This window comes from Heloderma suspectum, chromosome 2 (genome assembly GCF_057233095.1).
Source record: "Heloderma suspectum isolate Gila_16-S chromosome 2, 16-S_ref, whole genome shotgun sequence".
NCBI lineage: Eukaryota > Metazoa > Chordata > Lepidosauria > Squamata > Helodermatidae > Heloderma > Heloderma suspectum.
In genome coordinates, this window is record NC_139459.1 from 324480322 (window position 1) to 324552410 (window position 72089).

At 45.4% G+C, this 72089-nt stretch overlaps 1 protein-coding gene across 1 annotated transcript; it reads left to right on the forward strand.

Annotated features, from left to right (window-relative positions):
• Positions 1 to 6340: 6340 nt before the first annotated feature.
• On the forward strand, positions 6341 to 49265 carry MDFIC2 (MyoD family inhibitor domain containing 2). The gene is made up of 5 exons (XM_084829835.1): positions 6341 to 6346; positions 7420 to 7555; positions 12061 to 12129; positions 21447 to 21662; positions 49006 to 49265. The coding sequence occupies exons 1-5, from the start codon at positions 6341 to 6343 to the stop codon at positions 49263 to 49265; spliced, it is 687 nt and encodes a 228-aa protein (XP_084685961.1).
• Positions 49266 to 72089: the final 22824 nt, after the last annotated feature.

Genomic DNA, 72089 nt, shown 5'->3' on the forward strand with positions numbered 1-72089 from the left:
ATTTAAATTGTAGGGGGGAAATTATTGAAAAACGTATCAAGATATCAATATTACATAAATTCCTTTAATTTTATTAAACTGGATGTGGGAGAGAGAATCTTTTCTTAACTTCCCTTTCCTGCCATCCTTCTCCCCCCCCCCCCGCTTTTTCTTATTTTGTATGATGTCTGGCTACAAAATGTCTTCCAAGGAAGACAGTTCTTTATTAAAAAGTGTAGAGGATGGGGAGGAGATGCGATGAAACAACTCCAAATGTCACCCCTATCGTATCTTTACTCTAATGCTTCCAGTAGCTGAGACCTATTAAAAAAGATTCATATTTTCAAAATAGTTTTTAACCTCCTGTATCTTGAGTGTCTACCTTTAATACTTTTTCATGTCACAATTTAATAAATGCAAAATTAACATACTTTCTGTTGATTAAATACACACACAAATAAAGATTCCTCCAAAAAGTCAAAGTGTGGTATCTGATAAGCATGCTCGGTGGTTTCGTTAATTCATGGGACAACAACTAACGTTTATAACCACTGAGTTTCAAAAAGATCAGTTCCATGCATATTAAGACAGCTGTACAGATTAACATTCAAAACCCAAAGTAAAGTAAGGCCCAAACCCCCAGTTATTCCTATTTGCATGGCGGCCATTGCATGTTACGGGCACATTATATTGCTTCAGTGGATGCATACAAATGGAACATAGTGCCAACGGCAATGGGGTCTCCTGTGGCTCAGGAGTGGTGATCCAGGGCCTGGCAAGCTTCCGGGCTGGCCGTGAGGAGCACTGAGCCAGGCAGCTGCTGCCAGTGGTGGGAACTGAAGTGACATGGCAGGAGAGGTGGCTCATTCATTCTTGTGGCTCAGGCAGCACTGCGTTGGAGGCCCATGAGGAAGCAGTGGGAGGAAAGGGTAGGGAAATACGGACTGCGTAAAATACGCTCCGTCTGTGTTTCATGGATTGCCAGGTGCCTTTTGTTCCATCATCCGCCCACAGATGGATGCAAATGATTTCTTTTTCGTCATGCAGAAAAATCTGCAAATAATTACGTAAGCATTTACGTAAATATTTACATAATTTACCTCAGTATGTAACATGAAGCGTACTGTCCCCCATTCCATTCAATGTTTCCTCAGCAGAAACTTACATATTTTCCTACAGATATATATGCGTAAATTTTGGGGAAGTAAAAAAAAGTCATCCAAAAGTTCACAGACTCCACGCAGCCTGAGGGGGTCGCTCCGCAGCAGATTCCATGGTTTGGATTCTTAGAAATCCGAGCTCATTTTAGCCCGTCTTGAATTTGTCCAGCATCCCTAGGAGAGGGTGCCAGCTCTCCCAACCCACCACCTGAGGACTAAACTAAACTTGACTCAGATTCCTGCACTGACCAGGGGGTTGGACTCGATAGTCTTATAGGCCCCTTCCAACCCTAACGTTCTATGATTCTAAACATTTGGATAATCAGACATAGCGAAGCTATGCATGATAGTTTTCTTTACCTTTGGGTAAGGATGTGTCTCCTTCATGGATCACTGCCTTGTTGTGGTGAAAGGACTCAGTGAAGCCATAAGCTATGCCGTGCAGGGCCATGCAAGACAGACAGGTCATGGTGGAGAGTTCTGACAAAATGTGGTCCACTGGAGAAGGAAATGGCAACCCACGCCAGTATTCTTGCAAAGAAAACCCCATGGAACGTATCACAACGCTAAAAGATATGACGCCAGAAGATGAGACCCTCAGGTCGGAAGGTGTCCAATATACTACTGGGGAAGAGCAGAGGGAATTTCCAAGTAGCGCCAGAAAGAGTGAAGCGGCTGGGCCAAAGCTGAAAGGACACTCAGCTGTGGATGTGTCTGGTGGTGAAAAGAAAATCTGATGCTGTAAAGAACAATATTGTTTAGGAACCTGGAATGTCAGATCAATGAATCAAGGTAAGCTGGAGGTGGTCAAACACGAGATGGCAAGATTGAACATCGACATCTTGGGAATCAGCAAACTAAAATGGACAAGCATGGGCAAATTTAATTCAGGTGACCATCATATCTACTACTGTGGGGCAAGAATCCCGTAGAAGAAATGGAGTAGCACTCATAGTCAACAAAAGGGTAGGAAAAGCAGTACTGGGGTACAATCTCAAAAACGATAGAATGATCTCAGTACAAATCCAAGGCAAACCATTCAACATCACAGTAATTCAAGTCTATGCCCCAGCCACTGAGGCCGAAGAAGCTGAGGTTGATCAGTTCTATGAAGACCTATAACACCTTCTAGAACTAACACCAAAAAAAGATGTCCTCTTCATCATAGGGGATTGGAATGCTAAAGCAGGAAGTCAAGAAATAACCAGGATAACAGGCAAGCATGGCCTTGGTGTACAAAATGAAGCAGAACAAAGGCTAATAGAGTTTTGCCAAGAAAACATGCTGATCATAGCAAACGCTCTTTTCCAACAGCACAAGAGGCGACTCTACACATGGACATCACCAGATGGTCAATATCGAAATCAGATTGATTATGTCCTTTGCAGCCAAAGATGGAGAAGCTCTATACAGTCAGTCAAAACAAGACCTGGAGCTGACTGTGGCTCAGATCATGAGCTTCTTATTGCAAAATTTCGGCTGAAATTGATGAACATAGGGAAAACCACTATACCATTCAGGTATGACCTCAATCATATCCCTTATGAATATACAGTGGAGGTGATGAATAGATTTTAGGGATGTACAAAAGTCACTTACCAGGTCCCGCAGCTTGCTTCACAGTGGGGGGGAGGTGCTTCGGTTCTCCCCCCGAAGTTCAGGCCGGGGAGAAGCGCCCCGTCTCCCCAGCTGCGAAATAAAAAAGTGAATGTTAAAACACACACACAAACACACACACGTGATAGGCTACGTAACGATTTACGTAGTTTTATGACTTTGGAAATCTAGCCATGATAGGCTACGTAAATCGTTACGTAGCCTATCAAGTGTGTGTGTGTGGTTTTTTTTAACATTCACTTTGTAATGGCGGCGGCAGCAGCTGGTCGGAAGACTGGCCGCCGCCCCCGCCCCTGCCGAACCACCGCCGGGACCCGCTGCTGAGAGGGACATTCGAGGTCCCATCCCGGGGGGGCGGAGAATTTCACCACCAATTTCGGGGGGCCGAATGCATTGGCATTCGGCCTCCCCGAGATTTGTGGAGAAATTCTCCGCCATCCCTAAATTAGATTTAAGGGATTAGACCTGATAGAGTGCCTGAGGAACTATGGACGGAGGCCCGTAACATTGTTCAGGAGGCAGCAACTAAATCCATCCCAAAGAAAAAGAAATGCAAGAAAGTAGGGGTGCACGAAAGTCACTTACCTGGCTTCGCGGTGGGGGGGAGGCGCTTCGCTGCTCCCCCCGAAGTTCAGGCCGGGGGGGGAGGCTTCCCTCATCGCCCGGCCGAAATTCAGGCCGGGGGGGAGGCATCCCGCCTCGCCTGGCCGAAATTCAGGCTGGGGAGGAGGCACCTCACCTCGCCCGGCCGCGAAATAAAAAGTTAAAAAAAAAACACCCTGTGATAGGCAACGTGACGATTAACGTAGCCTATCACGGCTAGATTTGCAAAGTCAGCCATGATAGGCTACGTTAATCGTCACATAGCCTATCACGGGTGACTTTAAAAAAAAAAGCGCATATGCAAATGGCGGCCCCCATAGGGAGCCGCCATTCGCGTTCCTTATTTGGTCGCTGTAGTCTACGTAAATCTTTACGTAGACTACGGCGAAAATAAATAATAAATGATTATTTTCGCCGTAGTCTACGTAAAGATTTACGTAGACTACAGCGACCAAATAAGGAACGCGAATGGCGGCTCCGTATGGGGGCCGCCATTAGCGTACGCACTTTTTTTCCCCCCAGAGTCACCCGTGATAGGCTACGTGACGATTTACGTAGCCTATCATGGCTGACTTTGCAAATCTAGCCGTGATAGGCTACGTTAATCGTCACGTAGCCTATCATGGGGGCGTTTGGTTTTTTTTACTTTTCTTGGAATGGCGGCGGCGGCAGCCGGTCGAAAGACCGGCTGCGTCCCCTGCCTCTGTCGAAGCCCTGCCGAACCGCCACTGCGACCCGCCACCGGGAGCGACATTCGGGAAAGGTAAGCCCCATCCCGGGGGGGGCAGGGGGGGCGGAGAATTTCTCCCCGAAACTACTTCGGGGGACCGAATATGTTGGCACTCGGCCCCCCGAAGTTTCGGGGAGAAATTCTTAGGGGTAGACGAAAGGCACTTACCTTTCGTCGAAGCTTTTTCGGGGTGGGGGGAGGCGCTTCGCGGCTCCCCCCACGAAGTTCAGGTCAGGGGGTAGGCGCCCTGCTCCGCCCGGCCGAAATTCAGGCCGGGGGGGAGCCGCCCCATCCCTCGCTGCCAAAATTCAGGCCGGGGAGGAGCGCCCCATCTCCCTGGCCGCGAAATAAAAAAGTAAATGTAAAAAAAACACAACACACACACGTGATAGGCTACGTAAGGATTTACGTGGCCTATCACCGCTAGATTTCCAAAGTCAGCCATGATAGGCTACATAAATCGTTACGTAGCCTATCACAGGTAGGGGTGGACGAAAGGAACTTACCTTTCGTTGAAGCTTGTTCGCGGTGGGGGGGAGGCACTTCGCGGTTCCCCCCACGAAGTTCAGGCCGGGGGGGGAGGCTTCCCGCCTCGTCCCGGCCGAAATTCAGGCCGGGGAGGAGGCTTCCCGCCTCGCCCGGCCGCGAACTCCATTGTTTTTTTTTAAAAAAAAACGCCCCCGTGATAGGCTACGTGACGATTAACGTAGCCTATCACGGCTAGATCTGCAAAGTCAGCTGTGATAGGCTATGTTAATCGTCACGTAGCCTATCAAGGGTGACTTTAAAAAAAAAAAGCGCGTACGCTAGTGGCGGCCCCCATAGGGAGCCGCCATTCGCGTTCCTTATTTGGTCGCTGTAGTCGACGTAAATGTTTACATAGACTATGGCGAAAATAAGGGCAATGCAAATAGGCAATCTTTACGTAGACTACAGAGACCAAATAAGGAACGGGAATGGCGGCTCCCTATGGGGGCCGCCATTATCCGTACGTGCTTTTTTTTTTTTTTAAAGTCACCCGTGATAGGCTATGTGATGATTAACGTAGCCTATCACGGCTGACTTTGCAAATCTAGCCGTGATAGGCTATGTAAATCGTCACGTAGCCTATCACGGGGGCGTTTTTTTTTTCTTTTATTGGAATGGCGGCGGCGGCAGCCGGTCGAAAGACCAGCTGCCGCTCCCGCCCCGCTCGAACACCCGCCGAACCGCCGGGCGGACCCGCTGCCGGGAGGGACATTCGGCGAAGGTAAGTCCCGTCCCGGGGGGGGTGCGGGGGGCGGGGGGGGCGGAGTATTTCTCCCTGAAACTTGTTTGGGGGGCTGAACATGTTGGCGCTCGGCCCCCCGACGTTTCGGGTAGAAATTCTCCGCCATCCCTAATCACCAGTGACTTTGGGAAAAAAAAAACGCAAATAGTGTTGCCCTTACTTTCACCGTAGTCTACGTAAATCTTTACATAGACTAACTGGGCCCAAATAAGGAACGCAAATGGCGGCGCCCATGGGCACCGCCATTTGCGTACGTGTTTTTTTTTTTCAAAGTCACCCGTGATAGGCTGTGTAACGATTTACGTAGCCTATCACGGCTGACTTTGGAAATCTAGCCGTGATAGGCTACGTAAATCGTTACATGGCCTATCACGTGTGTGTGTTGTTGTTTTTTTACATTTATTTTTAATGGCGGTGGTGGCAGTTGGTCGGAAGACCGGCCGCCGCCCCCGCCCCTGCCGAAACGCCGCCGAAACGTGACCCGCCGCCGAGAGGGACATTTGCATGAGGTAAGTCCCATCCCGGGGGGAGGCGGGGGGGTGGAGAATTTCACTGCCAATTTCGGGGGGCCGAATGCGTTGGCATTCGGCCTCCCTGAGATTCGTGGAGAAATTCTCCGCCATCCCTAACTTGAGCACACTCCGGGAGAGAGCGGAGGACAGGAAGGCCTGACATGCTATGGTCCATGGGGTCACGAAGAGTCGGACACAACTGAACAACTGAACAACAACAACAAGGATGTGTAGCCCCAATTTGGACTGGAACCATGGTGCTCTGGGAGGGGAGGGGTTAAACCTTCCCCCACCTATTTCTCCCCTCCCCGAAATCCCGCCCCCTTGTGGGGGGGATTAAAAGAAGGGGAAAAGCCTCCATTGACTTCAGTTTCATGGGAGAAAAGGGAAAAGCAGGTGGGGAAAAAGCTTAACTTCCCTGTCTTGGATTATCATGGTCCTGATTCGAATTAAGGCTGCATGCGCTTACATGAAGGTAAAGAAAACAATCACACACAGCTCCACTCTGCATGATTACTAGGGATGTGTGAATCAGCAAAGCGCAAGCCTGCTGAAGTTCTCGAAATTCCATCTTGAAGTTTGTTCTGACTCAAGTCCATATCAAATCGTGAGATTTTTTCTGTTTGCATGAAAATCCTTGCATATTCTTGTGTTCATTTTTCCAAATGTATGCGTCAGTTGTGTGCATCTTTGAAATGTATGCATTCTTCTCCCATTGATTAAAGCATATTTGTGGACATTTTTCAAAAGTCCATATTTTTCATGAATATTTCTCAAAAGTACACATGCTGTCAAATGCATTTTGGGGAGGTCCGTGAATCACACTGCAATGTATGGACTTTGACCGCAGATTGTGTCCAAGTCCGTCTTTGGTGCAGAAGGTGGGTAAATCCAGATAAAACTGGGTAAAATCCAGATAAGAAAAACAACTGAAATGAATTTCTCATACATCCCTAGTGATTACCCAGGCATTTAGTTTGGCTTGAGAAAAGTATCATGGTAGCTTGATGGATTTTAGGCATTGTCTTATTGGCTTTCAGCAGATAAGGTGATATATAAATGTCAGCAATAAATAATTAAAAAAATAACCACCTTGTCTTTTTGTCAGTATTCACTATAATGCTCTTATCAACTCCAAAAGTTGGGACATTGACTCTTTTGAAAGTAAATGTATTTGGGTCATTTTGACATTATTAATGCCGTTCTTGCCAATTAAAAGTTTAATGCAGAGCCATTTCAGCCTCTGTCAGCCATGACAAAAAGTCAGCCCACGTCGATTCCTTGCCACATCAGCCTGTGGTGAATTGACTGTGTACATGGTTATGTATCACATACAGGTTTCAGGTCATTCAGTCCAGATGAGTTTTTCACAAGCTACCACAAATCACCCAAGATGTAGGTTTGTGGTGCATTCAAAAGGCTGATTATAACTGAACACTACATATGTTGACTGGTTGTTCACAATTTCTTTTTATTTTGTTTTATATATGTATATATCTCCCATGGCAGTGTAGAAAATAGAGAGACCTATCTCTTGTTCACCACTAGGAATGTGTGAACCTACCCCCATCCGGGATCAGCGGGCACCTGTTGAAGCACCACCCTCACTTGACCCCCCCGCCCAGACCCGTGCTCAAGCCCCATGACCTCGGCGAGCCACCCACACTCACCCTGGGTCCTGTCTGTGAGCGTCTGCCATTTTGCCAAGGTTTGGGAGGGGGTTTTTTTTATGAAAAAGGAGCTAACTGAAAATGTGCATATTTAAATATGCGCACATTCGGGCTAGGGAAGCTTGATCTGCAAAGTATTAGAGTCATAATGCCTGTAGATCAGGCTTTCCCAGCCTGAATGTGCACGTATTTAAATATGTATGTTTTTAATTAGCTCCTTTTTTGTAAAAGAACAACAACACACTAAACTTGGCAAAATGGCAGGCACTCACGAATGGGTCTGGGTGAGTGTGGGGAGCATCCGGGAGGGCACAAGGGAGGACAAATGAGGCCAGGGGCTTGGCAGGTGTGGTCCAGGAGTGAAAATGGAGGGGAGCCTGACCCAGGACTCCTGGACCCAGTCAGGCATCTGCACCATCCCTGTTTACCACCACCTGATCTCACATATGAACAGAACTGGGAGCAGGACCTTTAAGGCTGATCTCAAAGGCAAGGTAGGTCCATATAGAAGCAGTTGGTTTCCAGTGGTTCATTCATGTTTATAATATATAGCATAATGACTTTAAAATGTTCGTGGAAACGGATGAGGATATGGTCCATCTTATCAGATATTAGGATATGGGCAAAATGCTTAGGCATCAAATTATAATGAGTCCACAGAAAACATCCATATCTACCCAGTGACTCCTATATGATCTTAAAATTCATTAGATGGGATCAAGAATTGATTAAATATTCCTTTCAAAGAACACACGATCTGCGTTTCCCTGCTATGCGGTAGCAAATCTAGTAAATCCAAACCACTGTGAGTGAGTTACTCATGCATCATCATAAATGAAAAGTGAAGAGGTTTGCATAGTCTAATGATGTCATAAGCGATCAATTGTGTATTTATAGCTTCATAAACAGTTTCCTGTTTCTATCTATGCAACTTAAATAAACTCTTTCCAAACCTCCTAACATGCCTCAGTCTAGGAAAGAGAAAGGCTCGGGGGGGGGGGGTATGAAACCAAATCACAATTTGTTTTGAACTTGACTGCACAACCACAGGATCTTTATTTCAGTCCTCTTATTTCTTTGGGGGTTTGTTGTTCTCACATCTCTCTAGCATGCTTAATATGTGTAGCACAGATTCTCACCACTACTCAGCCTGGAGATGAGAGACTGCCTGTGCAGAGGCATACATGTACGCACATGCATATGTGAACTCACATTTGAATTGTCCTTTATACCCAAGAAACTGTAGCCTTAATATTAAGTGACTTAATAGTTTCCTGTGGACACATGTCGCAATCGGACAAAGTATATCTGCACCTGGAAGCAGGGTCCTGGACATGCAAGTGATGTAAACAGGGGGGCATGTGAATAAAAAGATTGGGTCAAGGAAAAAAACAGGAATTCTTGCCACTGAGTGACAATGTATTAAATCAAGGGTGGCCAACATATTGAGCCTGGAGAGCTGAACTGTTGGAGGCTAAAATGGCTGACATCATAACCATTGCTTTGCTGAGGAGAGTGCAGATTCCCAAGCTCAGAAATTCCCAGGAGCTCAGGAAACTGATGCTGGAAAATAGTAGGGATGTCAGAGAATTCCGCGATGGATCTCGGTGAGGCCGAATGCCAGTGCATTCGGCCCCCCAAAATCCATCGTGGAATGGCCTGCCACCCCCCCCCCGCGGATCCCCCCTGGGATAAGACTTACCTGGGGCAGATGTTTCAGACAGTAGTGGCTCCAGCGGCAGCTTCGGCGGCAGCTGATCTTCAATACGGCTGCCGCCGCCGCCATTTGCAGTCTGTGTTTGTTTGTTTCCCCCACCCCATAGACATGATAGGCTATGTAAAGACTTACGTAGCCTATCACGTCTGGGTAAAAAACCAACAACAACAACAAAAACTCGTATGGTGGCGGCTACGGCCGCCGCCATTTGCGTTCCTTATTTTTCACCGTCTTAGTCTACGTAAATATTTATGTAGACGAAGACAAAGACAAGAAAGGGGAACGCAAATAGCGCTCAGGCACTCTTTTCTTCATCTTAAATATTTACGTAGACTAAGATGGTGAAAAATAAGGAACGCAAATGGCGGCGGCCGTAGCCGCCGCCATTTGCGTATGTATTGTTGTTGTTGTTTTTTACCCAGACCCCTCTGCGGCCGAAAATCCGGCTGCGGATGGTCCTGGCCTGGACCTGGCCGGCTGCTCCGCGGAGCCGCCGCAGAGCACAGCCAGCCGTCGAGGATTCCGGGGGGGGGGACAGAATGCCTCCCCCCCACCATGAACAGAATCCGCGAAAAGGTAAGTGACTTTCGTACATTCCTAGAAAATAAGATGTCATGCCAGAGACCTTGGTGATATTGAACCCTCACCCTAAAGGACCCTGCATCTGCCAGGCTAAAAATAGTATCTGAGTCTCTCACTGTCGCGTTTCCCTTGGGCCCCTCTTTCCTTATGCACTCACACACACAAATAGAGAGGCTTCAGTCTCAGGCCTTTAATTCATTATCAACAGGTTCATTACAGATGCAAATCCTCAAAGACTCTCAGGCTACAAAGGAATGCCTCCAGGGGATTCAAATGGGAACACTGACATTGCCAACAGTTTGAAGTGAGACTTGCTGGCTAGACTAACTTAGGGAGGGATGTCCCGCCCTTCCAGTGATGCTTTCGTACGTCGCCTGTCATGCATCGCTAACTGGGTCGACCATCTGAGCTCCGCCTCTGACGTTTCCCTCTTAGCTTTGCACCATAGTCTAGCATCTCCTAGGTCACAGCCCCCACTCTCCCCCTCCTCCTCCTCCTCCCGGCTTCTCACAGAAGGGGGCAAGGGGGGGGCTTCAGGCCCAGTCATCTGGTAGTTAGCAACCTGAGAAGCACGCCTACCCATATCTGAACTGGCTTGGGAAAATGCATTCCCCAGTTCTGGCTGTTCGTCTTCTGAATCTGAGCTTCTAACTATCTCCCTGCACTCAGAATCAGTCCTGACACTCACTTGCTGCAGTGGGTTCAGATGGGCCCAGATGCTTGAGCAAAGTTACTCAGGGAGTGCCTTGGCCAAAAGTACTTTTCCTCTGGGAAATAAGAGTCACCCCAGGTCCTTTAAATGATTGGGTTGAAGAAACAAACACACATAAGAACATAAGAAGAGCCATGCTGGATCAGACCAAAGATCCATCTAGTCAAGCATTCTGTTCACACGGTGGCCAACCAGCTGCCCATGGGTAAGGTTGTCAGTTGTGGGGGAATACGGCCCTATGGGGGCCTGATGTATCCCATGATGCCCCTGACTCAGCTTGCCTTAGACCATTGAGGCCCACAATTTTGTGCAAATTGCACTATTTACAGCTGCAATTTTACGCAAGTCATGATTTTCTCAAATAACACACACACCCCCAAATCCATGACTTATCACGTGCCAAGCGGGTAAGTGAGCTAGACTCGGGGGGGGCAAGCCAGTGAAAACCGGCCAAGTTCCACCTCCCAAATGGATTCCACTGGCATCCCTACCCATGGGAAACCTAGAAACAGGACCTGCGTGCAACAGCACCCTCCTGCGCATCTTCTTCCCCAGGAACTGGTGTACATAGGCATACTGCCTCTGATACTAGAGGTAGTATATAGTCATCAGGACTCATAGCCATTGACAGCCTTCTCCTCCAAGAATTTGTCTAACCCCTTTTTAAAGCCATCCAAGTTGTCTTGAGGCAGCAAATTCCACAGTTTAACTATGCACTATGTGAAGTACTTCCCTTCATCTGCCCTGAAACTGCCACCAATCAGCTTCATGGGATGACCCGGTTCTTGTATTATGGGAGAGGGAGAAAAATGTCTCCCTATCCACTTTCTCCATATGGGCACAAAAGGCATATTCCATTTCAGAGAGCTATCTCCCTTATTACAGATTGTCACTACTTTGTTACCCCTCCCTCCTCTTCAATGTATTATTTAGTGAACAGACCTGGCTTTGCATGGGATGGAATAGCCCTTAATTTGATACAGAGAAGCCTTCAAGCAGAGTTATGCAGGTGTCAGAGTTGGACATTGTGCCTGGCCTGTATTGGAGAAGCTACATCCTGTGGCACCCCTAGGAATGGCCCTTGCCATGGTGCATCCTTGTAGACCCCTAAGGGGGGGGTGTCTGCCCACTCTATTCCCCAGATGGGGAGCTGCCCAAAGCAGTAGGAAGGGGTCAACCTTATAACTCTCTCCTTTGGACTACTCCCTCATGGGTTCAACTATATCGCCTACAAAGCTATGCATTGGTTAGGAAGTCCTCAAACACATGGATACACTTAATTAATTATAACATTAATTAAGTAATTAATTAATTAAGAACTGAACACTGCTGAGGTGAATGCCCCTAGGATCTCCTTAGTATGCATGCCAAGTTTCAGGTGTCTTGGTTTCATGGTCTTGGTGCTATGGTGCTGACAGACAGACACAAGTCCTCTTTTTTTGTTATAGATGAATGACTGCTGCTGAATAGCATTTGTTGATGGTATCTTTGTTTGATTTTCCACCAAGACAGTTGCACCAGTTCCCTTCCTCTGCAAGTTCTCCCTATCGTAATTCTGAATCAAGCAGATCATCCAGGTAAGGCTCAGTTTGTGGAAATGTATTTAAAATGGTGTAGTTTAATTTCATCTGCCCCACATTAAGCACTGATCCACAAATGATGAGTGTATTTATGTATGTATTTCATACATGTGATGTTATGCCTACATCTTGCTTTAGTCTTAAGGATAGCATTGAAACAGTTCATGTCAGTTGACTGTTTTCATACCTCCTTTTTTTAGCAACAAATTGCAAGAATAGGAGCTCTTCTGTATCTGGATAAACATCTGGTACAATGGAGTCATGATCTCAGTAAAGATTTCTAGATGACATCACTACCAAAGAGTAACAAGAGCCGTAAGGTGTGAAATCTTTTCAAGTCCTCTTGCAAACTCATTTGGCTCCCATGGGATCACTGGAGATCTCCAAGTCAAACCTGAGATCGTGAAACTTCAACCGGTTCAAAATGTGGGCGCAACAATGTTAGTGGGTGCCTTCCCATGTGATTACATAACACCCATCCTGCAAAAACTGTGCGGGTTGCCAGTTTGTTTCTGAGCACAATGGAGAGCTGTGAGCAGTTGCATCTTGTGCAAATGGACCTTTTTTTCTGGATCAGGAACCATACACGTAGGTGCACATCAGGATGGAAGACATCTGATGCCGTCCCTAGAACTGTTCAGATATTAATTGCATGAAGGGGGAGCACACATTGAAAGGAGGAACATAGATAGGTGCCTGATACTGGATCAGACCATTGGACCATGTAGCCCAGTAGTGTTGACACTTGACTGGCAGTGTCTCTCCAGGGTTTTCAGCAAGGATTCTTTACCAGCCCTGCCTGGAGATGCTGGGGATTGAACCCAGGACCTTGTGCATGCAACACAGGTGCTCTCCCACTGAGCTATGGCCCAAGCCACAAGAGCAGTTAGGCTGCACTGATAGCCTCCCTTCTAAGGTCATGTGGCTCCCCAGCCCCTTGACATCAACCCTTAGAGTGTGGACATCTGAGCTCAGCATCGTGGCTACTGTGGGAGTCTGCATGTGTGGGCTGTGTGGTTTCCCAGGCCCAGGCATCCACGCTTAACAGGTGGACAGCAGGGGGCAGGGATGAGAGCCATGTGCCCTCTGAGGTAGGGCCAGTAGTGTGGCTCTGCGGCCCTTTTCCATGTGTGGACTCCGTTCACGGGATTATTGCCTGAAAGGGGAACTGTCACATTGCATATGGTATAGACAGAATTGGGCATTCCACCCACATCACGATATAGATTAGGGATATTGGAGATATCCATAACAGAACCAAATGAGTTTGGATTTTTGTAAATCCATCCCATGAATTCTGCAGTGTACTGGCTTTTCCCCAGTCTGGTGGATTCCGTGGACTGGTGGACCATTTTCCTAGCTTTCTGGAATTTCGGTTTTGGAAAGTTCATTATTACCTAACTTTCTGGTAATAGAAAAATATGCAACAACAACAACTGAAAATGTGAATTTCCTCCATAGGCTGAAATGTGAAAATGTGCAGTTTGGGGGATTTGTGCATTTTCACAAGTGCGAATTTTCACAAATTCAGAAATTTTAATGCCTCCGATTCTGTGGTAGGGATGGGCGGATTCCCTACCTGCTTCTCTGCTGGGGAATCGACCCTTGGGGGGAGGCGATCCGTCCCTCCCCCTGGAATCCTTGCCAGCCAGCTCCGCTCCACAGTGATTCCACGGAGCCGCTGGCCAGCTCCGGAGCACCAGCAATACGGCCGCCATTGCCGTGCCGTATCAGTGGCTGAGGCTGACTCTGGACGCAAATGGCATCCACTGCGCCATTTGCAGCCATAAAGCTCTTAGATTAAGTTAAATGGCTGCATTTAGCTTTAACTAAGGGCTTTACAGCCACAAATGGTGTCTGCAGTTTTTCATGTGATAGGCTAGCCTATCGCATGAAAAACTACAGATGCAAATGGCGTAGCAGATGCCATTTGAGGCCGTAAAGCCCTTAGTTTAAGCTAAATGCAGCCATTTACGGCTGCATTTACCTTAATCTAAGAGCTTTACAGCCGCAAATGGCACGGTGGACAACATTTGCATCTGGAGTCAGCCTCAGCCAGCAATACGGTACTCCAATGGCAGCCGTATCGCTGGTGCTCCGGAGACGCCAGCGGGGAGAATCCAGCTGGGGAGGATTCCACAGGGAGGTGGAGGTAAGGGATCCTTTCTGCCACGGATGCCGGAGGTCGGATTCAATTGAATCTGGCCTCATTGGGGTCCATGGTGGATTTCTCTGACATCCCTATTCTGTTGGTGAGTGGATGGTGGAATGAAAGGTGCCTGACAATCAACAGAATGCAGATGGAATGGATTTTACACAATCCATACATCCATTCTGTTGATGAGAATGCACATCCCGAACTATTCTTGTATGTGGCTATCTTGACTGAAGCCTGTTTCTAGAGAGAGATGCATTTCTGATGCATAATCATATGTGGTCTGAAACATGGGCAGAATTGTCTCCCTGCACTACCTCAGTAGACTCCCCGGACATACGCTATATGCATATTACTGCAAAACTACTTGATAGTTTCTTTTAGTGATTTTCACACCTTACTGTGAAATACGCTGAAAAGTCAGATACCTGAATCTGAAGAGGTCTCACTTTAATAAAGAACACTGTACTGTCTTATGGCAATAGTAGTTGAATGGAAATAGGACTGATGGCTCAGCTCACAGACTGTTATGGTTCTATATTAGTTACAAGCTGTGAGCTGTGTGCTCTAATATTTAGAAACTAGAATTTGGAGTTTGATATCCTGGCTACATTTAATTGTAATTTGATGTTTGTTGCACTCACATTTAAACTTACCATAAATAATACCAATGGGGTATTATATATTTTAAATGTCCATTTGTCCTCAATTATTTCTCCAACCCACCCCCCACCTCTGCCCCTATTATTATAACCACAGAATGCCAGACTCTAAAGGAAAGAGCTAACCATGTGATTTCATGCTGGCCTGCGTAAACCTGATTTCTGCAGACACTTTCTGCAAGCATTACATTGATAAAAGAGATAATGTAGATGGGCCCATGGCTGAACTGAGGGTAATTGCATAAAAATGAAATGGAGACCTATAATTGTGCATCACTTTCTCTCGACTACAATGTTTTCTGGAAGACAGGATCCTGCTTGTCATAGCAAGTTGCTTGTTATGGTGATTGTACTAGGACTTGATCTTTCTGTAACAAGACAAGTATAACATTACTTAGTGGAAGCTTTTCAGAATAAGAGCCTGACAGTAAAATGCACTCTATTTTCATTCTTGAACAAACAAAGAAGTCCTTGAATGACAGCTTTTTTTACCCTTTTCTTTGAGGGGGTTGTAATGGGGAATTCAGGTTAAATCTCTGCCTTTTATTCTTCTAGTCTTGATTTCCTCTCCAACAGCACTTGAAGAATAAAGCTCATCCTGATGCACAGAGCAGCCTATGAATTTAGCAAAATGCTAATCTAGTATTTACTGATTATTTCTTTCCAATTTTTCCCCATCTAGTACAGTTGAATGCTTATGTACATTTTGAGGACAATAACGGGGATGTTGGAAGTTGATCAGAATTTGAGGGGATTTTTAAAATGATTACACTGTAAAAAATGTTCAGCTACATTTTCCAAGGGCCAAATTGTTCACTGGTCTGATATTGTCCAACTATGACTGGAATAATAGTGGATGAATCTCTAACAAGAATGACAAAAAAGTCACTGGAACATGCCCTCAAAACAACAGTACTGATATGTTCACATCACCTAGTCCCAGTCAACAACCTGGTTGCCAGATTCTGCACTAGCTGCAGTTTCCGTACCGTCTTCAAAGGCAGCCCAATGTACAATGCATTGCAGTAATCTAACCTGGTGGTTACCAGAGCATAGACTGCTGATGCTAGGCTATTCCCATCCACATAGGGTCACAATTGGGCTAGCAACTGAAGCTGGTAGAAGGCATGCCACACTGTAGAGGCCACCTGAGCCTCCAATGGCAATGATGAATCCAGGAGTACCCCCAAACTGTGCACCTGCTCTTTCAGAGGGAGTATGATCCCATCCAGAGCCAATTGTACTTCACCCATCCAGACAGAGGAACCACCCACCAGCAGAGTCTCAGTCTTGTCTGGATTAACCCTCAGTTTATTAGTTCTCATCCAGTTAGGGATGTACGAATCCCTTACCTGGTTCCGGTCCTGGGCTTCAGCAGTGGGAGGGAAGCAATCCATCCCTGCCCCTGGAATCCTCCCCAGCCTGCTCCGCTCCGTGGCAAGGCTGCGGAGCCACCGGCCGGGGTTGGCCTCAGCCAGACTTCCAGCTGCTGCCGGGCTCCTGCAGCTGCAAATGGCGGCCGTAGTAGCGGCTGCCATTTGCGTCCTTGCATTAAGCCGTGATAGGCTACGTAAGTATTTACGTAGCCTATTACAGCAAAAGGCTGGGATGCAAATGGCGGCTGCTATGCCATTTGCATCCCTGCCTTTTGCCGTGATAGGCTACGTAAATACTTATGTAGCCTATTACGGCAAAGAGCGGGGGTGCAAAAGGCGTAGCAGCTGCCATTTGCGACCCTGCTCTTTGCCGTAAGTGATAGGCTACGTAAGTATTTATGTAGCCTATCACGGCCTAATGCAGGCATGCAAATGGCGGCCGCTATGACAGATCCGTCACCAGGTAGGTCTGTTCCGAGGGGGGGATTGTGGGGTGTGGCGGGGGGGAGGCCGTTCCTCCACGGATTCCGGGCGGGGGCGGATTCTAAAGAATCCGGCCTCACTGGAGTCCGTGGCAGAATTCTCCAACATCCCTAGTCATCATACAGGACAACTAAGACAGTCTCAGTACCAAAACTGGGCCTGAATCCTGAGTGAAATGGATCAAGAAAATCAGTCTCATCCAAGAGTGCTTGGATCTGGTCAGCAACCACCCACTCAAGGTTTCCTTTAGGGATGGCAGAGAATTCCGCCACAGACTCCGGGGGGCTGGATTCTTAGAATCCGCCCCCCCCCCCCCAGAGTCTGCGGCGGAACGGACCACCCCACCATCCCGCAAAGTCCGACCCGGTCCGACCCGGCTGGATCTTACCTGGGACCGCCTAGTGGACGCCATTTGTGTCCCTTCCCATTCCCGTGATAGGCTATGTAAATCTTTACGTAGCCTATCACAGTAAAGACCAGGGACGCAAATGGCGTGTGCTACACCATTTGCGTCCATTCCCCTTCCCGTCGTAGGCTACATAATGATTTACGTAGCCTATCACGGGAAGAGGAAGGGACGCAAATGGAGTCCGCTAGGCTGGACGCCATTTGCGTCCGAAGACCGGCCATGGCCAGAAGTCCGGCTGCGGCCAGCCCCAGCCAGCGGCTCCGCAGACTTGCAGCGGAGTTGAGCCGGCCGGGGAGGATTCCGGGGGGAGGACCAGATTGCCTCCCCCCACAGACCCCCCAGCAGACTACAGGTAAGGGGGTTTCGTACACCCCTAGATTCCTTGCTAGGGATGTCAGAGAAATCCGCTGTGGATTCAAATGAGTATAAGTCTATGGGCACATGAGATCAGCAGAATGTGCCCATAGACTTATACGCAAAATAGAGCCGTGAACCTTGCGTATAAGCCTATGGACACATAGACTTATACACAAGATTCACAACTCTATTTGCGTATAAGTCTATGGGCACATCCTCCCGATCGCCTTTTTTTTTTTTTTAAGACACAGCAATCAGCAGGGACAGGGAGGAGGCGAACGGCTCTGGCTGGCAGGAGGGAAGGTAAGCAACCCCCAAGCCGGTTCCCTCCCCCGGAATCCGAGCGGAGCCGCTCTGGAGGATTCCGGGGGGGAGGAACGGATCGCCTCCCCCCCCATGGATTCCCCACCGGAACAGATGGTGGGGAATCCGTACACCCCTATTCCTTGCCCAGGAAAGGAATCTGTACAACCTGCCTATCATTGTTTAGATCTCCCAGATCCAGGGTGGACTTCTTAAGAAGTGGTCCTACCACTGCATCTTTCAGGCTACCCAGTGCAAAAACAGTGGAGTCAAGGTCCCGATGGATGCAAGCAAGTCATGATAGCTATATATTACCTCCCGTATCAGAGGCAGTATGTATGCCTCTGAATACCATTTGCTGGGGAAGGGGAACACAAGGAAGGTGCTCATGTCCTGTTTCCCAAAGGCATACGGTGGAAACAGAATGCTAGAGTAGGTAGGCCTTTGGTATGGTTCTTCTTATGTGCTTGTGTTCTAACCTGTGTGTTTTATTGTTTTTGAGTAATTCATCTCTTCATTGTGGTCCTGCTGTGTTTTGTGATGTCATAAAAAGACTTGGGATATTTTCTGTTTAATGGGAAGGCAGTGGGTAAGGGTAGTGGTGAATACCTTTTTATGACAATTAAGTATGAGTCTCCCTGAACCCCAGCATACTGGATCATTTTCAGCCAGTCTCCTATATTCCATTCTCTGGCCAAGGTGTTGGAGCATGTGGTGGCATCTCAGCTCCAGGGGTTTCTGGATGAGGCAGATTATCTAGATCCATTTTGATCCGGTTTCCATACCTGATTATGGGGCCATACCTGATTATGGGACAAAGAATGCTTTGGTCACCTTGGAGGATGACCTACACCATGAACTAAAAAGGGAGGATATGTCTCTGTTGCTTCTGTTGGACCTCTCAGGCTTTCAGGGTCATCAAGCATGGTATCCCTCTGGGGCATCTCTCTGGGATGGAATGGAGGCACTCTTTTATGGTGGCTCCATTCCTTCTTAGAGGGGTGATCTCAGAAGGTGGTCCTGGGGGATACTTGTTTGACACTCTGGCCATTGGCCTATGGTGTTCCTCAGGGCCCCATCTTGTCCCCCATGCTATTATATACATGAAACTGCTGGGAAAGGTTTTCCAGAATTTGGGGGCTCAATGCCACCAGTACACTAATGATACCCAACCCTACACCTTCTTTCTATCAAGATCCAAGGAAGCTGCTCTAGTTCCAAATTATTTCCAAATTATCTAGTCTATTCTAGTTCCAAATTATCTAGTCCATATATTGATAATGGACTAGATAGGACTGAACAAACTGAGCCTTAATCCAGACAAGACAGAAGTGCTCCTGTTTAGTTGAAGGCAGTACAGGAAAAAGGGATTCAGCCTGTGCTGGACGAGGTTACACTGCCCTTGAAGACTCAGGTTTGCAGTTTGGGTGTACACCTGGATTCAGCCCTGAACCTGAATGCCCAGGTTTTGGTGATGGCCAGGAGTGTATTTGCTTAGCCGAGGCTAGTGCATTCCTGGAGATGCCTGATCTGGCTACGGTGACATATGCTTTAGCTAGAATCATAGAATGGTAGGGTTGGAAGGGGCCTACAAAACCATTCAGTCCAACCCCCTGCGCAGTGCAGGAATCCAAGTCAGAGCATCCCCGACAGATGGCTGTCCAGCCTCGTCTTGAATGCCTCCAGTGTGGGAGAGCCCACCACCTCCCTAGGTAATTGGTTCCATTCTCGTATTGCTCTAACAGTCAGGAAGTTTTTCCTGATGTTCAGCCGGAAACTGGCTTCCTCTAACTTGAGCCCATTATTCCATGTCCTGCACTCCAGGATGATCGAGAAGAGATCCTGGCCTTCCTGTCTGTGACAACCTTTCAAGTACTTGAAGAGCGCTATCGTATCTCCCCTCAGTCTTCTCTTCTCAAGGCTAAACATGCCCAGTTCTTTCAGTCTCTCTTCATAGGGCTTTGTTTGCAGTCCCCTGATCATCTTTGGTGCCCTCCTCTGAACCCTCTCCAGTTTGTCTGCATCCTTCTTAAAGTATGGTGCCCAGAACTGGACACAGTATTCGAGATGAGGTCTAACCAGTGCTGAGTAGAGGGGAACTAGTACTTCCCGGGATTTGGAAGCTAAAAAAGGTAAAGGTGTCCCCAACCAGTCGTGTCCGACTCTAGGGTGTGGTGCTCATCCCCGTTTCTAAGCCGAAGAGCCAGCGCTGTCCAAAGACGCTTCTGTGGTCATGTAGCCGGCATGACTGAACACCGAGGTGCACGGAACGCTGTTACCTTTCCCGCCGAAGCAGTTCCTATTTATCTACTTGCAATTTCTTGCTTTCGAACTGCTAGGTTGGCAGAAGCTGGGACTGAAGACGGGAGCTCATTCCGTCACGCAGCACTCGGGTCTCGAACTGCTGACCTGCCGACCTTCCAGTCTGCAGTTCAGCGTCTTAACCACTAAGCCACCGTGGCCCCATTAATGCAGCCCCAAATAGCATTTGCCTTTTTTGCAGCCACATCACATTGTTGGCTCATATATTCAGCTTGTGATTGACAACAATTCCAAGATCCTTCTCGCTTGTAGTGCTGTTGAGCCACATATCCCCCATCTTGTAACTGTGCATTTGGTTTCTTTCTCCTAGGTTTCTGTCTTCCAAGGTATTAGCTATCCCGCCCAATTTTGTGTCATCTGCAAATTTGATCAGCATTCCCTGCACCTCTGCCTCCAAGTCATTCATAAAAATGTTGAAGAGCACTGGGCCCAGGACTGAGCCCTGCGGTACCCCGGTTGTTACCTCTCCCCAGTTGGAGAAGATCCCATTGATAAGCATTCTTTGAGTCCAATTCTGTAGCCAACTGTGGATCCACCAGATTGTTGCTACATCCTTTTTATTCTACTGTAATGGGCTCTATGTGGGGTTGCCTTTGAAAACTGCTCAGAAACTTCAGCTGGTCCAGAATGCTGCGGCCAGACTGTTGACAAGGGCCTGGTTACAGGGAGCATGCGACTCCCTTGTTAAAACAGCTTCACTAGCTACCAGGTTGTTTCTAGGCACAATTCAAAGTGCTTGTTATGACCTACAAAAGCCCTATATGAACTGGAACCAGATTATTTGAAAGACTGAATTTTCCCATACAAGCTTGTCTGGGTTATAAGATCCTAGGGGAAGGTTCTCGGTCCCACTGCTATTGGAGGCATGTTTGATGGGACCCAAGAGAGGGCCTTCTCAGTGGCTGCTTCCAGGCTCTGGAACTCCCTGCCAAGGGACATTAGGTTGGGTCTCTCTCTGCTGTCATTCTGCTGTCAGGAAAATACATTTTTATTCAAGCAGGCCTTTGGCACATAAACTGGGCTGTTGCTGAAGTGGGTTCTATTTGGTCGGGTGCTGCTTTTTATTGTTATTTTTTAATTGTGAAGTAAATACGAATTAGTAACTGAATTTCAGTCATGTCATTTTTCTGATTGCATTGGGAGTATGTGAGATACTCATGTATGGTGAGTATGTGAGATACATGGGAGTGAGCTCGAAACATCTAATTTTCTTGATAAATTAATTTTGACTATCTTCCCCACTCTAGAAAATCATCTAGCAATTAAGGATGAGAAACCTATGAAAGGTATTGTTCTCAGCTCAGTATCAGAATTCAGCATCACAGATGTACCAGCAAAGGACACCAAAAATGAGAGAAAACTGTCGGAATCTAGTACATCTACATTATCATCTCTTAAGAAATGCAGAGCACAATTCAGCTACCTTGAAGATGATGCATCAGTCCATGAAAGAGACAGTAGTGGTACGTTTTACAAGAAACTAAGCGGATTCCTAGAAATTATCTATATAAATGTCCTGTGCATATATTCAGCTATATGCATGGAGAGAAAATGGAACTGGGATGGGGGTTTACACTGCCTTTTGTGGAGTGTATAGATTGTGTGGATTGGGCCTACATGAATTTGGTTCTACGCACACAAGCTCCATGTACAAATGTGATGCCCAAAGTGGGGACATCAGTTTGGGGGAGACCACACACATGAGGGTTGGGCGGGAGCTGGTGAGACCTTGACACCTTCTTCATGCCTTTATCTGAACATATGCATATGACAAAAGACCCTCAAAGCAATTGGGAGGGGGGAATTCAAAGACTGGGGATGGTTGCAGTTCTGCCCATTTTCATATTAGTTTTTCATGGTAAAAAAAAAAGGGGGGGAGAGAAACCTCTGTTTTGTGGACTGCAGAGTGAAGACCAGTATTTCTAGGGGCGGAAGGCAGCGGGAACCACATTGAATTGCAAATTTGTTGCCTTCCATTTTATATGTCTGGGGCTCTATTTTCACCATAGGGATTAAAGGAGTAGAGTCATGCACAGGATAAACTCACAGCGTTAAAACTAAAAAAAGAAAACACCATTGGCCTTGTTCTGTATAGACATAAGCCCTATTCGGCCATTAAGAACGTCACACAACTCTAAGCACAGGGAGCGAGAGCGGGTCATGCTGGCTTCACCCTCTCCATCAACAGGTATCCCTGTTGCCCAGCTCCGCTGCTCTCCACTCGTTGGTTCAGGAGCATCGGACGTGGGAAGCCTGCTCTACACATGGGGGCTCCCCACATGAACCTTGATTGCTCAGGGTTCTAAATCATGTGGGGAGCCTACTCAGATCTTCCCCTCCCAATGCATAGCGGGCAGGGCTCCAAAGGAGGAGGCAAGGACAGCAAGTGTGTCCCCACACTTCTGCTCATGTGTTGGAGGCATAATGCCCTGATACAGCTATAGAGTAGCACCTTCCTATCCCATGTCATCTCCTCTGTGAAAATAGAGTGGGAAATGTGTCACATTTTACACAAGAGATACCCCAAAGGCCTGCACTGGGACTGTACCACACCACCACCAGTGGTCATGGCACTCACTTCATTTCTATTTTAATATTTCCTGGTTCCGAAACCGCATTTCCCATAGTGTTCCTTCTTCAGCATGTTCTGTACGGGAACATCAGGTTTCCACATATTCACTCGCTGCACTGGCCAGGGGGAGTGTGCTGCTGCCCTCTGGTGAGTGTAACGGATCGCTGCCTTGGAGTTACAGAGGGGATGAGGATCATCATCCCCATTGTTGTGGAGTGATCCCCTTCCTGGTTTTAACAAGCCCCCTGTTCCAACTTGGAGCTGGGGAGGGAGGCAGGCAGCTCACCACAGTACTTGGCTTGGCTGACAAGGCAAGCCAAAAGCCATGGGCCCCTGGAAAACACACTAAGTTTAATGGTGCGAACCTCTGCTTTTTCCGTTTGGGGGTGCGAGACTTTTACATTTCACAGGAGCCATTGTTGTTGTTGTTGTTCAGTCGTTCAGTCGTGTCCGACTCTTCGTGACCCCATGGACCATAGCACGCCAGGCCTTCCTGTCCTGCGCACTCTCCCGGAGTGTGCTCAGGTTCATATTCATTGCATCGGTGATGCTATCTAGCCATCTCATCCTCTGCCGTCCCCTTCTCCTTTTGCCTTCAGTCTTTCCCAGCATCAGGGTCTTTTCCAGAGAGTTTGCTCTTCGCATTAGGTGGCCAAAATATTTCAGCTTCAGTTTCAGTATTTGTCCTTCCAATGAGCACTCAGGGTTGATTTCCTTTAGGACTGACTGATTTGACCTCCTTGCAGTCCAGGGGACTCGTAAGAGTCTTCTCCAGCACCACAGTTCGAAAGCATCAATTCTTCGGCACTCAGCCTTCCTTATAGTCCAGCTCTCACAGCCATACATTACTACTGGGAAAACCATAGCTTTGATTAGACGGACCTTTGTCGGCAAGGTGATGTCTCTGCTTCTTACTATGCTGTCTAGGTTGGCCATAGCTTTCCTCCCAAGGAGCAAGCGTCTTTTAATTTCATGGCTACAGTCACCGTCTGCGGTGATTCTGGAGCCCAAGAAAGTAAAATCTGTCACTGCTTCCATTTCTTCCCCTTCTAAATGCCAGGAAGTGATAGGGCCAGATGCCATGATCTTAGTTTTTTTAATGTTGAGTTTCAAACCAGCTTTTGCACTCTCCTCTTTCACCCTCAACAAGAGGCTCTTTAGATCCTCTTCACTTTCTGCCATTAGGGTGGTATCGTCTGCATATCGGAGGTTGTTGATAATTCTCCCAGCAATCTTAATTCCGACCTCTGATTCATCCAACCCGGCATTTCTCATGATGTACTCTGCATTAGGGATGGAGGAGAATTTCTCCCTGAAACTTCGGGGGGCCAAGCGCCAATGTGTTCGGCCCCCCGAACAAGTTTCGGGGAGAAATTCTCCACACACCCCCACCCCCCGCACCCTCCCCGGGACGGGACTTACCTTTGCCGAATGTCCCTCCTGGCGGCGGGTCCAGCCAGCGGTTCGGCGGGTGTTCGTGCAGGGCGGGAGCGGCAGCCAGTCTTTTGACCGGCTGCCGCCGCCGCCATTCCAATAAAAGAAAAAAAACCCACGCCCCCGTGATAGGCTACATGACGATTAACGTAGCCTATGACGGCTAGATTTGCAAAGTCAGCCGTGATAGGCTACGTAAATTGTCACGTAGCCTATCACGGGTGACTTTAAAAAAAAAAAAAAAGAATGTACGGATAATGGCGGCCCCCATAGGGAGCCGCCATTCCCGTTCCTTATTTGGTCGCTGTAGTCTACGTAAAGATTTACGTAGACTACGGCGAAAATAAGGGCAACGCTATTTCCTGAATGTCCCGCCGCTGGGAGGGACATTCAGGAAAGGTAAGTCCCGTCCAGGGGGGGGGGCGGGGGGCAGGGGGGGCGGAGAATTTCTCCCTGAAACTTCTTCGGGGGCCGAACACGTTGGTGCTCGGCCCCCCGAAGTTTCAGGGAGAAATTCTCCGCCATCTCTATCGAAACCCAGCTTGTACTTCCGGTAGTTCTCGGTTCGCATACTGCTGAAGCCTAGCTTGTAGGATTTTGAGCATCACCCTGCTGGCATGTGAAATGAGCGCAATTGTGCGGTAGTTTGAACACTCTTTGGCGTTGCCCTTCTTTGGAATTGGAATGTAAACTGACCTTTTCCAGTCTTGCGGCCATTGCTGAGTGTTCCAAATTTGTTGGCATATTGAATGCAGCACTTTAACAGCATCATCTTTTAGGATTTTAAATAGCTCAGCTGGAATACTGTCATCTCCGCTAGCTTTGTTGTTACTAATGCTTCCTAAGGCCCACTTGACTTCACTCTCGAGGATGTCCGGCTCAAGTTCAGTGACCGCACTATCATGGCTATCAGGGACATTCAGATCTTTCCTGTATAGTTCTTCTGTGTATTCTTGCCACCTCTTCTTAATCTCATCTGCTTCTGTTAGGTCCCTGCCTTCTTTGTCCTTTATCATGCCCATCTTTGCACAAAACGTTCCCTTGAGATCTCCAATTTTCTTGAAGAGATCTCTAGTCTTTCCCAGTCTATTGTTTTCCTCGATTTCCTTGCATTGTTCATTTAAGAAGGCCTTCTTGTCTCTCCTTGCTATTCTCTGGAACTCTGCATTCAGTTTGATATATCTTCCCCTTTCTCCCTTGCTTTTCGCTTCCCTTCTTTCCTCAGCTACTTGTAAAGCCTCATCAGACAGCCACTTGGCTTTCTTGCATTTCTTTTTCTTTGGGATGGATTGAGTTGCTGCCTCCTGAACAATGTTACGGACCTCCGTCCATAGTTCCTCAGGCACTCTGTCTATCAGGTCTAATCCCTGAAATCTATTCCTCACCTCCACTGTATATTCATAAGGGATATGATTGAGGTCATACCTGAATGGTTTAGTGGTTTTTCCTATTGCCATTGTTAGCTACCAATTGTTAGCTACCAATAAATTAATGGCTAGGAACCTGAGTTCCCCTTCTTCAAACTAAAGGGCTCTTTCTATTCTCAGAAGGAACTCACATCCAACAGAGGCTCTTGCTGCTGGAAGAGGGGGCATAGCCCCCCCCCCACCACCATGTCTCACACTGCTCCACATGGTCCCCCAAAACTCTAGACCAGGCTTTCAAGAGCCTGTTTGGCGCAGGGGGGGGATATCACCAACTATCACCTACATCAATCAGTGGGAGCATTCTGTAGTGAAGTTTTGCTCACGGGAATTTAAGATCGAAGTTCATGAGAACAAATATGCCTTCCTCAGCAACATCTGCAAAATAAAAACTTTTTTTAAAAAACCCACATCAATTAAAACGTTCATTTGAGGAGTGTGAGGATTATTGATATTACTCTCTAACCCGCACCTTCTGTAAAAAAAAAAAAAAATGCTCCCAGGACAGCAGTACAAACACATTAAAATTGTACTATAAAAAAATAAAAATAAACAAGAAACACCAAATAAAACAGCAAGGACAGAAACAGTGTGATTCTAAACATGTCTACTCAGAAGAAAGACCCATTTAGTTCAATAGAATTCACTCTCTGCATTAGGACGGGGCATTCCTGTCCTTGGAGGGGGGAGATTCCATGGCGGAGCAACCACCATATCTATTGCTCACTGCAGCCAGGGCGGGAAGAGGAGGTGGCACAATTTGTCATCCCCCTTCCCATTGAATTCAGTGGAACTGAATTGTTCCAGAACATGGCACTGATCCTGACAGCCTTGCTTCTGTATTATTCATCTTGATCATTCTAGCACAGGTTTCTTATTGGTCAGGACAGCGATATGAATTGCGTTAAGGTAACCAGGCAGCTGGCCAGGGCTGGCACCAGGTTTGAGAGGGCTCTGCGAAAGGTGCACTCCAGAGGGGCCCAGTAAGTAGGGGTGTCTGTCTGTTGTGGGTAAATCCAGTCCTTTGGGGGCCCAAGAGTTTCCCACATAGCCCCTGACTTGGCTTGCCTTTGTGAGCTAAGCCGGGAGTTTCTTCCTGGAATCCAGGAACTTTATCATCCCCCCCCCCCATAAATGTGCATAATTTCAAATTACAGCCACAATTTGCGCAAGTTACAGCCACAATTTGTGCATACGATGCACATTATGGCTGTAATTTATGGAAATTGGAATTTGTGAAAAAAATCCAATGATGTTCCCTTCCTCCCTGGTACTGCTATCATCACCGTGTAACCCACACTCTCTCCCTGCCAGCCACACCCTCTGCCCAGAGAGTGGGGGCCCTCTGGGCTGAGGCCGGTGCCAGCAGGGAAAATGGGGGTGTTGCATGGCAGTGGCGGTGGTGACAGCATCTCCCTCCCCACCACCGCCATTGCTGCCACCGAGCAAGAACAGAAAACCCACCAGCTGGCCTGACTCACAGTGGATCAAGTCAGGGCAGCTGACGAAAGTCGAAATGGAGTCCGGGAGGCAGGGGCAAGCTGATGAAAGCTCATCAAGCTCCACCCCCAAAAGGATTCCTCCGACATCCCTACCTGTAAGTGACACAGCAGGGCACAGAGGCATTCTGGGGAAATAAAAATGGTGGGCAGCTTCAGCCTTGGCCAGCACTTTGCTTTGCAGCCTACCCAGCACCCTAGTAAAACAAAAAGAAAAGAAACAAGTATGTCAGCAACCAGCATCAGCCACAGTGGATCATCTGTGGCCCATGGGCCCTGGCATTTATCCCATCATGCCAGGTGCTGACACCAGGCCTGCTGGTAGTCCTCTCTCCCTCCCCTGAATTGGAAGCCTGAGGTTAATCCTTTAGTTCTCCTGGATCTTGATTGATATCCCTTAAAATTTAAATTTTAATTTAAAAAATAAATTTCAAATTAATTTAAAGAAAGACAAAAGCCTGTTCTACAAGGCAGGATGTTTATTTCATGGCATTGTACTAAGACAGTCGTAAACATATTCACTGTACCTCATAATGTATAATGTATTTTACTGCTTCTAGCTTGGGGAAGGGGTCCACGCCCCACACAGACATTAGACTCTGTTTTTAAAACCAGCTTTGCAAAAGGTTTTGAACACACACACAAATGCTTTTTCAGCATAATTTTTTACCAGTGACTTCCTTAAAGATTTAAATTAGACTGTTTACAGGAAAAGGGTAAGCATGCATAGGGCTGTAGCCTTAAATCTAGCTAATACTTTTATCACAACTGTGCTTTGTTGTCTTGAATGAAACTCTCACCTGCAACCACATTTCTCCCGCTTCGTCGCCTTCAGTGCAGTGTGCCTCAAACCTCACTGTGATTTTTGGGCTGCCTCTGTCTTGCTCTTGCCAATCTATCCCTAAAACACTGGGGAGCTACCACACCCATGTCCTTGCTTGCCACCTGATAACTTCCATAAAACACAAGTCTGTTGTAGTTAGGGATGTTGGAGGAATGTGTCTGGGGGGTGAAGTTCATCGAGCTTTCAGCAGCTCAACCCCCCAGACTCCAGCTCACTTACCTGCGAGCTGGCCCAACTCAGTCTGTATTGTTTCAGGCCAGCTTGCAGATTCTTGTTTTTTAAAAAAATAAAAATAAATCACAAGTTATGCAAATTGTGGCTGTAATTTGCTTAATTTGTGCAAATTGCAGCCATAATATGTTTAATTTGCACAAATTGCATCTCCAGTTTGCACAAAATTAAGCATATTACAACTGAAAGCAGTGCAAATTACAACTGAAATTTGCGTAAGTTACATAAATTGCGGCTGCAATTTGCGTAAATAGCTATTCAAGGAGGAGAAAGAGAGAAAAAGCTCGTGGCTCAGCTCACAACTACAAGCTAAGCCAGGGGCTCCAGCCTCCAGAGAAATCCAGTGAGCCTAAAAAGGGCCAGGTTTCCCTGCAAAGGCCATCCCTAGTTGTAATATAGGACCTGGGGGTCCTTGGCTGCTATAAATGTGTGTATCTCAGTTCATGCATAAGAACATAAGAAGAAGAGCTGTACTGAATCAGACGAAAGGGCCATCTAGTCCAACATTATGCCAGCAGTGTGGAGTTGGTGGGGAAGTGGGCCGTGGTGAGCAATAAATGTAGACACAGATCGGAGTGGTTTAAAAATGGCCAATTAACCTTAATTGGCTACAGCTTCACAAACAGATCTGGTGTAGCATAGGGCATAGTTCTTATCAGTGGGAAGCCTATTTGGGGGGCATGGCTGAGGACAGCAGGGATCTTGAGTCCACCATGATGTGAAGTGTGAATCCCACCTGCTACCTGGGTGTGTGGCAGGAATGGCAGCCCGTGTTAGAGACTATGAAGATCCCCTTATGGGGATCCCCTTGTGAAATAGCACCCTCCTGTTTGTGTTACCTAGCATACTGCCTCTGATACTAGAAAGGACATATAGCCATCATGACTACTAGCCATCATGACTAGTACCATCACAGGTTCTTTAAATGTAACCATTCCAAAGGCATAACATGCCCCGTACAGAGTCTGGGATACTTTTGGCCCTTGGATGAAAAGTTGCTGATGTTGCCATTTCTAGAGCAGCATTAGAAAGGATTGTCATCAAATAGATGGATCTTGTCACATCTATCATATTAATGATTCTTGAACTAAGAAGTACTAAGTACAGATCAGCACAATAAACCACAATGTTCCAAAGCAACCATTAGGGTCAGATCTATTTTATGTCTGATCTTTCACAATAATTTGAGCTCTCCTATCTCCTGTAGCAGGAAAATTTCAACCATTTTTATAATTAGTAAGGGGGTGGCTGAAACAAATGTAGAGGCTCTCTGCCAAATATCTAACAAGCTTCACGGGGTGTTTAATTTAAACAGAAGCAAAGACAATTAACACCATGATGTGTTTATCAAACTTAGATTTCTAGATAAAACAATCACGTGTGACTACTTGTTGTTGTTGTTGTTCAGTCGTTCAGTCGTGTCCGACTCTTCGTGACCCCATGGACCATAGCACGCCAGGCCTTCCTGTCCTGCGCTCTCTCCCAGACTGTGCTCAAGTTCATATTCATTGCATGACTACTTGTTACAATTCACATATACAAACATAGAGATTTACAGAGAGAGCTTGTGCACACATATTTGCCTTAAACCAGAGATTCTTGGCAAGTGTGTGGGCTCTGAGCATTCTCCTTATCCCACCCAATGGCTACTTAAATTGAGGGAACAGCACCATTCTCTCTCTCTCTCTCTCTCTCTCATATGGAACTGCGTCCTCTACTTCACTGAATGACTAGAGAAACCTACTTATTCAGAACCTCTAGGTTCGCCTTAGAGTACATATGGAAGTCTAGATCAGGGAAACTGTATACAATGCTATTGGTTACTAATGACAAAATGCTGTTCCAGCAGTTTGAATAGGGTGGAAATATTTCACCAGAGGCAAATAAAAATATATCAGGATCTAGATTCAGCCTCCGTTCAATGAAATATGGGGACTAGGGATGGCGGAGAAATCCGGCACGGACTCCAGTGAGACCGGATTCTTTAGAATCCAGCCCCCTGGAGTCCGTGGCAGATTGCTCCCCCCCCACTACCCCACAAAGTCCGGTAGGGACAGACCCTACCTGGCGCCGGCCAGTCCGGGTCCATCCGCTGCCGACCACAGCCATCCAATGCTGGGCTGCGGATGCAAATGGCGTCCGTTGTAGCGGACACCATTTGCGTCCCTGCCCTTGGCCTTGATAGGCTACATAAGTATTTACATAGGCTATCATGGCCAAAGGCAGGGACGCAAATGGCGTCCGCTATGCTGGACACCATTTGCGTGGCAGTGGCTGGAAGTCTGGCTGCGGATGGGCCCAGCTGGCAGCTCCGCAGACTCGCTGTGGAGCGGAGCCATCTGGGAAGGATTCTGGGGGAGGGACAGATCACCTCCCCCACCCCAGTGGATGCCCCAGACTGGACAGGTGAGTGGGGTTCGTACACCCCTAATGGGGACAAATGACAGTTACTTTGAGATAAAACATATTCATGCTGGGGTGAAAACACTTCAAAATTGGAATACATGCAGAAGGATAAAGAAGAGAAAACGAAATCTTGGTTTTGGAGATAATTACAGAACCTAAAATACAGTAAACAAACTATACAACCAGCAGACCAAAATGAATGAATTTGACAGTGCAGCTTAATCATACAATTGGAAGGAAGAATGTAACTCACTTTGCAGAAGCTGTTCTATTGTCAACCCAGCAACATCAGTGGTAAATCCAACATAAATACACTACATTTGGATCAGGTCCTGTTTAGGAGACACTGCAGCATAAATCAAAGCTGGATTGACAGCCAGGAGCCTCTAAGAGCATGAAAATGTAGAGTGAAGTCAGCCTGGCAACATTATTAAATATAGTTCTTTTTGTAATCATTAATCTACCAATGAAGAGGTGAGGTCATTGTTTTTATTGAGATACATGTAATAATGTCTTTCTTTTTTGTGACCAGCCGGGAAAGCAGAAGAGAAAACAGAAGGGCTGCATTGCTGTAGTTCGTGGCTAATTTATTTTCAAATATATAAATGAATGCATAGAAATGAATGCTTAATTGCTAATATCTATTATTTATTATACATCATCCACTTAAAATAGGAGGAGAAGGAAAAAGGCTCATACATGCAGATTTTGTAATATGTGTTACATCCATTAGCACAATTTCATGGCATGTACTCTGATAGGGATTTAAAAGCATCTTTAGTGTATGGCACAGTCTATGTGCTGAAACATTACCTTATTATTAAAATGTTGTGCTTTTTGTGTGGTCCTTTCTCCGAATAATGAGTAAAGCCTTAAGAGCAATATCCATTCTCTGATTAAAATTATGCAGATGCCAGCAAGGTTAATAAACTGAGGATCGTGAATATTATTAAGAAAACAGATCTTACATTTCAAGAAAGAACTGAAAAGATCCCTAATGGATGAGCAATTTCAGATTTGATATTTCTTCTGTCTTGGTGCAAAGGGGGAAAAGGGGGAGGAATTTCATAAATATATGTTACCTAAAAGAGAAGAGCCTTAATTACACCATGGACTACTGGATAAAATGATTACATTTTCTACACTGTAAATTTCTTACAATTAAATGCAGCAGTGTCACCTTATTAAATGTTTCAATTTGATAATTATTTCAGTTCATTTACTCAGAAAAAAATATAAGCATGAATTTACTAAGTATCTCCCAAATCTAGTCATTTTCATTCTCTGGGACTGACTTGGAAGTTACTTGTGCTTGTCTGAACTTAAATAGATCCCTGACAAATTTAGATAACTATTAAAATTGATAATATTATGGGTGATAGCTTACTAATAGAAATTAATTCAATGCTGTGCTTCCTAGTGTTATTACCTGATATTGTAAAACTACACTTTAATACAACATTTGGTATGTTTAAGGAAGCTTTTGCATGGCTGTTTGAAAGTACTTAGGAATGAACTCCCTGTTAAATTCTGTGTTACAGAGGTTGTGTTGTACGATGTGACTTCTATACATAAATGCACATCAAAGGGTGATTACACTTTACAGTTAAGTAAGTGGTAACTCGTACTGTGCACATCATAGTGCCTATCACCACTATATATCCCACCAAGCAGCAAGGAGAATATACCATTCCCCTTCCTCAGCAGGGCCAGCCCTGCCATTAGGCAGAGTGAGGCATCTGCATCAGGCCGCTGTTTTTGAGTGTCATGAAAGGACAGCATGTTAATTTGTTATTGTTGCATTATTACTGGCAGGGCGAGGAAGACGTGCTTGTGGGATTTTTTGCTTGAGGTGCCAAAATAACCTGGCTGGCCTTTGGTACCATCCACGTTGACTTGGGAGGTGGGATGCCATTTGCTGCTTCACCTCAGGCAGCAAAATACCTTGGGCTGGCCCTGTTCTTCAGTTACGTAGGGTAGAAACATGCAATGGTGCAGTTAGGGTTGGACCTTGGAGCCAAAGCCCAGGGCTCCACAGCCCAGCCCGCCCCACACACACACACACCAAATGACTACCCGGAGAGAGGCAGATACAGAAGCAAACTCCATTTTATTAATGGTGCTATGATTTAAGGGCGTTCAAAATGCAGAACCACAGTTGCTCAGAGTATTTCTTTAAATCAGGGTTGGCAAACAGTCCTTCTTCTTCTTCTTCTTCTTCTTCTTCTTCTTCTTCTTCTTCTTCTTCTTCTTAACATATTAGGAATGTAGACGCAGTTGTAAAGCATGGAATGGCAATTGTGGGGGGAGAATAGAAATGTTAGTTGTTTGCTTCACAACTGAAGTAATACACAAGCCAGTCTAAAGGAGGCCCCCATAATGCCCTTGTCCAGGGTCTAAAATTACCTAGCTGTACCACTGCAGGTGTGTGTCAAAATTCTTCTTACCACTAGGCAGGATAATACAGGTCAGCCAAGTTAGAATGTGGTTAAGCACACTTTGTGATAAACTAACACCAGGGTAATTTGATCCAGATTTAAGCTGGATCAACTGTTTGGATTTCCCTGCTGGATTTCCCTGTCCCTTCCTTCCAAGGGCAGTTCATCCAGCCACCTGAAAATGCTACACAGAGAGTCAGGAGATCTTGTGGAATGAGGTGAGCTGTGGTATAGGGGGGATCCCCCAAAATCAGGAAAAGGCACCTTCCATGATTGGGACCCTTCTATCAATGGAAGGTAAATGTTGGATCCAACCCATGATATATATTATTAAATATATGATATAACTTATTGAATAACAATATTAATAATATACTATCTAGTGTAATATAATATAAATATATATATTATAACATATAAATCATGCACACACATTTGTATATGAAAGATAGTGAGACTAACGACAGAGTATTAAAAATATATATTTTAAGCGAAACGTAGCTGTGCTGTTTTTTAACAGTTTTTTTAATTGAAAATAATTTCTTGAAGTTAAATACGTAAACTGGAGAAATGCACAAAGTTTGAGAGGAACTGAAGACCGGAAAAATGAGAAACTGAGAGAAAATTAAATTGACAGATTCATCCATCCCTAGGGAAAAAAAACTTAATAAATGGGTCAAAAAAACGCCACACGCCAATGGGCGGGGGGATAAATTAATTGATTGGGTTTGGTTTTTTTTTGTCCCAGGCTCTTCTCGGTTTTCTGCATGGGTGCTTAAGTCTTTTTCCATGGATCAGTTTTTGTTGGAAAAATGTAACATGTACTACAACTAGGAGAAAAATTATTTCAAACCAAAGATCCCATTGAGTTTTAGGGGGATTTTTTTTTTTTTTTGTCTACAGAACAAAAACTTGTCAAGGGCTCCTTGGAGGCCTCTCTCAGTCTAATCCAGTAGCCAAGTCCAGACACAGACAAAGGGATTATTTTCAAAGCTTTATTCCTCTTTTACAACTTAACAACTCTACCGTTAGCAACTAGATATGAGAATGCAGAGTATCTATGCCCTAAGTTGGAACAGTTGGTCCCCGTTTGAAAGGGAATTACTGGCAGACCCCTGAACTTAAGGACTAGGGAGAGTCCCTCCCCTTTTCCCTTGGATTCTCTGGGCGCAGCCATTGTTTGCGCGCCAACCGGGCACTACGCCTCCTTTCCGTGCCCTCCATCTGGCGCCGCTCTCTGCGTCGGCGTCGCGCATCCATCAAGTCTGCTTCCTGCACTCTGTCACTCCCAGGACTGCTATCTAAGCTAGGAATGCTGGTGGGAGGAATCTCCATCAGCTGTTGGCCCTGGGGAAAAGGAGCACGCTTCTCTCCCAGGAGCGACTGCTCTTACTCAGAATCAGAACTACTCTGGGATTCTATGGGCTCAGTGTCCACCCTGACAAAACTCTTAAATGGAAAATGGCTGAAATTTCGGGATATTGATTACAACTGTGCAGGTGACAATGTCATAGAAGAACGACTTGGAAAATTCTGAAATGAAAAGTACACTGGAGGTATAATTGCCACTGCAAGGTCAGGGTAACGGTCTTAATTAATGTAGAACATCCTATTACTAAAGTCAGGATCAGTGATGTTTTCCGTACTCCATATTGCCCCAGCTGTGGGCTTCGAACTCTTAATTTAGAGTAGAGATGGTGGAGAATTCTGCCACGGACCCCAATGAGGCCAGATTCCAATGACAGCTGGCCACCATTGCCATGCCATATCGCTGGGCTAACTCCAGACGTAAATGGCGTCCACTATGCCATTTGCGGCCATAAAGCTGTTAAGTCAACCTAAATGCAGCCATTTATGGCTGCATTTCGGTTAATCTGACAGCTTTGTGGCTGCAAATGGTGTCCACTACGCCATTTGCATCCTTTTTTTTCACACAATAGGCTACGCAAATTATATTTATGTAGATATTTGCGTAGCCTATTGTGTGAAAAAACAGGGATGCAAATGGCGTAGTGGATGCCATTTGTGGCCGTAAAGCTCTTAGATTAACTGAAATGAAGCCGTAAATGCCTGCATTTAGGGATGTACGAAATGACTTACCGGTTTCGTTTCATGACATCCGCGGTGTGGGGGAGGCGCGGTGTCCCTCCCCCCGAAATCCTTGCTGGCCAGCTCTGCTCTGTGGTGAGAGAGGGCCGGGGCCGCCCACAGTGACATCCGGCCACTGCTGGGCTGCGCAGGGACACAAATGGCGTAGCGGTGCCGTAGCCACCGCCATTTGCGTCCCCTTTTTTCACCTTGATAGGCTACATAAATATTTACGTAGCCTATCACAGCAAAAAAAGGGAACGCAAATGGCGGCAGCTACGGCACCGCTACGCCATTTGCGCCCCGGCTCTTTGCCGTGATAGGCTACATAAGTATTTATGTAGCCTATCACAGTGAAGGCAGCCACGCAAATGGCGGCCGCTACACTTACGTAGTTACTTACGCTCTGCAGAGCGGAGCTGGCCGGGGAGGATTCTGGGGGGAGGGACAGAGCGCCTCCCACCCACCGCAGATGCCCTGGCACAGAGCCAGGTAAGTGTTTCGTACATCCCTACCGGTGAGTTGAGGTCAGGACAGGTCCGGTGAGGTGAGGTCAGGGCAGGTCTGGTAAGGTCAGGTGAGGTCTGGTGACAGGAAGTTACGTGAGGAATCCCTGCAAAGGGCTTTACCCTTTTAACGAAAACAATAGGCATTTTCCCTATGACCCGAGGCTTACGGAAACCGACAGCAGGTGCATGAAAAGGATTTTTTGGGGGTACTTACAGAATTATTTACATAAGTTCAGGGAGCCGGAAAAAAAACAGGGGAATCCGGGGTATGCGGATGGCAGAATGGGGCAGCCCTTGGCTCTGCGAAATCCTCACGGAGCAGAGCCACTCCGTGAGGATTCCAGGGGAGGAATGGATTGCCTCCCCCCCACCACCACAGATTCCCCACCGGAATGGACGGTGGGGAATCCGTACATCCCTACCTTTTTATGCCTCTGTATTAACCAGCAGCAGGAGGGCAGGTTTGCCGTGAATGGGTTTGGGGCATGGTCCCTCTTTTTATCCTCTACTGTTATTGTATAAATGGGTTATGCCTAGGTTTTCTCTTGGCTGCTTCTTGCTCTGGGGTGGATTTGTCTCCTTTAACGATATGTCCAAATGGTATATTGGGGGCTGGAATGGGGCATAAGTGTATATTTTTGGCTAAATGGTGGGTTGTACTTTATTTGCCCCATAAGTTGATGTATTGTTTTATGAATATTGGGCTGGATCCAGCATCATGATCCTGAAAGCAGAATGCTACCACTTGAGGAATGGAACTTCCAGTCCTTTCCTCCCCCTGCAGCTCCCCATATGCCCTCCAAATGTGCTCTGGAGGGTTGGGGGGCCCTCTGGAGGACACACAGGGGTGGCTGAGGATGTGGAAGGCCTATTTGCAACAATGCTGGATCCAACCCTCATGGTTGTTTTTAAAATCCTGTATTGCATGTTTGTTTGCAGTTTTGTTATAGCTTTTTTATTGTTAGACAACTTCTCTTATTGTTGTCTTTCGATATTGTCTTTCAATATTGTCTTTAATATTTGTCTTTGTATGATGTTGTTAGTGGCGTTGGGCTTCCTTCTGGAGGGAAAAGTGGGCAACAGATAATGCTGATGCTGAAATTCTGTCATCTACGTCTACGCATATATTAACATGGAGGCGGAGCACAAATTTTTGTGCACTCCATTTTGACCCCTAAATATTATCCGATTGAGTTCAGAACAGTCTCAAATTAAAGCTGCTGATGCCTAGATTTGCAGAAAAATAATTTCACCCTTGAAAATAAATGGACAGCTTCACAATTAGGGATGGCTAGTATTCCGCCACGGATTTCATTGAGGCCGAATGCACTGGCAGTCAGCCACCTGAAATCCGTGGCGGAATGGCCCATCCCCCCCACGGATTCCCCCCGGGATGCCACTTACCTGGGGCAGATGCAGCGGATGTGGCAGATGCGGCGGCAGTTCCGGCGGCGGCGGCTCCAGCAGCTGGTCTCCTGGCTGGCCACGGCTGGGCTGCTGCCTTCGCCATTGCCATCCTTGCAGCCATGATAGGCTACGTAAGAATTTATGTAGCCTATCACAGCTAACCCCCCCCCAAAAAAACCAGCATATGCAAATGGAGGCGGCTATGGCGGCCATGGCGGCTTTCGCCGTTCTAGCCTACGTAAATATTTATGTAGGCTTGTTGTTTATTCGTTCAGTCGCTTCTGACTCTTCATTACTTCATGGACCAGCCCACACCAGAGCTTCCTGTCGGCCGTCGCCACCCTCAGCTCCCCCAAGGTCGAGTCCGTCACCTCCAGAATATCATCCATCCATCTTGCCCTTGGTCACCCCTCTTCCTTTTGCCTTCCACTTTCCCTAGCATTAGCATCTTCTCCAGGGTATCCTGTCTTCTCATGATGTGGCCAAAGTACTTCAGTTTTGCCTTTAAGATCCTTCCCTCAAGTGAGCAGTCTGGCTTTATTTCCTGGAGTATGGACTGGTTTGATCTTCTTGCAGTCCAAGGCACTCTCAGAATTTTCCTCCAGCACCACAGTTCAAAAGCATCTATCTTCCTTCGCTCAGCTTTCCTTATGGTCTAGCTCTCGCAGCCATAGGTTACTACGGGGAATACCATTGCTTGAACTATGTGGACCTTTGTTGTCAGTGTGATGTCTCTGCTCTTCACTATTTTATCAAGATTTGTCGTTGCTCTCTGACCAAGAAGTAAACGTCTTCTGATTTCCTGGCTGCAGTCAGCGTCTGCAGTAATCTTTGCGCCTAGAAAGACAAAGTCTGTCACTGCCTCCACGTTTTCTCCCTCTATTTGCCAGTTATCCATCAAGCTGGTTGCCATAATCTTGGTTTTTTTGAGGTTTAACTGCAACCCAGCTTTTGCACTTTCTTCTTTCACCTTCGTCATGAGGTTCCTCAGCTCCTCCTCACTTTTAGCCTTCAAAGTGGTATCATCTGCATATCGGAGATTGTTCATATTTCTTCCAGCGATTTTAACTCCAGCCTTGGATTCATCAAGCCCAGCACGTCGCATGATGTGTTCTGCGTACAGGTTGAGTAGGTAGGGTGAGAGTATACAACCCTTCCATACTCCTTTCCCACCAGTCCGTTGATCCGTGGTCTGTTCTTACTGTTGCTACTTGGTCATTATACAGATTCCTCAGGAGGCAGACAAGATGACTTGGTATCCCCATACCACCAAGAACTTGCCACAATTTGTTCTGATCTACACAATCAAAGGCTTTAGAATAGGGGTGGACGAAAGTCCCTTACCTGTCCTCGAAGAATGTTCATGGTGGGGGGGAGGCGCTTCGCTGCTCCCCCCGCGAAGTTCAGGCCGGGGGGGGAGGCTTCCCGCCTCGCCCCGGCCGAAATTCAGGCCGGGAGGGGAGGCTTCCTGCCTCGCCCGGTCGCGAACTCGGAAGTTTAAAAAAAAAAAATGCCCCCTGATAGGCTACGTGATGATTAACGTAGCCTATCACAGCTAGATCTGCAAAGTCAGCCGTGATAGGCTACGTCAATCGTCACGTAGCCTATCACGGGTGACTTTAAAAAATTTTTTTAAAAAGCGCGTACGCCAATGGCGGCCCCCATAGGGAGCCGCCATTCGCGTTCCTTATTTGGTCGCTGTAGTCTACGTAAAGATTTACGTAGACTACGGCGAAAATAAGGGCAACGCAAATAGCGTTGCCCTTATTTTCGCCGTAGTCTACGTAAATCTTTACGTAGACTACAGTGACCAAATAAGGAATGCGAATGGCAGCTCCCTATGGGGGCTGCCATTATCCGTACGTGCTTTTTTTTTTTAAGTCACCCGTGATAGGCTACGTGATGATTGACGTAGCCTATCACGGCTGACTTTGCAAATCTAGCCGTGATAGGCTACGTTAATCGTCACGTAGCCTATCAGGGGGCGTGGTTATTTTTTCTTTTATTGCAATGGCGGCGGCGGCAGCCGGTCTAAAGACCGGCTGCCGCTGCCGCCCCGCTCCAACACCCGCCAAACTGCCGGCCGGACCCGCCGCCGGGAGCGACATTCGGCGAAGGTAAGTCCCGTCCCGGGGGGGGGGTGCGGGGGGCAGGGGGGTTCGGAGGATTTCTCCCCGAAACTTGTTCGGGGGGCCAAACACGTTGGCGCTCGCCCCCCCGAAGTTTCGGGGAGAAATTCTCCGCCATCCCTACTTTAGAATAGTCAATAAAACAGAAATAGATGTTTTTCGGAAACTCCCTGGCTTTCTCCATTATCCAGCGGATATTGGCAATTTGGTCTCTAGTTCCTCTGTCTTTTTTAAACCCAGCTTGTACATCTGGCAATTCTCGTTCCATGAATTGCTGGAGTCTACCTTGCAAGATCTTGAGCGTTACCTTACTGGCATGTGAAAGAAGTGCCACTGTTCGATACTTTGAACATTCTTTGGTGCTTCCCTTTTTTGGTATGGGGATATAAGTTGATCTTTTCCAATCTGTTGGCCATTCTTGTGTTTTCCAAATTTGCTGGCATATGGCATGCATCACCTTGACAGCATCATCTTGCAAGAGTTTAAACAGTTCAGCTGGAATACCGTCATCTCCTGCTGCCTTCTTATTAGCAATGCTTCGTAAGGCCCATTCAACCTCACTCTTCAGGATGTCTGGCTCTAGCTCACTGACCACACCGTCAAGTCTATCCCCGATATTATTATTCTTCCTATACAGATCTTCCGTATATTCTTGCCACCTTTTCTTGGTCTCTTCTGCTTCTGTTAGGTCCTTGCCATCTTTGTTTTTGATCACACCCATTTTTGCCTGGAATTTACCTCCGATGTTTCTAATTTTCTGGAAGAGGTCTCTTGTCCTTCCTATTCTATTATCTTCTTCCGCTTCCGCGCATTGCTTGTTTAAAAATAATTCCTTATCTCTTCTGGCTAACCTCTGGAATGTTGCATTTAATTGGGCATATCTCCCCCGATCACTGTTGCCTTTTGCTTTCCTTCTTTCTTGGGCTGCTTCCAGTGTCTCAGCAGACAGCCATCTTGCCTTCTTGGTTTTCTTTTTCTTTGGGACATTTTTTGTTGCCGCCTCCTCAACAATGTTGCAAACTTCTGTCCATAGTTCTTCCGGGACTCTATCTACTAAATCTAGTCCCTTAAATTTATTCTTCATCTTCACTGCATATTCATTAGGAAGATTAGTGAGCTCATATCTAACTGATCTGTGGGTCTTCCCTATTCTCTTTAGTCTGATTCTAAATTGTTCAATAAAAAGTTCGTGATCTGAACTACAATCAGCTCCAGGTCTTGTTTTTACCAACTGCATAGATGTAGGGATGTATGAAAATTCCGCCACGGATCTTGGGGAGGCTGAATGCCAGTGCATTCAGCCCCCCGAAATCGGTGGCAGAACGGCCTACCCCCCCTGCCCCCCCCGGGATGAGACTTACCTTGGGCGGATCTTCCTGGCAGCGGCAGCTCCGGCGGCAGCTGCGGCGGCGGTGCAGCGGCGGCGGCCAGTCTTCCGACCAGCTGCCACCGCCGCCATTTCCAGTTAAAAAAAAAAAAAAGTGATAGGCTACACAAAGATTTACGTAGCCTATCACGGCTAGGTTTTTTAAAAAAACCTGTGATAGGCTACGTAAATCTTTACGTAGCCTATCACGGCTGACTTTAAAAACAAAAACAAAATAACGCGCGTATGCAAATGGCGCCAGCCACGGCCACCGCCATTTGAGTTCCTTATTTTGGCACATCTTAGTCTACGTAAACATTTACATAGAGTAAGACGGTGAAAATAAGGGGAATGCAAATAGAGTAGCGTCTACGCTATTTGCGTTCCCCTTATTTTTGCCGTCTTAGTCTATGTAAATGTTTACGTAGACTAAGACATGCCAAAATAAGGAACGCAAATGGCGGCGGCCGTGGCTGCCACCATTTGCGTACGCGCGTTTGTTTGCTTTTTTAAGTCAGCCATGATAGGCTACATAAACATTTATGTAGCCTATCACGGCTGACTGCAGGGACGCAAACGGTGGCAGCTATGGCCACCGCCATTTGCGTCCCTGCTAGCCAGCAGCTGGATGTGCGGCTGCTGGCGGAGCCGGCCGGTGGCTCCGCAGAATCCCTGCGGAGCACAGCCGGCCAGCCAGGATTCTGGGGGGGGGAGGAACAGAGTGCCTCCCCCCCCCCCGGCGAGGATTCCGGGGAGAGGGACGGAACGCCTCTCCTCCAACCATAAACATAATCCACGAAAGGTAAGTACCTTTCGTACATCCCTACATAGATGTCCGCCACCTTTGGCTACAAAGGATGTAGTCAATCTGATTTCGATGTCGACCGTCTGGTGAAGTCCATGTATAAAGTCGTCTCTTAGGTTGTCGGAAGAGAGTGTTTGTTATGCACAGTGAGTTGTCTTGGCAAAATTCTATCAGCCTATGTCCTGCTTCATTTTGTTCTCCCAGACCATGCTTGCCTGTAATTCCAGGTGTCGTTTGACTACCCACCTTAGCATTCCAGTCTCCTGTAATGAAAATAACATCTTTTTTTGGCGTACTATCCAGTAGGTGCTGCAGATCCTCATAGAACTGATCTACTTCTGCTTCTTCAGCATCTGTGGTTGGGGCGTATATTTGGATCACTGTGATGTTAAATGGCTTACCCTGAATTCGAATTGAGATCATTCTGTCATTTTTTGGATTGTATCCAAGCACTGCTTTAGCCACTTGATTATTAATTATGAAGGCTACTGTATTTCTTCTGTGGTCCTCTTGTCCACAGTAGTAGATCTGGTGGTCATTTGATGTGAAGTGGCCCATTCCAGTCCATTTCAGTTCACTGATATCCAAAATGTCTATATTTAATCTTGACATCTCCCCAATAACCACATCCAATTTGCCCTGGCTCATAGATCTTATATTCCAGGTTCCTTTGGTGTGTTGATCTTTAGAACACTGGCTTCGTCGTTCACCACCAGCACCATCGGCTGCTAGCCATCCTTTCGGCTTTGAGCTAGCTGCATCATCACATCTGGGGCTAGTTGAACTTATCCTCTGTTCCTCCCCAGTAGCATTTTGACCATCTTCCGACCTGGGAGTCCCATCTTCCGATGGTATACTGACATATCTCTGGTTGTACTGATCCATTTAGTTTTCATGGCAAGAATACTGGGGTGGGTTGCCGTTTCCTTCCCCAGGGATCGTATTTAGTCTGACCTCTCTGCCATGACCTTCCCGTCAGGGATGTCCCTTCACAGTTTAGCTCATGATGTCATTGAGGTGCTCAAGCTCCAGCACCACGACAAGGTAACGATCTCCTTTGCTGAAGTTATGTAGGCTAGAACGGCAAAAAATAAAGGAACGCAAATAGCTCCCACTACGCTATTTGGGCTCCCCTTTTTTTCGCCGTTTTATCTTACGTAAATATTTACTTAAGATAAATTGGCAAAAAATAGGGAACGTAAATGGCAGCCGCCGTAGCCGCTGCCATTTGCGTACGCTGGGGTTTTTGGGGGGGTTAGCCATGATAGGCTATGTAAATTCTTACGTAGCCTATCATGGCTGCCTGGCTGGATGCAAATGGCGGCCGCTACAGCAGCCACCGTTTGCATCCGCAGCAGCCCATCCGCGGCCGGAAATCCGGCTGCGGACGGCCCTGGCCGCAGAGTGGAGCTGGCCGTCGAGGATTCCGGGGGGGAGGACCAGATTGCCTCCCCCCATCCCCCCCACCGCAAAGATTCCATGAAAAGGTAAGTGAGTTTCGTACATCCCTATTCACAATTAATTGTTAAAATTTATAATAATTTGCAGAGCTCAATGGGTATGCAATATATGATCACATGCATTCGCTGTTGATGTCTAGAATTACAGAACAATAATTCCATTTTTTAAAAAAATAGTTGAAATGTTGATAACTAAATTTTACAGTTTTTAATTTAGACATGGTCTCACTTCTCACTGTATTGCGATGTGATTACCTTTCAATGACAATCTACACATGCTCCCCACCATTGCTGATGCTCCCCACCATTGTTCTTACAGGTTGTGCTCTGTATGAACAGGAATATTCTCAAGAAAGGCTAGGGATATGTACTCCACTGAGTACATAGCCTGGTACCTCCCAATTTTAACTCCGACATTGTACTTACTGTACAGGTGGGATGGGAGACCTTTTTCCTATTGAGGTCCACATTACCTCAGTCAATACCCATATGGGGTTTCCCCCCATCACATTCCAGCAGTGGGTGGGGCCAGAGCCCAACGTGGGTGGAGTCAGAGCAAAAATGGGTGGAGCTACAGAAGTGACTCTTAATTATGTCCACCATGCAACAGGAGGAAAAAAGACATTTGCATCCAGGCATTCTCCTTCCCCAATGTGCATGAGCCCCTTTTTGTGGTTGGAAGGAATTAATAATTGTAGTCAGAGTAAATAATATCAGCAACCTGGAGTGGGGCCAATGAAGGGTCGTGGCCTTGGAAGACCCTGGAGGTCTGGATTGGGAGGCCTAGAAGTCCACATTTGGCTATAGACCAGAAGTTCCACATCCCTGTCTACTGCATGCTATAGGATGTATGCTTGCTAGGGGTCTTGAACCTCTTTCAGCCCCAGGGCCAAATTCCATTTCGGAGAAGTTCTTGGCAGCCACATTCTAGCAGAGGGTGGATCCAAAGGCAAAAGGGAGGGCCAAAAAGACTAAAAATACCAGCCTATCATACCTTAGACCACTTAACTGCCACTTGCTAAGCCTTAGGAGAAGCATTTCGACCTTTTAGAATAGGAGGAAGACTGCACAAAAGCCGGGAAACTACCAAGCAATCGGTAGCTGAGGGAAAGGGTATGTGGCCATCTGCAGAACCCTGAAGAGCCCAATTGGGACCACAAGCAGGCTGGATTTAGCCCCCAGGTCTGAGATTCTGCATCCCTGATGTATGCAATCCCCAGTGCTTTGGGCTGTCCCTGTCTAGGGAGAATGAATGCTGTAACTCCTTCAGACACAGAAAGATATTTTCTTAGATTACTATTCCTGCATGTTGTTCCTGCCACTAGTTATGGAGATATCAGAACATATAATGGGGTCGTATATGATACTTTTGAAGAAGCAGCTCAAGCGTGTAATTTACGAATTCAAGATCTCGAATGACAAAGATGTTTATGACTTGAATTATCACGTTGAATTCTTTACATGCTCTTCCGTTATGAAATCTTCCATCGTGACATATATTAAAACATGAAGCGATTTCTTTTGCAATCAGTATCTCAAGGCCTTTATGAAAAAGGTTGAGCCTCCATTTTGTGGCTCACTGATTTGGGGAAGCACAGGGATCCATGGACTGGTGTTGAGGGGGCCAAGCTGGCAATTTCTTGCTGGGCCATGAGCCCCAACCAGAGGCCTGCAACATCTCTAATTAGGGCTAATGTGCATTAGTTCAAGTGCGCATCAGCACTGATGTGCATTAATGCGAGTGTGAATTTATGCAAATCCCCTCCCAATTTTTGTTGTTAACAGTCCAGAAGTCCATGGAATTTGCACAACTCAGAAAAAGCAGGTCCACTGAAGAATCTGCAGGTTGGGTTCATAGAAATCCAAACTCATTTAAATCCATTGTGGATTTCTCCGACATCCCTCATCTTGCAGAAAGGCCCTACTTTGAAGGTGCTGTCTGCTTTGGGAAGAAACCGCCCCCCCCCTCCACACACACACACTGGTGTCTCTATATTCATCTATAAAATATTGGAGAATATTTTATAGGCCCAGTCATACTTGCTGAATAGAAGAAATTGATTGGCCTTGGCCTTGATTCATTTTTCTCAGTCAGGTTTAACACCCGTGGGCTAAATCCTACCCTCAGTGAGAACCATAAATAGACATGTGACTGCAGTCTAGTGCCCAGTTCAGCAAAATCCATGGGAACTGAAGCTATCTCAACAAGGCTATGATAGATGTTATCCTTAGCTATCAAAGAAAAAGGAGATTGTTTCTTCCTTTTGTGTTAATCTTTATCATTGTATCTGCCACAATTTTAAAAAAAATCAAATGCTAGCAGATCCTGCTTTGCCTTTTAACCTGATTTAGCTTAGAGGGTGATATATGCTGCCTGAAATAACATGTGTGCAGGTGGAAAGTTAGGAGCCCTGCTTTCCAAATAACTCAATGTTTTCAAAGCCTCTGTATGGGAAGGCAGCAGTCAGTATTTTAAGAGTGTTGCTGCTAGCTTAGGACTTGTGAGAATGCAATCGATTAATTAAATTTCTATACTGTCCAATAGCCTGTGCTTGCATAAGCAACAGAGGCCAAGGTACAATCTGTGCATTATGAAAAGGTGGCCAGTTTAGGTCCTGTAAGGACTGATTTTGAAAATCTGGCTGCAACAAGAGCCCTTGTGTGCCTGGACAATTCTTCTTCTGTGATCACAACAGCATATTAAGACCAGCTCATGGGACATGTTATAAATACTTCATCTAAGAAGTGACTGCCAAGGCACCTGGTTCATTATAAGGCCATTATTTGCTAGTTATGACTTCTGGCATTGCTGGCTCTTCCCAGTATAGATTACTTAGTTCACTTTATTTTTTTCTTAATGTAACATTTATAAGCATATGGGTGAGAAGCCTATTTGAAAAGTGAGACTGTATTGTGAAGCACTGCAGAAAACATGGAGCATAACCCAGATTGCCTGATCATTTTCTTTGATAGAGTCCTTTATGAGACCAAAAAGGGCTGAGCAATCTAAATAGAACTCTGTTTACTTCAGTGGATTACTATTTTGCAATATAAATTACAGGTTCTGGGCCTCCAATCTGGATCAGGCCCATAGCAGGAGGAAAGGTTAGCCCCCCCCCTTACCCCTCACTCTAGGGTCCCAATCCAGAGTAAAAATGAAAAAAAGAAAGTAATGTGCATCTTGGCCCTAAGGCTGCAATCCTAAACAAACTTACCTGGGATAAAGTCCCATTTAATACAATGGGGCTTACTTTTGAGTAGACATGTACAGGATTGCACTGTAAGAAACTGTGTTCCTGTACTTTTCATCAGTTGAAAGAGCTGGGTGTGTTTGGCTTCAAGGAGAGAAGATGAAGGGGAGACATGCTAGCTGTCATCACATATTGGGAGGGCTGTCACGCAGAAGATGGAGCAGACTTAAGAACATAAGAAGAGCCCCGCTGGATCAGACAAGGGTCCATCTAGTGGTCCAGTATTCTGTTCACACAGTGGCCAACCAGCTGCCCACTGGAAACCCACAAGCAGGACATGAGCACAACAGCACCCTCCCACCCAAGTTCCCCAGCAACTGGTGTATATAGACAAATTGCATCTGGTACCAGAGGTAGCATATAGTCATCAGGACTTTGTTGTTCAGTCATTAAGTCGTGTCCAACTCTCCGTGACCCCATGGACCATAGCACGCCAGGCCTTCCTGTCCTCCGCTCTCTCCCGGAGTGTGCTCAAGTTCATATTCATTGCATCGGTGATGCTATCTAGCCATCTCATCCTCTGCCATCCCCTTCTCCTTTTGCCTTCAATCTTTCCCAGCATCAGGATCTTTTTCAGTGTCTTTTCTCTTCGCATTAGGTGGCCAAAATGTTTGAGCTTCAGTTTCAGTATCTGTTCTTTCAATGACCAGTCAGGGTTGATTTCCTTTAGGACTGACTGATTTGACCTCCTTGCAGTCCAGGGGACTCGTAAGAGTCTTCTCCAGCACCACAGTTCGAAAGCATTGATTCTTTGGTGCTCAGCCTTCCTTATAGTCCAGCTCTCACAGCCATACATGGCTACTGGGAAAACCATAGCTCTGATTATACGGACCTTTGTCAGCAAGGTGATGTCTCTGCTTCTTACTATGCTGTCTAGGTTTGCCATAGCTTTCCTCCCAAGGAGCAAGCACGTCTTTTAATTTCATGGCTACAGCCACCGTCTGCAGTGATCTTGGAGCCCAAGAAAGTAAAATCTGTCACTGCTTCCATTTCTTCCCCTTCTATATGCCAGGAAGTGATGGGGCCAGATGCCATGATCTTAGTTTTTTTAATGTTGAGTTTCAAATGAGCAGCCATCAGGACTAATGGCCATCAATAGCTTTATCCTCGACACATTTTTTCTTTGTTGCTTGCTCCACAGAATAGGACTGGAACCATTGGGTGGAGCTGAAATATTTTGGCCACCTAACGCGAAGAGAAAAGTCACTGGAAAAGACCCTGATGCTGGGAAGGATTGAAGGCAAAAGGAGAAGGGGACGGCAGAGGATGAGATGGCTAGATAGCATCACCGGTGCAATGAATATGGACTTGAGCACGCTCCGGGAGAGAGCGGAGGACAGGAAGGCCTGGAGTGCTATGGTCCATGGGGTCACAAAGAGTCGGACACGACTGAACAGCTGAACAACAACAGATTTCAACTAAATATAAGGAGAAACTTCCAAAGTGTAAGAACTGTTTGAAAATAGAACAGATCTCCTCAGGAAGTCTGGGCTTTCCTTTCCTGGAGGTGTCTGAGCAGGAGCTGGGTTGCCATCTCTTGGGGTGCTGTCAGTGCAGCCTGCATTACAGATCCTGCCTTGAGCAGCAGGGTTGACTGGATGACCTCCAACTCTGATTCTGTCTGCACTGGTGTATCATGTCTGAAAACCACACTGGGTTCACACTTCAAATGATTGATGCCAACTGGGTTTTTTTTCTTCCTATGTCTTTAAAAGCAGTGTCAGAAGTGGGAAATCAGAGTAGGTGAGGTGTTTCCCATCTCTGTGCCTGCATACCAAGCAAAGCTTCAGCTGCTCAATTTCAGTTTGTTAAACAGCTGTCAAAGGCACAGCTAGAAAAAAGGTTGGCAACCAGAATTAGTCTTCATTTTAATAATAATTAAGAAAATGTTATCATCCCTCAAAATGCCACCATTTTTAGTTCAATATAATTTTTGAAAATGTATCTGGCCCACATGGTTATGGGAAAATTGGAACATCCTAAACATAAGAGTACTAGGGGATGAGGTACTCTTCCCTGAAATTTGTATATTACCAGGTATGCATGTTTGGAATTGGGATGCTTGAGAGTCGAGCAAAAGTCCACGTCTCACCTTTCCTGGACCATCATCTTCCAACGAAGGTGCAGGGAGATGTCCAATAATGTATGTGAGGTTCTGGCAAAAATGGGAAAACTGGCAGATGGGTGGGGACTACTTACAGCTGTTTTCTATACTGTTAAACAAAGGCAAGCCACACTTATCAGGCATCAGTTGGTCACTTTTAAAATCTTTTTAAAATGGCTCTGAGAATGTTACTACATGATGACGTGGTAGTGTGGGAATGAGAGACATTGTACGGGGGGAGGGCAAAGATGGCTGCTCCTGGGTAGTTTAATCATATTGAACTCTGCATTTAAATGCATATTTTGAGTGTTAAATATGCATTTAAATAGGTATAAAATATTTAAATAGGACTTTAGGGCACTTTTTTAAAAAAAAAATCACAGACTGATGCAGAAATGAAATAGAATGGACTCATGGATAAAGAAAATGTGGCACAGACTGGCCATAGGTTCACCATCCCTAATTTGAAATGCTTAAGGCAGCCTTCCCTAACCCAGCATCCTCCAGATGTCTTGGACTACAACTCCCATCATCCCCAGCCAGCATGGCCATGGTGGCAGGAGATGATGGGAACTGTTGTCCAAGACATCTGAAGGGCGCTGGGTTGAGGGGGGTAGCTTAAAGTGTGTGTGTTGTGTAGGTGTGTGTGTGTGGATGTGTGCATGCACAAAAGAAGAGTTGGACATTGAACTCATGTTAACTCTCCTTCCTGGTGGGTCTGTAAAGAGAAGTGTGGAAATCCTCCCTTTTTTTTTTCATGCACTGGATGGACAACAATGTTCATGGTTTTCCTTTTCTCTTGCGAATCTCACTCCTTGCTCTTCTCCTTTTGAAAACAGATGAATGTGCCACACTCATCCTGGCCTGCTTGTTCTGCCAGTTTTGGGACTTTCTGTTCATGTTGCCCGATGTCTGTGAAAATTGGTTGATCAATGTGTGCTGCCCTTCCCATAGATATCACCAAACCTCAAGCGACGACCCCAACAACGGTGACTGCAGCTGTGATTGTGACATTGACTGCAGCATCCTTGAGTCTTGTCATGAAACCAGCGAGTGTCTGGAACTGGCTCTGGAGATCTCTCAAGTCTGTTATCACTAATGTAAAACAGTTGACGGAATTCCCATGAACCATCCCTGCTGAAACTGACATAACTGAAGGATATATTCCTTGAAACTGAATAATAATAATAAATACTATAAATAATAATATAAAATTTATAAAGAGGTCATGTTTGCTCGCCAGGGCCATGTAAATGCATTGTGCTATCAATCTTATACAGTCTGTACAGCATCCTAAAAAGGGAAGGGATAGGAAAGCCAGAAGATGCCTTCATAATTTTGCAACAGATTTCAGGAATTGTATGTGAAGAATTCTGGAGAGTGGATAGAGACAAATTTTTTCCCTGTCTCATAATACTAAAAATCAGGGTACTCAACAAAGCTGATCAGTAGTAGGTTTAGGACAGGCCAAAAACAAAGAAGTATTTCTTCCCCCCAATACATAATTAATGTATTATTAACTGAGTCAAGCTGTGGTAGCAACCAATGACTTAGGTAGCTTTTTTTTAAGGGTATTACTTTATTTATTTTTATTTATTTATTACATTTATATCCCGCCTTTTTTTCCACCTTAAGGAACCCAAGGCGGCATACATAGTCCTCCCCTTCCTCCATTTTATCTTCACAACAACAACCCTGTGAGGTGGGTTGGGCTGAGAGTCTGTGGCTGGCCCAAAGTCACGCAGTGAGCTTCCATGGCTGAGTGTGGACTAGAACCTGGATCTCCGGACTCCCAGTCCACCAGTCTAGCCACTACACCACGCTGGCTCTTTGATGGAACTACCATGTTCGGAGTATACCTCTTGAGTAGCATGTGCTGGGAATCAATAACAGAGGACAGCAAACGCCTTCGTGCCCTGATATACGCGTTGCTGCTGCTAGAAACCAAGATTGGCCTTAGTCTGATCCAAAGGGGCTGTTCTCACATTTACAGCATCAATTCCATTAATTTCTTGCACTTCTTGGAAATCTTATTTTCAGTGAAGATTTCCCACCCCCAATCCATGTATACAGAAGAAATACTAGCATTATTTCTAGAACCATAGTCAGCTTATCTTCCTAATGGATTTTATATATAAACACCTATTCCACATTGTTAGTTATTATTAATAATGGATGATGTTACATCCTTTTATAATTAAAAATTTATTTTTATGGTCTCTTATGACACACACGCCCATGCACATGCTTCATTTAGGTTAAAAAGAAAATTAAATGAATTAGAAAACAAGCTAGTCATAATTACAGCCAATGTGTCTTTTAAAAATCTCAAGTGAATTTTAAAGAACATGTGTTTTACTAAGGCATGGAAAGTCAACAATGTTTTCACCTGTGACATTTTCACTGTGTAATAACAGGTTATGCCTGTTTGTTGCTCCTTTGTGGGGACTGGACTTAGTAGAAAATGAGGCCATATTTTGGGAGGAAGAGAATTTCTGGAAAGCTGTTTTCACTAGGTTTGGTTTGGTTTGGTTTGTGTGGCCATATAGCAATGAAAAGATTCTGGATGTCATCACAATGTTGGGAAATAAATAAATTTCCAGGTATAAGCAAAAGAGAACCTCTTTGTTGTTGTTAAAATGACAGTATCCATTCCAGTCTGGAGAGATTTAATGCAAACTAGTCTTTCTTCCTTTTTTTTATCATGGATCTTAGAACCATAGATGAAATGAACAGTGTCCCACATGCTCTTCATAACCAAGGAAGGTACATTCAGACACTAAAATGTCTAAAATGTTTAAAATGTCTTAAACACACACTATAAGCAAAGGAGAAGAAATGCAATGGCTGGGTGCTCAGAAGGCTGATATAAACTGTTTTGTGGCAGTTGCTTGTTTTTTAGTGGGAATGGCTGCTAGCACAACAGAAAGCAAGCAAGCGCTTGCTAGCACAACCCAAAAAACGAGCCCAAACTACCACTTCTAGAATGGGAGAAGTCAGCGGAGGTCCCTTCCGCAAGCTCCGCTGACTTGTCTCATTCCAGAACTGTCACTTTCAGCTAGTCTTCAGTTGTGCTAGCCAGCACTCGATTCTCATTGTGCTAGTGGTCATTCTTGCTAGTACAGCATCAGCACTGGATACTGTCCAATGGTACTTGCTGGCAAATGATTTTGGGGGCTCAGGGGCTTTGCCAATTGTTTTGCCAACAGGGAATGGATATTCAGAGGCAATGAACACACTAACGGGTGAACGAAAGAGATTTTATTACCAGAAAGCAGGTTAACAGAAATCATTAAAGCAAAAGTAAGCAAAATGTGATAACTGCAGCAAGCCTAATACACAGGAAGATAAGCATACATTCCTTCAGTCATCAGAAACCTCACACTCTTACCAGATCAGCAAATCAGATAAAAGCAATGATGAACAGACCCCAATAGCCTTGCCCCATAGCACCTGTCCAGCTCAGCCTTGGGAGGGTCCCAGGGAATCATATACTAACCCCTTGATCCCTTCCATTCTGGACTAGGGATGGATGGGCACCCCCCTGTGCAGGTTCTCCAGGTGCCCACCCAGCCCCTGCCCCCACTCACACATCCCCAGACCTGCGCTTGACCCCCTCACATGCTGACTAAGCCACACACACTTAGCCCGGCCTGGCCACCTCCACCACGATTGCCATGTTTTGAAAAAACATGGCGATCACAGTACTGTGCAATGCTGTTATCCCCCAAACATATATGATTTACTAATGCAAACAGATGTCTTTTATTTTCTCAGAAAAAGTTGTATAGTTGTCGTGCTATGCTAATTGTGAAAATGTTTGGCAGCAGTATTTAGAAGATGGATCATTCTTCCTTTCACTTATAAAATCTACATTTACCATTCAGTGCATTTCAGTTGGGATTTGATTGAATAAGTGCACAAGGAATACTCTGATCAGCCCAACCCCATTCATTTTTTGCAGTTTGGCTGGGAGGCAAATGAAATGGATCTAACTGTTTTTATTGACTAGATGCAAAAAATCCTATTCTCTCTTCATAAAAAAAATAAAAATAAAACAGTGTTTTAAAATGGCTGTGTATGAGACAAATGTGATATGTCCTCTTGAGAACTGGATCTTCAAACTAGGTTTCGTCAAACATCCTTTATTCATTCAAGCATTATTCTAAATTACAATGTGCCCAAGCGAATACTGACAGCCTGCCCTTCTAACTGTGATGTTTGGAAAGAGCCAGGGATATATTTCTGGTAAAGTCTATACTGCAGATCGTCACATCCCTATGTAAGTCAGTGTTTGGTTCTCTGGATTTGATGAAGAAGCTGAGGTCGATAATGAGGTCTGTCTCCCTACAAAACTGCCATTTATTAATTACACCATGGGCTTCCTTCAATATTGCATAAGTAGACTTCTACTCATGCAGTGGAACTTGCCCTTCCCCTCCTCCCTGCTGCAGGCCCCCATGCCCCCCAAAATATGCTCTGCAAGTTTCCCCTCCAGAGATGGTGTCAAAGTTCCCCTTATGACCTGGACCCCCTGAGCACCCTCTTAAAGATCTCCTGCATTGTTGAGAGTCCCACTTTTCTTCTTTTAAACTTCCCCTTCCCAGTAACATCGGGTTTAGGAGGTAGATGTGGGGTGATTGACACTCTAGACCCAGGGTTTAACCGCAAGAGTTTACTAGTAGATTTAAAGCAAACAAATCACAACTAAAGGTATTTACACAATAGAGCTGAGTGATACAAAAGGCATTAAAAGAAAACAAAATTTGCAAAATGCAAGTTCCTTTACCCTAGCTGTCCCTAGACTTTTCTAGGCTACTTCTTCCTGCTCACTCTTCAGACTCTGCTCTCACTTCAGGCTCTGGCTGTCTCTGCTCTTACTGGTTCTCTCACTCTCTTTATATACCCTCCTCCCGCAAAACCGAAAGTACTACTTCAAACCTGAAGAAATGAAACTTACACTTAACCAGAGAAATGAAACTACTTCTCTCAGGGTTACCCCCTCCCAACAGAAAAATCCAGGCCTCTAAGATTGATGTTTTCCCTTTCCCTCTGGCCTCAGACCTTCATAGGGGGTATCCATTTTGCTAACAGATGCTCTTCCACTAGTGGACGGACTATTAGATGCAATGCAACCCCATGGGTCTCACCATACTCTAAACTGATAGCCATGTTTATCAATTTCCACCAGACTTCCAAATTCTTCAAAACCCCTTAAAAAAAAAACTATTTAGAAAATAGTCTGCATATTATACTCCCCTCAACTTTTATTTATCATTGTGGAAACCACTGGGGCTGAACTTAAACACTTGAAAAGTATAATCAGAGTTTGTGGTGATGAAAAATGCCTTGTTGCCATTTTCTTCTTTTGTATTTCTCACCATGGGGATCTTTCTGTGCATTTCCAAATATCCTGAACAAAGAAAATAAAGCCCCTCCCCTAATACCCAGAAACTTTTCCTTTTGAACTAGCAGGCACAGCCACAATGACACCGTCACCTACTGCAATCATTAACACATTTTTATTCAACAACCTTCATTCAGCCATATCCTGACGTTAATCCCCCCCCCCCTGTTTTTGTTCATGGGATCCATGCAGAGATCCCTCCCACCTCAAGAAATGTCACTAACTTCACTTAAATTCTTTTAATGTTTCCATAGATATTTTTCTTAAGGAAACCCTCCAAATTCACCTCAAACTTCACTCTGGGTTATATATTTGATGTGAAAACCTCTTTCAGAAATATGTGTAGGCCAAAACATCGAGAGGGACACAAGTTGCCCAGTGCTGCTCTAGAGCGTTTGTTGGTGAATGGCGTAGCACAAGATTTCCATCAAAATATCTTTTGCAGAGCTGGTGGATATGGGGCAATTGTCCCTCCCCAGCCTTTATAACGACAATACAGTTCACAGTCTTCACCAACGTCCATATAGTATCAATGGATGCAGGAAGTGTGCACTACAGTGCTGACTAGACGGGACATATGCAAATTACGGAGGCCACAAATTATCAGTTAGCCACAGTGTCATGCCTTCTCCCAAAGAATCCTGGGAAATATAGATGAAAGAGAACTTCTTTATTTAATTTATTTATTTAAAATATTTCTTGGCCGCTTTTCAGGACAGAAGCCTTCCCAAGGCAATGTACAGCAATAGAACCCATAAATCTGGTGTGATATTAAAAATGATAAAAGCAAGAAAAATAGTAAGAATACAATAAAACAGCAATAAAACTAACAACAAAACCAGCAATAAACAGCAACAAAAGCAATCATATTAAGAGAAGGCCAGAGTAAAGTAATAGGTTCACAAGGCCTTCATAAAAGCCTGCAATGTTGGAGTATAGCAGATCAACTTATTCCTAGGGATGTCAGAGAATTCCACCACGGACCCCAATGAGGCTGGATTCCAAGAATCCAGCCCCATTAGGGTCCATGGTGGAATGGAGCACTCACCTCCGTGCCCCTCCGGAATCCGTCCAGGCTGGCTCTACTCTGTGGTGATGCTGCGGGCCACTGCAGAGAAGACTATCTCTGACCCACCAGATTGCTCTCATATGTGTGCAAATGAGAAGGGCCTCTCCTGCTGATCTTCAAGTGTGGGCAGGCTGATTTGAAGGCAGTCCTTCAAATAATTTGGTCCAAAACTGTTTAAAGATTTAAAGGTCAAAACCAGCATTTCAAATTTGGCTTGGAAACAGTGCAGCTGGCACAGTATAAGCATTATGATCACAGTGCCTCCCCCACACCAACACTCAGGCAAGAATGCTGAGAATTCTCGGATGGAGACTGCTTGTCTCCCCACCATGAGAAAAAACTGTAGTTCCCAGGGGAGTGTATAAAACCAGTTGGGCAGAGCGCTCCTACATGGAGTTGGGGGAAATAATCCATGGCAGAAGGCCTGCCAGCTCCTTAAACCAGCTAGTGCTGGCCAGAGCAGAAGCTGCGTGTGAGGGGCATTTTAACCTCCCCCACCCAGGTTTTTTTTTCTCCTTTGCCTCCGTCCCACTGACACCGATGGGAGGAAATTAACTACACCAGCTCCATGATGGCACAGTTCCTGGCCCTTTGGAGCAGGTCAGGGAAATGAACAGCATGAGATATTGTGGATCCACAACCTCTGCCAAAACCCCTCCAGAATGTCCCATTTCTGCCCTCACCGCTGTCAGAGTAGTTAGCTGGCACAGAGCTTTCTGCCACCACACCAGGGAGGCCTCAGCTCACAGACCTCTATCTCTATCTGCAAAACTCTCTCTCTCCACCCTCAGAGAGGAAGACCCACATAATATGGCCCCTCAACCCACTTCCAGGGATTACTCCCTAAGTCTGTAATGCAGATGACACCATCCAAGGAGCACACAGCACAAGAAGCATGGTGAACCCAAATTAAAGGGAGGGAAAACAGAGCATAAGTAGTCTCAGAAAATATGGATTTTCCACCACAAAGCCTGGGATGGCTTCAGTTCTGCCATAATGACATCTGCCACCAACGACCTCCAAATGCTTTCAATTCACAGCAAATTGTCAGTGAGACCGACCCCAAGAGACAATGCCAAATATTTTTCCACATATGGTGCCCTTTGTGAGATCTGTAGAAGGATTATTTCTTCTCTCAAAGAACCATTTCTACAACTCAACCTTTTCTGGAGTCATAGGAATGACTCTATTGCAGGTCCTCATCCCATCTCTCTCAGGCAGCATCAGAAATACCACATTTGGAAAAGGCATATTAGACCAGCTATAAGGAGAATTTAATTTTAATTTTTATATTTATCATTCTATGTGCAACATGTCCCCAAACCCATTTAAAATGATCACAATACAAGGGGAGATGGAATTTTATACGCAAACAAGAAAAATTACCATCAGCAACATATATTCACAATGAATTTCCTCCCTAGCTTGGCTGTGCGTTTCCCCACTTAGAAACAGAAATAATGGAAGGGGAGAGAACAGTAGATATTATTAGATCAACTGTATAAAAAGGATTCCATTAGCACATCAGAGATGAGAAATGAAAGGATTTACATCCAATATAAGTATGATAAAACTGAGCAGTTAAAGTAACATATCCACTTTGGAAGAGGCACAAAATTGTTAAGCAACGGTGCAGGAAAACAGCTGTAATTTTTGTTGTAGAGTTTAGAAACACATGCATCATTATGTACAAAATTTATAATTTTGTGGCTGAAAATACTTGCATTTTATATTCTCAGTTTAGCAATTCATCCACAGCTGCCTTATACTTAACTCCTTAGTTCACCTCTATTCCATTAAATGATCATCTGTCCCTTCTTCTATGAGTGAGCACAATTGTTCTGCATACACTAACAGTGCATTTCCAAGTGTGTCTACTCAGAAGCAAGTTGCATTGAGTTCAGTGGGGCTTACTCTCATGAAATTGGCTAGAGGATTGCAGCATAAGGCTGCAACCCTCTATGCGCTTACATGGAAGTAAGTCTCACTGAACTGAGGACTTAGTTCTGGACTTAGAACTCTGTTGGACTTAGTTCTGAGTAGATATATATTGGGTTCTGCTGTTAGGCTGTAATCCTGAACCCACCCATCTGGGGGTAAGCCCCACTGCCCTCAGTAGAACTTACTGCTGTGTAAATAGGTATAGGATTGCACTGCTACTTTTAATATGAACACTAGGCTGCAATCCACTTATTCCATAGTAAAAACAGTAAGTTTTAAAGAAGAGGTGAGGGAGAATCTAGAGGTGTATCTTTGATCCCAAATCTTTGGCTGAGCTACTGTAATGCCTCAGAGGTCTGGATCAACCCCTTCTCAGTCACTGGCAGAAGTATCATGGGATGTTCATGAACATTCTAGCTGCTGAAGAGTTAAGCTGCAAAACACACACCTAGTAGGGGCGTACGAAACCCACTTACCAGTCCACTGAAGGGGTCCCCGGGGGGGGGGAGGCAATCCCTCCCTTCCCACAGAATCCTCCCCGGCCAGCTCCACTCCACAGCAAGTGGGGGGGGGCACGGAGTGGGGCCGGATTCTAAAGAATCCAGCCTCATTGGAGTCCGTGGCAGATTTCTCCGCCATCCCTAACGCCTAGGAGCAGAAGAGGCTATGAGGTATTCATGTAGGGGGACAAATACATGAGGAAACAGCACTAACACAGGAATGATAACCCACTGGCTTGTTTGTGTGAATATGTTGCGTGTGCTGTATCACTATACATAGGGATGTGTGAGCAATTTGTTTGAGTGAGTGAATGATCTGTGTGTGAGTTCACTGTACGAGTATGTAAATAGGCTGTATATCTAGACTTCAGTGAAACTGCGTGCTCTGTAGAAGTCCAGATTTGGACAGAACATACCCCTATTAGTCCACAAGCAGTCAAAAGACCAAATAACGGACACAACTCTGACTTTACTTTATTGTTATAGGCAGGCATTCTTCACCAATTTCACCTTGTGCAATCAAATGTCACTTTTCTTGTAAAATAACCCTAAACCATAATTCCACCATTGAATTCATACTTCTGTACTCTCTATAAAAAGAGTTTCCTATAATCCATACACTCCATAAAGCCATTATTAAGTGACAGGGGAACTGGAAAAATCCAGCTACCTTCCAAATGGAAAGCACAAGGTATATTTTTAGCTACATTAAGCCAACCATATGCAGTTCTGCACACTTATGCAATTCCAACATAAAAAGTAATCCATAACATTCCAGAGGAACAAATCCAATTCTTAGTCACATACATTTTCATACAAGTCCATCAAAACCCATTCCAAAAATCTCTCAATCTCTTTGACAGGTAGTGTTGGAGCAAAAGACGGAGTCCACTTAAACACTTCTTGAGCTTCCAGAGATGTTAAATCTAACAGTCTATAGCCTAGCATTGATCCACAAACACCAAAATCATGCAAAATGTATTTTACTTTTGTGAAAGATATACTATGCTGAGTTCAGTGTGGCACAATCTGATTTTCCCCCTAACAAATTCCAGATAGGAAGAAAATTCCCATTGGTGGCCCAGTTGTTGTATAAGTCATCTTACTAAATATGCTGGTGCCCATTCTAGTGACAATGGCACTTACCTTTGTGTAAAGCAGATGGAAACGTTCAAAATCATGAAAGCTATTATTAAAGGAACACAAATAGCAAGAAATCTATCTCTGTTTCAGTCTCAAAATACTAAGCATACGATATGATCTTCAAAAGAAGTGATGTCAGAATTTAGTTCTGCCAACATAATGTATGCATTGTTTCTGATATCCAAGCTCTGAATTGTGGCCTCCAAAATATGTTCCAGAGGTGACATCAGAGTCATGTCAAGGAAAGTCCTAACTCTCAAGAGGGAAAAGAATTGCATAAAGCCTGAATAAGAGTTACGTAGAACATGAAAACTTGTTCACCACTTGATAACATTTGAGATGGTTCTAGTAAAAGGTATGATACTGCTTTTGATTTTTGATTTTTAGTTTCTCAGAGAGGCATGAAGGTATTTCCATTTTTTTAATTGTGTGAGGACAAGGTCTCTAATTCCATCTATTTTGTCAATGGAGTGGTAAAATTAACTAGACCAAATTATGTGCAGTTTCTGGTCCAGTCAATTTAACTTCTAAAGTATACATAGATTGTTCTGAGTGGTATGTTATTGTTGAGAAAGAAAGGTAGCCTTACACTTTTTTCCTGTTTAAAGGGGCTTAATGTGCATTTAGGAATGTATGTGAATAAATATTCAACCTTTCACATAAAATCATTAAAAAAACATTTAAAATCTTTTCTGGGCATATTTTGAGTGGTGGATGCCACTTACCATGCACAGTATCCAACAGGGACCGCCAACAGCACACCAAATATGTGCAATCTATTACACTATTCTGTGGGACAGAACAAATGAAAGAATATTCTTACTGGATATACTAGTTGTTGTATACACATGCTGGCTGGGGGGTGCTTGGAGTTGTGGTCCAACACATCTGAGAGCACCAAGCTGGGGAAGGTGGCTGTACAGTCATCCACAGCTGGGAAATTTGAGTAATCACCAAAGTGTGGTTTGCCTGGTAGAAGTAGCTCTGCTTCTTTTATGTAGCCTGTTCTACAGGCAGCTTCCAGGATCATATTGCTAACTAACACTTGAGACCTGGCTCCCCTCAATGAAATACCTACTTTACACCTAGCGTCTGCAAGGCTGTAACCTTCCTGTGAGGCTATAGCTGTAAAAGGGACTCACTCCTCCCCCTTTAGTCTCATGTTATTTAATTCCCCTAATTCTTTTTGCATGTGTTCTGGAATGAGGACAACTGCTAATGAGAAGTGTTTAGTGATATGTAAAAGGCACAACTTGCTTCTCTCGAGGTCTTTCTGTTTCTCTAAGGGTGCTTTTTAGCATCAGACCAGAGTGACTTAATCTTTACTACTTGGAGAAAGCAGGCTTCACGTGAGCCACCTTCCCTTATTGAATGACTATTTGCCCCCCCCCCCCAGTTCCTATATTAGGTCATTCCATTAGGTAATTTCCTCTCACTTGTTCCATCATTTCTAGCTACTTTAAAACTAGACTTGCTGACTGAATTTGGATTGAATATAATATTGGAACTCTGGCACTTGTGAATTGTATTCTAAAAATTCTGATGGCCAGATTTAAGTCCACTATACTATCAATAAATCCACTGTAGTTTGGTCCTGAATGAGGAAATGTTAATTGTTCTTATGATTTCATCAGTAAGCATAATCTATTCATGCAATATCTGAATGATTATAAGATGAGAATCTTTTCCCACCAAACCATCTGCTTTCTCATTTTACAACTATCCTCCTGAGACATTCTTCAAGTCCAATGAACCTCTCACAGAAGCACTTGAGCTGAATGTTGCATCATGAATCATAAAATTAAGAAATATAGACCAGCAATGCAGTTGACCTTGGCTATTTATGTTTGCTGACCTAATCATAGCAACTGTGAATTAACTATGCCGTGAGTTTGTGATTTTCCTCTTCAAGGCATCCATTGTCCTTTCTCTTTCCTTCTTGTCCTTCCTGCCATTTTTATCCTTCAATTAAAAATCCAGCCAACAACAACAAAGGAAATGGTGATGGTGGTCACAGAGCTTCTATGGCCCCATTAGTTCAAGACAAATGCTTTAGTCCAGGGACAGGCAACTTCTAGCCCTCCATTGGCATAGGCAAGGGAGTTGTTGGGAGTTTTAGGACCTTCTGTCTAAACATGCATAGCATTGCATCCTTGGTAGCTTGTGTGCCCTTTTTAGAAGTTCCAAATTTTGTTATCAGCTAACATGGACATTTACCAAAATAATTAAGAATGCTGTTGATTGATACTAAACTTCCTCCTCCCACCAAAGAAGATACTTTCCTTCACCCACCAAACAAAGCCTGCCCTCTTTCTATCAAAACAACCTCCATCATATGGAGCTGAGTTTCCTCCCTATAAAAGTAATGCTGCTCTCTGGTGGCTGCTGGTATAGGCAGCTGTCTTAGCAAGTGAAACCAGATACTACAATCTATATTGGCTCACAAAGACTATAAAATGTGTTGAACAAAAATGGAAAAAGGGTAATGATGCCTATGAGTTTTGCCAGACATTTTTGAGATGAATTAGGGGAGTTTTATCAGTTTTATCAGTTGATGATATTAAACTTTGGCCTTCTCTTTGCTATGGGAACTGAAATTGTCTCATCAATTTAAGATCTGGCTTCTTCTTCTCTGATGGTGAGCTACTATTAGCTTGTGATGGAAAGCTCAGTTTGTAGGATTTTCAGACAAGCTCATTCTGTTCCATTTCTGCATAAGCATGAGCTATTGTTTTTAAAGTCTGTATGGACATGTGCATGTTTTTTGTACACGTTTTCCCCCCAAATATATGCATTTCTGTGTGCATTTTCCAAATATATGCATTTTCCAAGTACATTTTCATTGATATAATGCAGTTTTGTGCACACTTTTCTCCAATGTATGCATTTTCTATGCACTTTCCACTAATATGAGCATTTTCTGTGAACATTGTTTCCCTACAAACTGCATCGCCAAGTTTGGGAAAGTGCAGATTTCACAGCACGCAGCTGTCTCAGCTCACTTATTGGCTCAGGAGGATGTGCAAATTTGGTAAATTCGTATAAAAATCTTGATGGAGTGAATTGATCACCCATCCCTAATATTAGCATTGTCTCAAAAGTGAATGGGGCATGTATCTGTATAATGTCTCACCTCCCAAATACCACCACAGTATCCAGTTGAAGTGAACCAGAAAAGACTATTCACTGATGGAAACCAGAAGAATGGAAAATGTAGTTTAGCTTGCAAGTCAGGTGGAGGCTGGCTTTAAATCATATCAGAGTGGCAGGGCAGGATGGAGTAAGTAGCATTGTCTGCGCCTGAGCTTAAAAGCTTTGTGAGTTCTAGAACTGTGAGGCCAAAGAGCACAGATCAGCACAAGGCTTCCTTATCATTATTTCCATTCCTCAGTCTGTGTTTATCTCATCTCAGAACTCCTTTACAGTTTACACCCCACACCAAACTGGCCCAGAGGAGGTGCTTGAGCCCCTAGCAGCCCAATGTGATCTATTTGCTCAGCATTTTGAGGTTAAAATTGCTTGCATCCATAGGGACCTTGTCTCCACTGTTTTAGCAGATCAATCTCAAAAGGTCTCCAGAGCTCTGCCTGGTCCAGTATTATTGGATGAGTTTCAGTCAGGATGGCTTGAGGACATGGACAAGATGCGTAGCGGGTACGTATGACCACTTGTATGTTGGATCCTTGCCCTTTGTGGCTGGTGAAATCTAGCAGAGAAGGGACAGCTGGTTGGGCCAGGGTGGTGATAAATGCCTCTTTACGAGAGGGAGTAGTCCGGGTAGCCTGTCAGAGGTAGCAGTAGGACGACTCCTTAAGAAACCCTTCCTGAATCTGGAAGATCTGAACAATTTTAGGCCGGTTGCTCAGATCCCTTTCGGGGCAAGGTCCTTGAGTGGGTGGTCGCTGATCAGATCCAGGCACTCTTGCATGAGACTGATTTTCTGGATCCATTTCAGTCGGGGTTCAGGCCCAGTTTTGGTACTGAGACTGCCTTGGTTGCCCTGTATGATGACATGTCTTGGGGGTGTGTCCCTGTTGATACTCCTTGATCTTTCAGCAACCTTTGACATCACCAGTCATGGTATCCTTCTGGAGCAGCTGTCCAAGTTGAGAGTTGGGGCCATGGCTTTGCAGTGGTTTCACTCCTACATGGATGGTCATTTGACTCATTTCCAGAGGGTGGTGCTTGGGGGGCCTCCAGTGTGGGGTTCCCCAGGGATTGATTCTATCCCCAATGCTGTTTAACATCTACATGAAACTGCTGTGTGGCATCGCCCAGAGTTTGGGGATGTGTTGTCATCAATATGCTGATGACACACAACTCTACTTCTTTTTGTCTCAGGGAGGTGTGGCAGTAGATATGTGGAAAGGGAGTCTGGCCTCAGTAATGGACTGTATGAAAGCCAATAAACTGAGGCTCCATCAGACAAGACTGAGACTCTGCTGGTAGGTGGTTCCTCTGTCCAAATGAGAGAAGTGCAACCAGCTCTGGATGGGATCACACTCCCCCTGAAGGAGCAGATGCACAGCTTGGGGGTACTCTTAGATTCATCATTATCTTTGGAGGCTCAGGTGACTTCCGTAATGTGGAGTGCCTTCTACCAACCAGTTTCAGTTGGTAGCCAGGTTGACCCTATCTGGATGGGGATAGCCTGGCATCAGCAGTCTATGTTCTGGTAACCACTAGGTTAAATTACTAATGCATTGCACCTTGGGCTGCCTTTGAAGATGGTTCGGAAACCATGGCTAGTGCAGAATTTGGCAGCCAAGTTGTTGGCTGGGACTAGATGATGTGAATATATATGCCCAGTCCTGGCTCACCTGCACTGGTTGCCAATTTGTTTCTGGGGCCAAAAAATGGCTGATTTTAACCTACTATATGGCTTGGGATCCCAATACCTCAAGGACTTCCTCTTCCCATATGAACCTACTCAGGCCCTGAGATCAGCTTCAGAGGCCTTTCTCTATGTGCTGTTTCTGAGAGAGGTTTGGGGTGAAATGTCCGTTTGGGTGCTCACCTTTTCTCTGCTATCCCCATGTTTATGGAACACTCTCCCCAAAGAAGCTTGTCTGGCATGATGCTAGGGATGTACGAAAGTCACTTACCTTTTCGAAGGGCGACATTCGCGGTGGGGGGGAGGCGCTCCGTCCCTCCCCGCGAAATTCTGGCTGGGAGGGAGGCACTCCGTCCCTCCCCCCGAAAGTCTGGCCTTGGGGGGAGGCGCTCTGTACCTCCCCAACCGAATCCTGGCCGGCCGGCTCCGCAAATGGCGGTGGCCATAGCCGCCGCCATTTGTGTCCCTGCAGTCAGCCGTGATAGGCTACGTAAAAGTTTACGTAGCCTATCATGGCTGATTTAAAAGAAAAAAACTGCGCATACGCAAATGGCGGCGCCCATGGGCGCCGCCATTTGCGTTCCTTATTTTGACACGTCTTAGTCTACGTAAACATTTGCCTAGACTAAGACGGCGAAAATAAGGGGAACGCAAATAGAGTAGCGTCTACACTATTTGCGTTCCCCTTATTTTCGCCGTCTTAGTCTACCTAAATGTTTACATAGACTAAGACATGTCAAAATAAGGAACGCAAATGGCGGCGCCCATGGGTACGCCCATTTGCGTACGCGCGGGTTTTTTTTTCTTTTAAATCAGCCGTGATAGAGTATGTAAACATTTACGTAGCCTATCATCGTATTTTTTAAAAATCTAGCCGTGACAGGCTACGTAAATCTTTATGTAGCCTATCACGTTTTTTTGTTTTTTGTTTTTTGGTTTTTTTTACTGGAAATGGAGGCGGCGGCAGCCGGTCAGAAGACCAGCCACCGCCGCACCGCCGCCGGAGCCGCCGCCGCCGCCGCCAGGAAGATTCACGCAAGGTAATTCCCGTGCCAGGGGGGCGGGGGGGCAGACCATTCCGCCACCGATTTCGGGGGGCCGAATGCGCTGGCATTCGGCCTCCCCGAGATTTGTGGCAAAATTCTCTGACATCCCTAATGATGACATGGTCATATTTTTGATACCAGGCAAAGACGTACTTATTTTTCAAGGAATTTGGAAATTACCTATGTTCCCATGGTGTGGGCTGCTTTTGTGGTGTTCATTCTGGGTTGTGAGCAGGGGAAGATTTTGTGTACGTTCGGATGAAAACTTCTCATATAGCATTGTATTTTTTATTATTATTTTTTGTGCTGATTATGGTTTATGTTGATTTGGGGGTTGTTGTTGTTTTCCCGTTATATTAATCATGAATTCTGTGCATAAGTCAATTTGAGATTGCTTTATGTGGTGGGAAGCAATCATAAATCTAATAGAGGAGGAGGAAGTATGGGATTTAGCTATGCCTTCTGATCCTCTTTACATGTTTACATTACAGAGGTAAAACATTTTAAATATGATGTTCTCTTTCAAAGACCCTCTGGGCAATGTAGTGTTGTCAAAGGTCTCTAGCAAAGCAAACTCACAGAATGGTAGTAGCCACTGGGCTTGGGGAAGTTTTACTGCCCAAGTCTAAAGAAAATGAATGTGAACGGAGTTTTTAAAAATCTATGTTCTTTGCTGTTCCAATTCATTTCAGTAGGGCCTGCCCAGGAAAACAGCTCAGTGGAATTTTCTCAGGGTTGCTTATGATATAATATTACAGTTGAATAGTTTTTAAACTGGTTTAACTACTCACTGCCGATGTGCCATTGCAGCTGAGGATGGAGGCCAAACTTGTCTTGCCAATATGATCTCCTTCCTCTTTCCTTTGAAATTCATTGATGTTCAGTGTTGACACCTTTCTAAGTTGTCAAAACATGATAGGCCCTGCCAGAACATTAGTAACATATTCTAGATCATCTATACATCCATCTTGAGAAAAGCAACAACATGTCACCACTATGCCAACTGCTGGCCATACCAGCTTTGACGTATTAGTCTGTTCTCCATTGATTGCTATAATACAAGACAGCCGGTAGATTTATGCTGATATTACAACAATGGGAAAACATGAAGCTGACTGTATTCTTTCTGAGACTGGCAGTCAGGACCATGTTTTCTTAAGAGTATTTCTAGGAAGCTCAAGAAGCACTGATCTGCTGGTGCAGAAAGGCAGTGCCAAGAAACAGCTCAGACCTTAGCTTTTATTGTCCTTCTTGATAGAAATTACATAGGATAAGCCCCATAGTAGCCAGTCTAGCCCCTAGCCCAAGCCAACACTCTAAGTGTGCAGTCCCATGCATGTTTAGACAGAAAAAAGTCTTACAACATGCTGGGAGTTGTAGGACTTTTTTTCTGTCTAAACATGCATAGGGATTGTGCCTTAAGTCTTTAAATCACATGAATTCATCAGTCAAGAGTGGATATCCTTTCCTTTTAAAAAAAAGAGAAAAGAAATGCTGTTGGCCAACCAGAAATTATGGCTTGCCATAGGAATGATGGCATGCAATTTGCTGCCCAATGTTTTGCACGAATCTCAACTTAATGATGCTAAAATGACCCAGTGTAGTAAACCAGCATTCTTACTGCTTGCCGGAGATCAGAAGAAGGATCTATGGATGTTGGAGAAATCAATGTTGGGAGTGGAGTTTGATGGGTTTTCCTAGGTTCAGCCCCCCCCCCCCGACTTGGTTCTGGTTCCCGCTGTGGCTCCTGACCTGGTATGCAGCAAGTTGGGCCAGTTTGTGGGTTTTCTGGGCATTTTACACAGGGGGGAGGTTCTGAAATTTGCACAAATTTATGAGCATTTTGCACAAATTACAGCCGAAGTTGCTCAAATTACAGCCAGATTTGCACAAACTTCACAAATTTGCGTAATTTGCACAAATTATGCTGTAATTTGTGCAAATTGTGGGACCTTCCAAAAATGTGTTAAAAAATTCCTGGAGTTTGGGAGAAAGCCTGCAGCTCAGCTCACAGATGCAAATTGAATCATACATGCCACAGAACTGTTGAGCCAAAAATGAACCAGATTTCCCAGCAACAGACTTCCCTAGGATCCTGTCAATAGAATGGAGTAAATCTATTAGAAAATTTGAGGGCTAAAGTAAACCTTGGGTAGCAGAGCTGCCAAGGGTGTCATATTTCTCTAACTTGGACAGTGAGCCTTCCAGAGGGTCAGTTAAAAAATGCTAGCAACCAAGATTTAGAAGTTGTTGGAAACACTTCTATGTGCCACCTCTGTTTAGAGGACATGACATTTGAAATAGGGATGTCACAGGCGCCTGACTGGGTCTGGGAATCCATCGGGCTCCCTCCGCCCATGACCCATGGACTGCGCCCCCCGAGAAGCTGTCCTTTTTCGGCCCGCTCATGCCCACTCATGCCCTCTCGCACCCTCCTGGACTCACCACGATCCTATTCGGTGAGCGCCTGCCATTTTCCCACCTTCGAGGCATTATACTTCTAATATTGTGCATATTAAGCTTTTCCAGCCCTGAACTGTGCATATTTAAATATGCACATTTTTAACTTCCTTTTTTACGTAGAAATCAAAGGCAGGAAAATGGCGGGCACTCACTGGATGGGATCGCGGTGAGCCCGGGGAACTCGCTGAACTCGTGGGCGGCCTAAGCACGGGTCCGGGGGAGTGCGAGCAGGGGCGCTGTTTTAGCGGGCTCCCGGAGAAGCTGAGCTGGGGTGAGTTCTCACATGACATCCCTAATTTGAAAGCCCACTTCAGATACTAATTACATGGCAAGTCTCTATACTAGCTTTCCCCAATCGGCTGCCTTCCAAATGCTTTGGACTACAGTCCCCATCATTCCTGATCACTGGCCATGCTGGCTGGGGCTGATGGGAGCTGAAGCCCAAAGCATCTTGGAGACATCATGTTGGGGAACCCTGGTGCATTTCTGATGGCTCCTGCTGCAACTAGTTACTAGTCTTAAGAATTTTCCACATGACAATAGCAATCCAGCTGGTGAACTTTGGTAAGGCACACAAGATATCTCTATATATGATATCCCAGAGAACCTTAATATGGGCATACTTGCCCTATTCCTTGGAGTAGTTAAGAAACTGCATGAAAGATATCTAAATAGCTTTCAGTCATTGTGGTTCCCATGTCAAGCTGCTGTTTTCAACAACCTCTGGGCAATTATTACCTTAATCATCAAAATCTGCCCTGTCTTAAGGAAAATGTGTGTAGAAAATATATAGTTTGAGCCGCTGCAACTGAATTGATCCCCAGTCAGTTGCATGGAGATTTTGCACTTTATGTGCTTGAAGGGGCAGGTTTCAATAGCATTTTAATCAGAAGCTCAGATGATCGGTACTCCCTCTCTGAAAGTCTCTGTTCACTTTCATAAAACATAAAATTCTGAAGGTTGGTATAAAATAAGCCTAGTAACCCTGCAGGAGTAAACAGGCTCTTGACTGACAATTGTGCTCCTTTTCATGGAATGAACAAGGTATGATTATGTTGTTAAAAATATGTCTGTGTTCCCTTTCCCCCTTCCCTCAGATGGATGCAGGTGGAACTATGAAACCTTTCTCATATGACTCAGTGAACCATGGTTGGCAGGACTAGGAGTACGACTTTAAAAATAGAGCAATGATTAAATGAATGATCAACTGGTAGGGGTGAGAAACCCTTCTTTTTCCAAAAGCGAATCCAATGGCTATTGCTCGAAATTAATTCAAAATATTTTACCTGGACCTCTATCATCAATTAACTTAAGGAGAAAAAACATTGGCTGAAATGAATCTGAAACTACCCTAGAAGTACCAGAAGGCCTGGTTAATAAATTCAGTTCCCGAATAAGGACCTAATAAATGATGCTGTGTTTCCTTAGAGGGAATGAAGTCTTTACAGAGCAATCCTACCATAGGTTGTGGGGTGAGGGGGGACTGAAGGCAGAGGATCCACCATACCTGAATCCGTTGTGCACTCACACCAGGAATGCAAAAGGGAGGAAGGAGCAGTGCCTTTTTTGCTTATTGGGCTGTTCACATACACACTTCCAAGTTCTCTCCCATTGATTCCAATGAGATGGAATTAATCTATGGTAGCTCTAGGACTGGCAAAGATTTGTGGCCAGTTTGCAGGCATGCCGGGGTTATGGGAAGGCTTTAGATCATGTAGGTCCCTTGATCCTCTCTTGACAGATCCATGGAATGCTCCCTTTTTGTTTCTGCCAGAGTTGGACCTCCCAAGTCAGTAAGGAAGGACTCACAGAAGCAGAGACATCGCTGGTTTGAGAGGCTGTGGACAAAGTGCTTTCCAAGGGGAGCCCCTGCCCTTCCCTGCTGTCCACACCACCCTTGGATAGCTCCTTTAGAGTTCTGACTGAAACCCAGAGTGGATTGGACATTGGAGCTACCGGCCTCCACTGCTGCTTTAAAACAACAACAACAACTAGTAACAATAGCGGCTCTGGTCCCTCCTTCTCTTCCTGCTGCCACTACGCTGCCAAATGAAAACACCATAGCAGTGGCAACCAGCTGGTCAAGGCTGAACCCTGTGGTGCACCATTTTAGATTAAAGTATATTTGCTAAGTTTGACTAGCAGAAATCTGAACCAATCAGATGCTGCCTGTGGAGTAGGGGTGTACAGAACTCAGCTCCGAGTCCGTCGGGGTCCATTCCTCCCCCCGGAATCCTCCCCCCGGAATCCTCCTCTGCGGAGCCACCGGCCAGCTCCATCCACTGCTGGCCTGCCTGTGTTCGGACGCAAATGGCGTCCGGCATAGCAGAGGCCATTTGCGTCCCTGCCCTTTGCCGTGATAGGCTATGTAAAGATACATAAAGAAGGATTCCAGGGGGAGGGACGGATCGCCTTCCACCCCCCAGCGGATGCCTCGGACCGGACGGGTGAGTGGGGTTCGTACACTCCTACACAAAACTACATTCCCTTATTTAATATACCTCTTTTACTTAAGGTAGCTGGTCATTAGACACAAGATGTACAGATACAATAAAAAAGACAAATAGTATTCTATTAATAAGGAATAGAACATGAAAGCTTTTAAGTTGTGGTCACTTTAAAAAATGGCTTTTATGTTGTTACTGTTACCTCCAATCGGACTATAGAAGCTACAGTTCCTAACTCTAACCAAACCTAAGCCAATTCCCCTATCAAGCTCTACTCCAGTTAACACACAGGCCAGGCAATGAGGTTTGACTTCCACCTGGGACCATTAATTTACCAGACTGCCCTTGAAGTCTTCAATCTGGTCCAGCAGCTGCTCTGTCTTCAGACCTCCGCCAACTGAAGCCTGCTTTTGGAGTCTTCCTCTCCATACTTCCTGGCCTTCTTCTGCCTTGCCCGCTTCCAGTTTGGCTTCCCCGTCTAGCTGCTACCGTGCTGCTGACAGAAACCTGGCCTCATATTCCATTCTCGATAGTATCAATAACTGCCACTCCAGCCCAGCACACCATATTTACAATGTATCTCTCCTCAGGCACAAGTAAAGAGCACATATTTCTCCCTTTTACTGTTAACTCCTTTGTCTTCAGTCATTGAACCAAAGCATAATAAACATATTAAATTTTTTCCCTCACAAAAAGTGAGCTTCTTCTTATTTATTTATTTATTTACTACATTTCTATCCCGCCTTTTTTCCTCCTTAAGGAACCCAAGGCGGCTTACACAATCCCCCTCCTCCATTTGATCCTCACAACAAAACGCTGTGAGGTGGGTTGGGCTGAGAGCCTGTGACTGGCCCAAAGTCACCCAGTGAGCTTCCATGGCTGAGTGGGGACTAGAATGCGGATCTCCTGACTCCTAGTCTGACACACTACACCACACTGGCTCTCAGCTTCTTCACATTGCCTTTGTGGGGGAGCATTGAAGGAGTGGACTTCTCACCACCCCGCTGCCCTCATTGGCTTTGCCCTCCCAAAGGTCGCGCCTGACTGGTTAGCAAATGAAAATACTTTTAAAATGGTGTGCCGTGCAACCAAGCCACGGCCTCGACCGTCCATACACCACCGCGGCAGTGCTTCCCTTTGGCAGCACAGTGGCAAGAGGAGGGGCTGTCACCACTGTTGCTGCTGCTGCTTCCACCCCTGCCACCACTCCTGCTTGTGTCAGGGGGTTTGGGGGCCCTTCCAGATCACCAGCCCCCCGGCCCTAATGGTGACACTGCACAGAAGTTTCTGCAGAGAACTGGTGGTGGGGTGTCCATGGTAATGGTTTGATCTCCTCCTTTTAACATGTATCTCACTCTCCTTCCTAGGAGAGGAAGGCCTGACTGAAACACCCTCCTAGGGATCATAGGATTGCAGCCTTAATCTACTTGAGATTTACCTGGAATTTTTTTTACTTTATCCAACAGTGAAAATGAGAAATGAAGCAAATTAATTTAGAGCCAAAGTAACTTGCCAAAGTAGGAAGAGGCAGGACATTATGCAGATAAACATGATGTAGACAGGCCTCCCTTTGTTTTATGATAAGTGGTGTAGAAATTACGTTAAAAATATAAAATTAATTTTAAAAATCCCTAGTTTATGAAGAGTTTCATTAACACAAAGTGAGCAGACCATTCCTGATCTTAGCATTTAATAATTACTTGGACCAAAATCACCTTCCAACAGTTTATTGTTTATATTTCATCCTGCCACTTTGCCCACAAAGAAAAAGCAAGCAGATTTTGATTTCTTTTTCTTTTCTTTTTTTTAACAATTCATGCTGTAACGGATTTAAATCACACAGATCCAGTCACTCCCAAAATTTGTCTGCTCCAACGGAGCTATGAAAATAAAACAGAATTTTCTTCCTTTCTTGACTTGTCAGAATTCAAGCACCACCAAATCTATGCACATGCTGTTTGCACAGAAACGTTGCTCCCATTATATAATTATTGGAATTAGAATTATAGCCTATTTGAACTGGGAGGCCCTTTCCCCGAAGCCTTTGGGGGGGTCCAACCCAGCTTCGGGTTTAACCAATTCGGATTCTTCAAGTGTGGGCTGGCATGAATGAATGCTCCTCTTCAAAAAATAATTAAAAATAAATGTACTGAACAGAACAATTCTGTCCATGTCTACTCTGAAATAAGCCCCATGGGATGTGGTCTCAGGTAACTGTGTGTAGAAGTGCACTGTTAGAAACCTGGATGTCAGAAAGAAGTTTCTAGCATAATATTCTCCTGGACACTGGGTTGAATCCAGATGATTTAGCCATACTTAAAGAAGACCCATTGACATCAATGGGACTTAAGTTAGTCAAGACACACACATCCCATTGTTTCCAATGGGTCTACTCCAGGAGTGCAGAACCTCAGGCCCAGAGGCCCAATCCAGCCCTCCAGGATTTCCCAGATGGCCATGCCCCTTTCTTCTGGCCCCACCCACTTTCTCCTGACCACTGATCATTTGGTTTCCCAGATTTGTACAAGTTTTTTCCCCATGCTACAAGGTTGAAATGCCTCTCCTAAAGCTTACGTACTGGCAGTAAGAGCTTCAAGGTAAAATGCCCTGGTGTATTTGATGTTTTAGCCCTGGCTGGCACATTTGCCTGCAGCCCAGCCCACCACTTGAATGGGGCCACTGAGACCTTCTCTGAAGTGTGATTTGGCCCTTGGGCTGAAAGAGGTTAAATGCCCCTGGTCTACTTTAGGTATGACTCAATCTGTATCCAATGCCCAGTTTTCTATGTGCAGGCTCTTTATTTTAAAAATAAAATTATATATATATATATATATATATCTCCCCTTCATGGATCACTGCCTTGTTGTGGTGAAGGGGCTTGCATAACTCAGTGAAGCCATAAGCTATGCTGTGCAGGGCCACCCAAAACGGACGGGTCATGGCGGAGAGTTCTGACAAAAGGTGGTCCACTGGAGAAGGAAATGGCAACCCACTCCAGGATTATTGCCAAGAAAACCCCATGGAACGTATCACAAGGCTAAAAGAGATGACGCCGGAAGATGAGCCCCTCAGG

Bases quoted from the DNA above. Each gene is read 5' to 3' on its own strand.
- MDFIC2 (XM_084829835.1), top strand. The intron at 12,130-21,446 runs GTAAGGCTCAGT...TCCCCACTCTAG, and splicing joins GAATCAAGCAGATCATCCAG to AAAATCATCTAGCAATTAAG. The intron at 21,663-49,005 runs GTACGTTTTACA...TTTTGAAAACAG, and splicing joins CCATGAAAGAGACAGTAGTG to ATGAATGTGCCACACTCATC.